General features: G+C 42.4%; 2 protein-coding genes across 3 annotated transcripts; one reads left to right on the top strand and one right to left on the bottom strand.

The window, feature by feature from the left end:
* The first annotated feature begins 13,952 nt into the window (after nt 1–13,952).
* On the top strand, nt 13,953–21,511 carry Taf9b (TATA-box binding protein associated factor 9b). Of its 2 annotated transcripts, XM_036174869.1 has the most exons (7): nt 13,953–14,173; nt 14,755–14,836; nt 15,330–15,466; nt 15,546–15,680; nt 16,558–16,633; nt 18,510–18,623; nt 19,666–21,511. In XM_036174869.1, the coding sequence occupies exons 1-7, from the start codon at nt 14,123–14,125 to the stop codon at nt 19,827–19,829; spliced, it is 759 nt and encodes a 252-aa protein (XP_036030762.1). In that variant the 5' UTR covers nt 13,953–14,122; the 3' UTR covers nt 19,830–21,511. The 2 variants fall into 2 exon arrangements, with proteins under 2 accessions (XP_036030762.1, XP_036030761.1); XM_036174868.1 differs by lacking the exon at nt 18,510–18,623 and having other exon boundaries at nt 14,051–14,173.
* A 3,311-nt stretch (nt 21,512–24,822) lies between these two features.
* Nucleotides 24,823–44,729, bottom strand: Pgk1 (phosphoglycerate kinase 1). Its single transcript, XM_036175309.1, has 11 exons — nt 44,517–44,729; nt 37,779–37,829; nt 35,044–35,199; nt 34,766–34,910; nt 32,101–32,204; nt 31,293–31,412; nt 29,062–29,176; nt 28,699–28,878; nt 25,911–26,088; nt 25,561–25,659; nt 24,823–25,265 (listed from the first exon to the last, which is right to left on the bottom strand). The coding sequence occupies exons 1-11, from the start codon at nt 44,579–44,581 to the stop codon at nt 25,225–25,227; spliced, it is 1,254 nt and encodes a 417-aa protein (XP_036031202.1). The 5' UTR covers nt 44,582–44,729; the 3' UTR covers nt 24,823–25,224.
* Nucleotides 44,730–72,089: the final 27,360 nt, after the last annotated feature.

The following is a 72,089-nucleotide window of genomic DNA, read 5'->3' as shown; positions in this document are numbered from 1 at the left end:
TCCACACTTAAAAGCACTGGCTGCTCTTCCGAGAGGACCTGGGATTGATTTTTCCAGAACTCACGTGGGAGTTCATGACCTTCTGCAACTCCAGTCCCAGGGGATTCAGTGCTCTCTTCTAACCCTCACTGCACTGTACACATGTGGTGCACAGACATGGATGCAGGCAAAACACCCATACACATAAAGTTGTATGTGAGAGAGAGGGGAGAGAGAGAGGGGGGAGGGGGGGGAGAGAGAGGGGGGGAGGGAGGGAGGGAGGGAGGGAGGGAGGGAGGGAACTGGCTGAAGGTGAAAGGGCTCTACAATTGAGATTCATGATAAATCTCATATTCAGGGGAAGAGGGTTTTTCAGGAATAAAGCTGTAATGGGTAAAGTAGTGGCTACTCCGAGAGTGGCATTTCGTATTTTGGGGTCTTAATGGCCTCTGGTTTGGATTTTCCAGTGTTTTTAAGTTTAGTTTTATCTTATGTGTATGGGTGATTTGCTCACATGCATGTACACCAGGGGCGTGCATGGTGCCCATGGAGACAGAAAAAGGTTTTGGATCCCCTGGAACTGAAATGACAGATGGCTGTGAGCCACCAAAGTGCTCTCAACTGCTGAGCCTCTCTCTGGCCTGTGACCTTGAACTTTGATTTTTATCCTGAGTTTAGATGAAGGTATAAAGGGATCTTGTGATGTCTTGTTTTAGCAGACTCTGAAATTAGTGTTCCTTGATGTTATGACCAACAAGAAAATGATATGACCTCTTGCTATGCACCAGGCAAACACCTGACTTCACTCAGCACTTACCAGAACAGAGAAACCTCTTGATGTCAAAGCATGCTTGTCTAGGACAGTTACTTCTTTTAGCTAAAATCAGACCACAGAACCTTCAACCCAATATAATCAGATTTTCACCATATCCAAGATTTTTCTGGTCCAACTCAGAAGAGTGTCAAGTAAGCATAGTTTAGCATAGACTCGGGTTCATCTTCCATTCTCTTTTTACAGGGTGTCCTAATTAGGATTTCTAATTCTGTGATGAAACATGATGGCCAAAACCAACTCAGGGCGGAAACGGTTTATTGGCTTATACTTCCACGTCATAGTCCATCATTTAAGGAAATCAGGACAGAAATTCAAGCAAGACTAGATGCAGAAACTGATGCAGAGGCCATGGAGAGGTACTGCTTACTGATTTGTTTCCCATGGCTTGCTCAGCCTGCCTTCTTATAGAACCCAGGACCACCATCCCAGGGATGGCACCACCCACAATAGGTAGAGCACTCCCCCATCAATCCAGAAGTAAGAAAATGTCCTACAGCTGGACCATATGGAGGCATTTTCTCAGTTGTGGTTCCCTCCTTTCAGGTGACTCTAGCTTGTGACATAAAACTAGCCAGTAGATGGGGTTACTTGCTGGGCTATCTTACATGACAGTGGGTTTGCAGCATTACTGAATATGGCCCAGCACCTAACTGTAATACAGGCTGTTATCAGAAACAAAAGGATTATTGATTCTCATTACAGATCTCAATGCCAGGAAATATTATGAAACTTGGGCCACTAAATTATGTCCCAAAATTCAACTGTGTCTCCCTTAGAGAGTCAATTTATTCTTTCTGCATAGTATTAGGCTCCTCTGATTGTCCTATAGTGTTTGTGTAAGTACAATGTTTTTACCTATTGTTCTTGTTGTTATAATTCATGGATTTAGACTAGCTTGTTAAGCTTCTAGAACAAAACAGTGCCGTGTAGGACTTCTGCTAGTTTCATAGAGAAACATGGAGCCACTTTTTAGTTGTATTATTCTCAGTGAAGAAACTGTAATTCACAAAGCTTATGTAAAGAGGGAATCAGCCTTTGTTCCTCGAAGGTCTCCCAAATGACTTGGCTCATTTAAAAGACCTTCAGGGTAATGTTCTCAAGAAAACATGGTCTACTGGATGGGTGATAGTTGTTAGTACCTCAAAAACTCTAACAACTATCTCTGAAAGCACAAAGGAAGTTAGTGTGTATTAGGCAAGGATAAGCCTGATGTCACTATAATAAGTAATGCCCTAATGAATTGGGAGTGGAAATACTATTTAGTGCAACAAAAATCATCTGGTTTTGTGTCCCTGTACTGAATGCTTGCAATGTTATATTTAGAGCATGACATCCAACATCCTGTGGCTTATGATTAAGCAAGCAGGGGTACGTGCCCACATCCACACACATGGCACATAACATCAAACACACTAATAATAATTTGGGGTTATCACAACATCCATTTAAAATGCAAGTTTAGCTTTGTTGTGCCAGAGACAATCAGTTTCGAGCTCTGTACAACACCCAAATGGCTTCAATAATGGGCAGGATCAAAACTTATAGACATTCACCTAGTAGACTGGGCTCCCAACTTGCCTGTTTGCCAATGAAGTTAAAATGACACACTCCTTCTTCTGTAAAACATGTTGCTAGTTGCTTGCCTCTCTTCTCTCTCCCTGCCTATTCTCCATGACCAATGCAAAACCATCCTTTAGAGACCCATTCCTGTAGACTTCCAGCTGTTACTCTTTATTCAGCCCTCTGGTGGCTTCTAAGAATGGTAACTACCAGCCATACTGATATAGAAACTCCAAGAGTTTTGAGTCGAGTAATCCTCCAAATAAGGTTTTGCGAAGGACCATCGCATAGTATAGCACATGGCAACTAATATTCAAGGTGTCAATCCACCAGATGAACAATTCTCTGATGGGGAACCTCACTAGGCAAGGCCATGGGGCTACAGACTCCAGAATATCATTTGCTTCTGTCTGTAATTTCACATGTGCTATTGCAATTTTCCCCCATTGCTTGTAATTGTAGTGTGTTTCTCTCATGAATGCAGCCCAATCTATTGGGATTTTTATCAATGTAGATGACTCCCCCTTAGGCTGTATTGTCCATTTAATATGAATAATGTTAGCTCATACAGAGTTATGATGAATAATTGAATACAAAGTAATGCTGTTTTCTATCATAGCTCAGGTTGACATAGGAAAACAGTTGTATTTTCAGCCACTAAGACAGCTGTATACTATTAGCTGATTTAAAGCTTCAAAATAACTTTAGATTAGACCAAGTGACTTGCTAATGGGTTTTAAGGTAAACATTCCCAGGAAAAGCAGTCCAGTTCACAAGAACAAAGTCGTCAGCTGTCTAATTTGTTGAACCAAGGTTATAAGTGTAAAGCAGCCTAATTATTGTGCCAGCTTCTCTCGATAAGTCTGGCTGTTATCTAGGACAGTAATTAACTCTGCACAAATTCATAACCTCAGTTTTATGATACAGACATATAGCCTGAAGACTCTAAATTCAACCAACTAACTGTTCTTTATTGTTGGGTCCTGAAGTCACATGAATGACAGGGAACGATTTACCAAGTTCTAAGTACAAAACAGCTTTCCTTCAGAAACATGGGAGCAGGGGATTTTTCCTACTGCCCAGGGCTGCAGAGTATAATCTGGCTTCTTAGCCCCAAGAAAGAGTTGCAAGTTTTTTGGTTTTGGTTTTTTTTTTTTTTTTTTTTTTGGTTTTGTTTGTTTGTTTGTTTTTTGTGGTCTAAGGTTACATGCAAGACAGAAAAATACATTTTAACTGTTTCTGCCAAGTGAGCTTAGCTGTGCTCCTTGCCCCCACCCTCACCCTGCAGCTTGCTCTCCATAAACATTCTGAGTCTGAGGGAGCCCAACATTTCTACAAATGTTAGTCATAAAATGTTAGTTTAAAATGTTACTACACTTAGAAAAATAGGATATAATGCATGATTTCTTTATTTTTCTTAGACTCCTCAACAGTTTAGCTTTATAATTCTTTTAACCCTTTATAAGATTATCTCTTTAGTTAGATAATGTAATGACTGATTCTTCACAGCTGCAGCTGCACTTTTCAAACAATTAAGAGGTTGAGATCTATTTCAAGTGTGTTGTGGAGATAACTCTGTTTCTTATCAAATGAAATGTGACCTTCAAATGCAACTTCTATATTGCCTGAAGGATTTCTATTGGGTATAACTGTAAAGAACAAAGAGGATTGGAATTCAGCTTGAGAAAATAAAGAGAGAAACTATCAGAATGTGTGTGTTCCTTTCCTAAACCTCTCAGAAATAGTCCTAAGACCCTCGACACTGAAGCATTCTCTTTGAGCCCTGCTGCAGCCTGAGGCTGGTTCCCCGGGTCTGCAATAAGCTTTCTTTGTAGAATTAGGGAAAGGTTCCAAAATTGACAGCAATATGCACATAATTCTCTGACTAGACTAAAATCCATTGAATCCATAAAGAGGTGACTTTTATGGTGTGTAAAGTCAGTCTGTCTATCTGCATCTTTCCCCCCTTCCCGCTCCCCCCCTCCCATGCCTCTTTATTTTCTAGACAGGGTTTCTCTGTATAACAGTCCTGGCTGCCCTGGAACTCACTCTGTAGACCAGCTGGCCTCAAATTCAGAGATCTGCCTGCCTCTGCTTCCTGAGTGCTGGAAGGTAAGGGTCTCTCTTGCAGCTTCTGCTGCTGTTTTATGTTCCAGGCTACCTGGCTCACAAAGAGTTCTCTTGTCTCGCTTCCCATCTCATCATACCAGTACTGGGATTACAGACATTCCCTACCACATCCAACATTTTTTAAATGTGGTTTCTGGGATGGAACTCGGGTCATCTTACTTGCTTACTGTTTTTACCTGCTAAGTCATCTCCCTAACCCCAGATGACTCATCTCCCCACCTCGTGCACTGTCATAATTTTAGCACTAAAAAATCTTGTTCCTAAATCTTTTTGACATAAGAAAATCTTAGACAATGGGTGAAGACCCCTGAGTTGTAAACAGTGGCCAAATAAATAAGTAGAAGTTAAAAACAACACTGTCCCTACTGTCAATACAACACAGATGATCTGCTTTTTATAGTGACTGTAACTACTTTTTCACATACATACAAGGGTCACATGAAGCTGTCATGGCCCAATGGAAGTCTCCCAGAACTGTTGCTGGGTGTCTGGTGTGGCCAGGGTTGAAGCAAATTTTACAGAAGCAAATCCAAGGTTGGAGTAGCAGCCATGACAAATACAGCGGTCCCAGTGACTGCAAGGAAGTCTTCTCAGGTTAGCAGTAGTTAGGCCAGGATCTTCCCTGGGTATCTGAACTAAATCAGCATTTTTCAGGCAATTGTGAGGTGCTTAAATCAGCCACGGTCAACAACTACCTAAGAAGCAAGTGTTTGACTGATAGTTTGTGCAGCCTCTGAGAAAATGTCCAAGCTGTAAATGTGCCTGCCACCATGCTAATGGATGTATAGTTCTGGCAGTCTTAAAAAACCTAGACAAAAGTTACAGTTCCCATCTGGCTTCCATTTTGGCCTCAACTTGGGTGAGTCACCCACTTCCACTCCCTGGATGCTGCCATTAAGGCAGGGCACCAGAGATGAAGAGTCAAATAACTAGTCAAATTGAATAGCCCAACTGCTAGTCCCTGAGGTCTTTAGTCCCTTAGAGGGAAAGGAACAGGCCCACAGAGATGGTTCAGCAGTTAAGCACACTTGCTATAAATGTGTCCAACACCCACATTAAATGGTTCACAACCACCTGTAAGTCCTATTCTAGGGTAGCTGATGTCTTCTGACCTCCAAGAGCTCCTACACTAAGGTGGTGCATACACTCATACAGGCACGCATAAATAATATATCAATCATTAAAAAGGATAAAAGAAAAAAATCACTAAGGAGTGCTGACAACAAATGCAAACTTGAAAATTCATTGAAGAACTCTTCAATGAATTTTATCTAATAGTGCTTACCTCCTAGCCAAATACTCTTGATGGAGCTTGGGTCCTTCTGATCTCTTTCAGGACACGCACACGAGAATAGGAAGGACAAGAACCAAAATAAGGCATGCTTCATAATGTACAGAAAAGAACGTAAGATTGGGCATGGTAGAAAGGGAAGTAGAAAGCTGGGCGGTGGTGGCGCACGCCTTTAATCCCAGCACTTGGGAGGCAGAGAGAGCCAGGTGGATCTCTATGAGTTCAAGGTCAGCCTGGTCTACAGAGCTAGTCCAGGAAAGGCGCAAAACTACCCAGAGAAACCCTGTCTCGAAAAACCAAAAAGGAAAGAAAAGAAAAGAAAGGGAAGTAGAAAGACAAATGGAGACCATAGTTTGCTCCAGTATTGAGTTGAAAACCGCAGCTATCGCAGACACTGTGATCAATGTCTGTAATTGCAGCACCTGGGCCGCCCAGACATGAAAATCACAAGTTTAAGGCCCACCTGCACTACACCGTGAGTTCAAGGCCAGCCTGAGCTGCACAATAAGACTTTGGCTCAAACCAACAACCGTAAAAAGGAAGAAAAAATAAAGAAAAGAACAGTTGTTGCATTAGAGATTCAAAAATATATAATTTGTTCCAAAGTTCCTTTGGTTGCTTTTTGTAGTTAGGTTGCTGCCCCTGATTCAGATGAAGCTGAAGCATTCTGTGAGCAAATGAAAAGGATGTTTCTGACAGTAGGTGGACTGGCCTCTCACAGTACAAAACCCAATCAGACTCTCTACAAATGTTCCTTCTCACTTTCAGGGATGTGTACTTGAAGACAATGTAGCTTCAAACCTACTAACTGGATTCATAAAGATATCAATTAAAGTGTAGAAAATATAAAACAAAATATTGCTATTTTGTCCAAATACAAAGTGCATTTTTGCTTAGCTGTGTTCATATTCAAGTAACATGCAGATATAAATTGTAATATATTCCACTGTCAGTCCATAAACTATAAACAAAGAAAATTAAGAGACATTAACCAACTAGATGTCTTATACACAATTCTGATGAAGAAAGATGTGATTTTTTTTTTGCCTAGAATACTGAAGATCTTGGGATGGTATTGAACACACACACACATGCACACACACATATACACACACACATATACACACACACACATGCACACACACACATATACACACACACACATGCACACACACATACACACACACACACACACACACACACACACACACGTTTTTCCTGTATACATATGTATGATAAACTTTAATTTTTGTTTGTCTTTGTTACATCCAAATTTCCAGAATTACTAATCTTGTGCCTTGGGGCCATTTATAAGTAAAATAACAGTCATTTGCCCACAATGCACTGCAGCAGTTCATATGACAACTGAAATAGTTCCTGACTCATTAGTGAATCCATGTGTAGTTGGGATGTGCTAGACAAAGGGAGGAGTCACTATGGGAGGGCACAGGAATGTAATACAATACCTAGAGCAGCTTGCTATTCATATTTCATGAATTATTAATTTCTAGAATTTTTCATTTAACAAGTTTGGACCATGGTTGACAACAGGCAACTGACATTGTGGAAAGGAAAAACAGGTTTGGAGAGATTTCTATGAAGAAATGAGAGCAGCGCTTCACTTTGGCGCTTTTTCTGGTGACTGTGCGCTCGTGCCTGCTCTGAAGCAAGCACATTTTCAGACGCAGCTCACTCCTTTTTTCTATCTTGTATGAGAGTTGTTTCACAACCTACACATAATGTCTGTGCTGATTAGTCCTTTGACAACTTGACACAAGTCAGGATCATCAATTGAGAAAATGCCTCTGTAAGACTGGCCTTTAGGCGAGTCTTTGGAGTGTTTCCTTGATTAATGATTGATGTGTGAGGGCCCGGGCCACTGTGGGTGGTCCACTGCTGGGCAGGTGGTCCTTGGCTGTATAAGAAAGCAGGCTGAGCAAGTAATGGGAAATAAGCCAGCAAGCAGCGCTCCTCCATGCTCTAGTTTAGTTTCTGTCATGACTTCCCTGGATGATGGACTACAACTGTGAGATGAAACGAATCCTTTCCTCCCCAAGTTAATTTTGGTCATGGGTGTTTCATCATCTCTTCCAAAATTATCAAGCTTTTTTTGAGAAACAGCATATACAAAGCTGTTTTAATATTGTCTATTCTCACCCCTAGTGCATTTCCAAATTAAATGAATTTCTTTCTTTTTCCACATTAATAAACTTTCAATTTATATCAGACTAACATCTTAGCATCTTTTCTATGGCCAATAACAGCGATAAATCACTTTGTAGGTGTATGTCTTAAGTTATCCCTTCCATTTCAGTAAACTAAAACCTTTCAGGTACCTTTGTACATTTTAGGGAAACTGGAAAGTACACAAAAAAACTTCCAATATGGTTCCAAGCTGCTCTAGGTATTAAATTCCTGTGCCCTTCCATAGTGACTCCTCCCTTTGTCTAGCACATCCCAACTACACATGGATTCACTAATGAGTCAGGAACTATTTCAGTTGTCATATGAACTGCTGCAGTGCATTGTGGGCAAATGACTGTTATTTTACCTATAAATGGCCCCAAGGCACAAGATTAGTAATTCTGGAAATTTGGATGTAACAAAGACAAACAAAAATTAAAGTTTATCATACATATGTGTACAGGAAAAACCTGTGTGTGTGTGTGTGTGTGTGTGTGTGTGTGTGTGTGTGTGTGTTCAATACCATCCCTAGTTCCAAGGATATTATGGGAGTCTTAGAATATTTCCACTGAAGATAAGGGGAGACCAATGCAGTATATTTCTAACTTACCTGGAATCCATTCAGTCTCACAAATTCAAATTAGTTCTGTGCTATAAGACATTTTTTCTTAAGAAAAACAGATTTGGTGCTGGAGAGATAACTCAGCATTCATGATCATGTATAGTTCTTGCAGAGGATCTGGATTCAGTTCCCAGCATACATACTTGGCAACTTAAAACTATCTGTAATTCCAGCTCCAGAGGATCCTACACCCTCCTCTGGCTTCACATGCACACACACACACACACACACACACACACACACACACACACAAATTATAGTTAAAATAAAACTCTTTGGTTTTTTTGTTGTTGTTTTGTTTTTGTTTTTGAGACAGGGTTTCTCTGTGTAGCCTTAGCTGTCCTTAGCTGTCCTTGGCAATCCTGGAACTCACTCTGTAGACCATGCTGGCCTTGAACTCACAGAGATCCACCTGCCTCTGCCTTCCTAACACTGGGATTGAAGGCATGCGCCACCATTGCCCAGCTAATAAAACTTTTTTTAAAGAAAGACTTTATGATACCATCCAATGCACTTTGAAGTGTCCAAAACTGATGGATTTTTTTCATGGGCAGTCTATATGCATAAATGCAAAGGGCCTGGTTAGCTGGTAAACAGTCTACCAAGACAAACTTCTAGCATTGAAAGAGGAGACATTTTTAGACAACTAGGAACTAACTAATTCCAAAAAAACCTGTTGCTTCTAGCACGTCAAATTTAAGTATTACAAATGCAAAGATGTATTTTGAATGGATATTTATCTTAAATTTTTATTATGTTTCTTTACGAGTGTATATCTGTATGTGTGTGTGTGTGTGTGTGTGTGTGTGTGTGTGTGTGTATGTGTGTGTGTATGTTCTCACATGTGGAGGTCAGAGGACAACTTCCAGGATTCAGTTCACCTCTTCCACCTTGTGTGTTCAGAGAATTGAACTCAGGTCAACAGGCTTAGCAGCAAGCACCCTTGGCCACTAAATCATCTTGCCAGCCTGATAGTTAACTTAATGTTATTATACTGGAATAACATGAGAAAATCACTCTAGGGCTGAAGAGGTGGCTCAAAGGTTAAAAGCACTGGCTGCTCTTCCAGAGGTCCTGAGTTCATTTTCCGGCAACCACATGATGGCTTACAGCCCTCTTCTGGCCTGAAGGCATACATTCAGGCAGAACACTGTATACATAATAACTAAATAAATCTTTAAAAAAAAAGAAAGAAAAGAAAATCACTCTAACAGGATCTTGATAAGATCTGGGCTATATATAAAAGTGAATATTATATTTAACTGTGTTCAGTTTTGTTACAGCATATTTATTTACGCTGTAAAGAGGTATCTTTGCCAAAAAGCCTTCTGATTGGTTTAATAAAGAGCTAAATGGTCAATAGGTAGGCAGGAAAAGGTTAGACAGGCCTTCCAGAGATAGAGAGGACTCTGAGAAGAAAGAAGGCAGAGTCACCAGCCAGACAAGGAGAGGAAACTGGAGTTGTAAGATGGAAGAGAGGTAACACCACGTGGCAGAACCTAGATTTAAAAATAAGGGTTAGGCCGGGCAGTGGTGGTGCACGCCTGTAATCCCAGCACTCGGGAGGAAGAAGCAGGTGCATCTCTGTGAGTTTGAGGCCAGCCTGGTCTACAGAGCTAGTCCAGGACAGGCTCCAAAGCTACAGAGAAACCCTGTCTCGAAAAACCAAAAATAAATAAATAAATACATACATACATACAAACATACACACATACATAATACATAAAAACGCAAATAAATAAATAAATAAATAAATAAATAAATAAATAAATAAATAAGGGTTAGGCTGGGCAGTGGTGGTGAACACCTTTAATCCCAGCATTCAGGAGGCAGAGGCCAGCCTGGTCTCCAAAGCAAGTTCCAGGAAAGGCACAAAGCTACACAGAGAAACCCTGTCTCAAAAAAAAAAAAAAACAAGGGGGGGGAGGTAATTAAGTTATAAGAGCTAGTTGAGACAAGCCTAAGCTAAAGGCCAAGCTTTCATAATTAATAATAAATCTCTGGGTCATTATTTGTGGACTGGCAGTCCAAAGATAGTCTAACAAGAAAGCTTGCTACACAGCTTTTATCAATACACAATAGAAAAGAAGAATCTCCCAAAAGCTGTATTGGAACAGAAACATAAAGGAAGATCTTTGGCTCAGCAGCTAAGAATGCTTACTGCTCTTGCAGAGGACCCAGGTTTGGTTACCAGCACCCACACGGTGGCTCACACCCTTCTATAACCCCAGTTCCAGGAGATCTGACATCTCTTCTTACCTCCTTGGACTCAGGCATACACACATATACAGGAAAATAAATATTTTTAAAATCTTATTAAACCACAAGAACAAAAGAAACAGTTAATTTTCTTTTAAATATAGGTAAGTAATATGTTGTAGAATATTATTTTAAGGTGTATTTTGTTTATGTTGTATTTGTTTAACTCTGTGAAGCTGTTACTGTACCTGTCTAAAACATCTGATAGTCTAATAAAGAGCCAATAGCAAAGCAGGAGAAAGAAATAGGTGGGGCTGGCAGGCAGTGGAGACAAATAGAAGGAGATCTAGGAATAAGAGAAAGAGGAGGACATCAGGAGCAGCCACCCAGCTACACAACCAGCAATGGAATAAGAAAGAAAGGTATGCATAAGTAGAGAGGTAAAAGCTCAAAGGTATAAGACAGACAAGATAATTTAAAGTTAAGAAAAGTTGGCAAGAAACAAGCCAAGCTAAGGCTGAGTATTTATAATTAAAAGTAAGTCCCCATGAGTGATTTATTTGGAAGCTGGGTGGCAGGCCCCTCAAAAGAGCAAAAATAAACAACAGTGATAGCTGTTATTTTGTTTATATTTCACTTTTTAAACTTACATACATCTATTAAGATACAATAGCATGACTCAGAAATTTTAACTATCCAAGAATTTAATTGCTGACAGAAGACAAAAGTAAAAAATAGTGTATATTTTTGGACATATTAATCTAATTACCACTAGTTGTTCCTATTATTTAGTCTTATTGCTTTGTTTAGATAATACCTGTCATATAACAGAAGACTAAATTAAAGAATTAAAATTAACATTGATTTTCAACTAATAACACTGTGTGTAATTACTTTTTTTTTTTTTTTTTTTTGGTTTTTTGAGACAGGGTTTCTCTGTAGCTTTGGAGACTGTCCTGGAACTCGCTTTGTAGACCAGGCTGACCTCGAACTCACAGAGGTCCACCTGCCTCTGCCTCCCAAGTGCTGGGATTACAGGCGTGCACCACCACCACCCGGCATGTAATTACTTCTTACATATTATCTTATTAATTTCCCGCACATTACAGTTGTGTTTCTAAAGGCTAATCACCCTAATAATATAATAAAGTACATGAGTAAAAGACGATACAAGGTACTACTTGTATATTGCATAGACAAGTTTTTAAGTCAAAACAGTGTCTTTTCTTTTTTTAAATGTTATATGCTATGGGGCTGGAGAGATGGCTTACAGGTTAAGAGCACTGACTGCTCTTCCAAAGGTCCTGAGTTCAATACCCAGCAACCACATGGTGACACACAACCATCTGTAATGAGATCTACTGCCCTCTTCTGGCCTGCAGGCATATATGCAGGCAGAACACTGTATACATAAAAATAAATCTTTTAAAAAATGTTATATGCTATGCACAAACTACTCATTTATTAGTTTTTACTTTTTGAAACGATAATCACTGTTAGTTTTGCACACTGGTCAGCTGTTCTAAGAGCAGGGGAAAGATGCTACGAAATGAAGGTTCCCACTGGAAATCACACGGTCATTGCCACGGGAAATAATGTGTTGCTAAGTGGGTTCATTCCCACTGGAAATAACGTGTTACTAAGGTGGGGAGTCATTCCCACCGGAAATAACGTATTGCTGGGGGTCATTGTTAGCATGCACAGGGCTAGCACGTCAAAGTTCAAAATGGCTATCTGTAGGTCAGTTGATGCTGATGAGATCGTTGAGGTGCCTGATGAGGTAAACTGTTCTACCCAAACTGAAAGGTTTTCTAAGCCCCTAAAGTTTAATGTGTTGGGGGGAGCTATTGGAGAAAATTAAGTAAAACAGTATTTGTTATAACTAGGAGATCTGTTCAGTTGTAAGGAAGTGAAGGAGCCTCATTTGGGGGGCCTAATTCAAGCGTAATAAGCAGTTAATATAAAGATGTTACCATCACAGCTCTGGAACTAAATACCAAGACACAATGAGATGTGATGTGATTTTGTGAGGTAACCGCGATAAGACTTGTTCCTAATTAATAGGCTAAGGGAAAGAGAGGTACTGCCAGACCATGTCTGATCTAGTTGACATGGCAACCATTCAACACGTTTAAGAACAGGATTCTCTGACATCTTTTAAGCGACAGCCTGTTAACAGATGTCTTTTTAATTTTGTGGGGTGGGGGGATCGGGAGAGTTGGTGCCATGGCATGAATGTCATGGCGCTCAAGCCCAGGGGCATTTTGTAAAGGAGGAAGGGTCATCAAACCTCCCTGTGGGAAGAGCTATGCCCTCTCTTTGCTGGTCTCTATGCCTAAGGTATTCTGAAAAAAAAAAAATGCAACTGGGCAATCTGGGAGGCAAGAAAGGGCCCAGTTTGGACCTTTGTGAAGTGAACTGTTCAGACCGTGAGAGGAACAGAGGGAAGACAGTGCTTATGTAGGCTTGTCTATTTCAGTGGTTCTCAACCTTCCTAAGGCTGCGACCCTTTATAATATAATTCCTCATGTTGTGGTAATCGCTAAACTTATTAAATATTATTAAATTTTAATTTCTATATTATATACTACATGTAATTATTTATATTTATATGTTTACATGTTAAATAGAATTTATAAACATATAAAATATTAAAATTAATAAATAAAATTATTAAATCTCCATAAAATTATTTTATTGCTACTTCATAAGTGTAATTTTGTTACTGGTATAATTGTAATGTAAATATCTGATGTGCGGGCCCCCAAAGGGTCTTGACCCACAGGTTGAAAACCACTCGTCTATTGGCTAGCGTTCTCAGACTTAGAAAAGGGAAAAAAATTCAAAATGCTCGTTTAAATTTGAATTTCAACTAAGAAGCAAATAATTTTGTAGTATCCATATGGCCCGTTTAAATGTGGCAATACCCTTACAAACATGAATTCATTGTTAATGTGATATTCAAATGTAAGGGGCCAGGGCCGTGTTCTCCCTGAGACAGGTGGAGGAAGGGCCTCTGCGGGAATTCCAGGAAATTCAGAGGACCGGTGGTCATCCTGGGGAGTGAGGATGGTCCGAGCAGAGCTGGAGATGTGCGGTGCACAGTCGGCCCGCGTTACTAGGGTAACTTCTCTGCATCTCTGACTGTGGCTGCAGCGCTCCGAGTAGCCGCACCCACACAGGTGGGGGTAGCGGCTGGGAACCCGCCCAGGCCGCCGAGCAGAACTCTAGGCCAGCCTTCCATCCCCCACAGGGGTGGAGCCTGGGCGAGGAGGAATCAGCCGGCAGCTCTCTCGCCTTGATTGTAGAGTCGCAGGAGAAAATGGAGCCTAGCAAGATGGCGCCTCTCAAGAACGCTCCCAGAGATGCCTTGGTAAGTGCGCGGGGAACAAGGCCAGGCGCACTCGGGGGCGCCGGGTGTGACAGGCCCGACTGAGCGCCTGGCGGGGAGGTAGCGGGACTCGCGTGCCATTTGCAGCTGGGCGACCTAGCCGGGAAAGGACGATGGGGTTCCCCAATCCCCTGGGGCGCCGTCCGCCCTCCGGGGAGCCCTTCCAGAGGGGCGCGGGCTGCCTGGGGGCTTTTGTCTCGCTAGCTCCGGGCCGCCCCCGCCCCCAAGTCTGCAGCCTCTTCCCTTCACCTAGTCTGCGAGCCCAGACTGCGACCTGGGTTGATGCTAGCTTTCCTCACTGTCACATCCGAAAATGACAGCCAGCTGGACCCACCCCTACCTCTGCCTAGGAAGCCAGTCCAGGCCTTTCTTGTGTCTTTGCTCCCACCCTTGCTAAAAGAGCACAGGTCTGCTTTTGTGTGATCACTGACATTCACGGGAGGAGGAGGAGGCACATGCAGGAGCAGCTTGGGACTTTGTAGCAAAATTATGCCTTGAGTTCAGCCTTGATTTCCATTATCTACATTGTGCATCTGACTTTTTGTTTTTATTTGAATCCACAGGTGATGGCACAGATCCTGAAGGATATGGGAATCACAGACTATGAGCCAAGGGTTATAAATCAAATGTTGGAATTTGCTTTCCGTAAGTTAAAAAAAAAAAAGCCACAATCTTGACCTTGTGAATTAGAAAAGATCGTTTATTGTAACACTTTAAACCAAATTATGTTATCAGTCTAGAAATGAGTAAAGTACTAAGGAGCTCAAGTCAAGGGACAGTAGTATTTAAGTGTTATATATAGCATGTCTGTTTAAATAAAGTATCATGTGAATAGGACAATTAGTTATTAAAACCAAAAGTCACAAACGTTCCAGAAATTAGTGGAACCTTTTAAAACAAGAAGCCATAAATACTAAGATGCCTTCAGGTCAGGTTTGGCACACACTGTAATCTAGCCCTTGAGAAGAGGAGGCAAGTGGATCAGGAGTTCAGGGTCTCCCTTGGCTACCTAGTGATGTCAGTGTGGGCTAGTTAAGATTCTGCCATATATGTTGTTAATATATTTATTATTAATAATAAATTATTAACATATATTAATGTCTTCATTTATGTAATAAAACATACTTTGCTCTTAAAGGATATGTGACTACAATTCTGGATGACGCAAAAATTTATTCAAGTCATGCTAAGAAACCCACTGTTGACGCAGATGATGTGAGACTGGCAATCCAGTGTCGGGCTGACCAGTCTTTTACCTCTCCTCCCCCAAGAGATGTGAGCAAACATTTATTTGCAGTTCTTTTCACTTATACTTTAAAAAGTAGATTTCTAATGAGGACGTTTTCTCTTTTAGTTTTTACTAGATATTGCACGGCAGAAAAATCAAACCCCTTTGCCACTGATTAAGCCATATGCAGGAGCTAGGCTGCCGCCTGACAGATACTGCCTAACAGCTCCAAACTACAGACTGAAGGCCTTAATTAAAAAGGTAAGAATTTCTGGCTCATGCCTGTAATCCCAGCAGTAGTGATGCAGAGGCAGAAAGATTGAGGAGTTCAACGCCATCCTTATCTCTTCAGGGCCATCCTGAGCTACACGAATTGCTTATCTCAAAAGAAGGCAAGAAGTTTGAGTTCATTTGTTTTTTAAAAGGTGGAAGTAATAGGTACACTTATAAAAAGCGAAATTCCTGTAGCTAGCACAGTAAAGGTTAAAATAATTCTTAGAGTTTTTTTTTAATTTTCAGAGCTAGAAGAAACTTTATTTCATCTCACCCAGTGAGAATCTTTCTCATTATACAACTGAACCTGAACTCATGGACAGTGGTGTAGCAGAGCTAGGACTGATTCCCATATCTCGTAGCTCACAATCTTTCTACTTTGCCATAGCTTTCTTTGTGTGAGGTCCAATAATGAATGAATGATATGCCATCAGTAATTAGACCTTTTTCAGACATAGGACCTAAGGCTCTCTCAGTACTGAAAAAGGAACTTTCCATATTGGGCTGCCTTTGTTTTCTGAAATTCCGCTATAAGACAGTTTTAATTTAGGCACAGTTAAGACACTGACTAGTTAAAATCCAATATTATAATACAAAGAAGTTAGTATTTGTCACCATTCCTAAGACTCTACCTTAAATATTCTATAGAATTAGATAGGGTCATTATGTATGTATGCAAAAACTCCAAATATTGGATTTAAAATACAGAAGAGTTCAATCCTCAGTAGCATGACAAAAAGAAAACCACCACAATAAAAACATATTTTTGCATTGATCAATCACATCAACAGTTACAATTTCACTCTTCATCAAGTTGAGGTGTCAAATCTTAACATTAACACTACCTTGTGTTTAAATTCCCTAGGGACCTAACCAAGGAAGACTAGTTCCTAGATTAAGTGTCGGTGCTGTTAGTAGCAGACCTACTACTCCTACTGTAGGTAAGTAAGAGGGAAATGGCCTCTCTGGATGGTAAAAACAGTGTCTCCGCCTTTGCTTTGGAACCATAACCCAAATCAAAATGGGAGTCAGAAAACTCCAGTATGTTGCCATAGATAATTTTACTCATCAATGAAAAAGAACCACAGACTGACCGATCCCAAATGACACTGGCCCAACTCTTGTTGGTATAAACTGTGATTCCAGAAACATTTTACTGTTTCTCCACCTTCTATGCTTTAAGTCACCAAACACAACCTTGCCAGCTACCTACTTAATCAGAACTTACGGTCGGCGGTAGCACACGCCTTTAATCCCAGCACTTGGGAGGCAGAGGCAGGCCAATCTCTGTGAGTTCGAGGCCAGCCTGGTCTACAGAGTGAGCTCCAGAACAGGCACCAAAACTACACAGAGAAACCCTGTCTTGGAAAAAAAAATCAGAACTTAAATGTCTCAATAAACTGGGTACAGATTCAGAGAAGTTTAAAATCTACAGAAAGCTCAAGGATCTTAAAAATAGGTTTTAATACTTACCTTTTAAAAACAGTACAAGGACCAGCCTGGGTGACATAAAGGGAATCATGCTAATTATCCTATATTGATCAGTGAGAGCCCTCAAGCTGTGTCCTATAATGTATTTGATAGTTCTCCATCATACTGTGTCATTTCTGACATACAGTGTTCCAAGCCTATCTTATATTTCCTTGTCCAGGTTTTAGAATCAACCATTTCTCCAAAGAACCTTAGTGAATGGTATTTAGGAACCAATATTTGTAATGATTAAAAAAAAGTCTTCTGATTTTTTTCATGTTCTGCAGAAAAAATTCTCTTCTTTCTCACATGTATTAATTCCATGGCTCTTGCTACTTTTAACTTGAGTCTTCTCTCTGTCGTTATACATCTAGTAATGAATGATTAATTCTTTTCTTTTTTGGTTTTTCGAGACAGGGTTTCTCTGTGTAGCTTTGCACCTTTCCTGGAACTCACTTGGTAGACCAGGCTGGCCTCGAACTCACAGAGATCCGCCTGCCTCTGCCTCCCGAGTGCTGGGAATACCGGCATGCCCCACCACGGGGCCTTAATCTGTACCCAGGATAGCCTTAAACTTCTGAGTATTCAGATTACAGTTGAGGAACACTGCCCAGCTATCATTTGCCCTTCGAGGTGTGAACCATCTCTCTGTATTGTCAGGATACATATTTACATGTCAGCATTTTAAAACTTGTTAGGTGTGTAGCTCCAGTAACCCACATATAACCTCTGGTGAGCAGACACTTGCATATAAAATCTGTGTAACTACTTACCTGCGTATTCACATTAAGTGAATATTCAATTTTTGCTTTTTTATTTTTTGAAAGTTATCTCACTATGTTACCCAGGCTTGTTGAACTCCTAAACTCAAGTGTTCTGTCTGTCTCTGCTTCCTGACCAGCTGGACTACAGGTGTGTGCCACTGCACATAGAAGAGCAGGGTGTAGTGCTCAGTTACATGTAACAGGCGAGTGAGCCAACTTCAGTTACCAGTTGCTTTTTCTATACATTCTTTAGAGTGTATAGAAATAAATTCTCTAGAATATAAATCTTAACCTAAAATTTCTATTAAAAATGTAATCTTTAAAATTAAGGAAACTTACACTTTTCTTTTTCAGCACAGTAAACATACTCACTAAAGAAAAGTGAGGAAAACAGAACTCCCTAGAGTGAGAGGATTATGGAGGAAGAATCCCCATTGTAAATCTTTTTTTTACTCTGCCCTCATCTCTTGCCTCCCATCAGCCCTCTATACTTTGAAGATGTATTCCTGTAAGCTATGGAGTATAGAATATAAATATGTAATAAATCATCTAACTGCTATGATCTGTTCAATTGTAACTACAGCACCCCCACAAACAGTATCTGTCCCACCAAATAAAGTTCCAACTCCAGTGACAGTGACAAGCCAAAGATTTGCAATGCAGATTCCACCTTCTCAGTCCGCACCTGCCAAACCAGGTAACGTGATATGGAAGCGGGTCAGAATTCAGGAATAATTTCCAATTATACAAGAGTTGTATTACTGTAGGAAGACGTTTGCTTTAGCATCACAACAGAAAGGTGGCAGGTAGAGCTGCAGGTTCTTCAAACAAGGTCTCTAGCATTAGGTGAAGCTTTACATATACATAACATTTCAGGAGGAGGGTGGCATAGTGAGTGTGCTCATCCAATTCTAAAATACTATAAACTAAGAGAAATTGGAGTTCACAGATCTAAGAGATGTCTTCAGGGAAAAGCACTTCGAGTAAAAACTCAAGAAAAATGATACCATTTAGTGAAGAGTGTGCATGATCCCATTGTAAATTTGAATGAAAATGTGCCTGTATTCACATCATAGGTGGCAGCTGTAACTGGAGCAATGCAATATTTTATAGACTGCTGACATAGCAGTTTGCTTATGTGTATATTTAGATGCATCTTTTGAAACATTATCTCCATACAAGAAACAACTTAAATAAAAGTTGGGCCAGCAAGATGGCTCTATGGCCATCCAGTCACCAAGCCTGATGACCTAGGTTCAATCCCCAGGACCCACATGGTATAAAGAGAGAACTTTCCCCAAAAGTTACCCTCCGACCTCAACGTGTGTTCTGTGGTATACACACACCTGCACACATACACACTAGTAACTAAATGCAATTATTTTGAGAAATGCCCTATAAAAGAAGCATGTCTCCTGGCCTTACACATGAATCCAGTGCACTGAATGCTAATTACAAAATCAGGTAAAAATTGTGTTAACTTTGCACTATATAGGTTTAGGGAGATTTATCTATATACATAGATCCAAACAGCCTTACGCCTGATAAAATCACTATTAGCAAATTTAAGACAAGAATGTTTAAAGATTGAAGTCCACTCTTAGTAATTACCTGTATCTCTTCTACGGTTTAGTTGTGTGCTTGCTGTTGAAGCTTGTATAAAAATTATATTCTGCTTTGTTGTCGACTTTTGGATCGTGGGTAATTGATTATCTGTGGGGCTTTTCTTCTGTTTATAGCTCCTGCGACGACGACGGTCCAAAATGTTCTGATTAATCCTTCAATGATTGGGTCCAAAAACATTCTCATTACCACCAATATGGTTTCCTCACAGAACACTGCCAGTGACTCAAACCCACTGAAGAGGAAGCATGATGATGACGATGATGATGACACTATGTAAGGAATAAAGTCTGTTCTCCATCCATTAAAAGTTTAGTGCGTTTGGGCCCACGTGGTGGACCAAACAGCCTAGATCTTCGTAAGGTTTATCTTAGAAATATAGTGGCAATATTTTTCACACTAGTTACACCCGGTAGGTTTTGTTAACTGTACAAATGTCTTCTCAGTAGGCTTCGGGTATACAAGTACTTGTTTCTAGACAGCTTCATTAATGTTGAGTATCACAAATGGCAATGCTATTTTTAGAAGCAGTTTTGCACCATGAGTCACTGACAGCACTTAGATTTCAGTTCCTGGACTCATTTACATTTCAACATGACTTTCTTTTGGTAGGTGAATGATTCACATTATCACCTTTCTGACCGACCAAATCTCTGAAACTAGTAAACTTTTTATTTGAAACAGTGGGTTTAGAAGGGTGCTAAATCCATTTTGAATGTATTTGGGTTTTGGTCTTTTCTAACGCCCCACCTCAGCTCCCTATCTAGATCCCATTTGGTTTCTGCCCCCCACCTCTCATCGCCTTAAGTCACTTGCCATTGCCCTTAAATGTAAAAGACTGTAACTGGAATTTGTCAAACACCCTATATGCCTGGCATTCTGTAGTTCACTTGAACCTGAGTGTCTGCATTTGCAATTTTTCACTCCATTATCAGAGAAGCTGGGTCTCAGCCCTTGCCTTTCATGCCTCTTAAGCTTTTCTCAATGACAGGCATTTACATTCCAAGTTAACTTTACCATCTTTCATGTTTATAATTTACCAGACATAACTTAAAACCTGCCTTGGTAATTTACACTGGACCTAGACAAAACCACTGCAGAGCAAGTGTTTTGGTTTGTGTTTTCTTCCCACCTGCATAGATGCCTTGGTCACTACTGCTTGAAGCAGTCTATTGGTCTCATTCAGATCATCTTTCCAGCTTGCTGCTGAGGGTGTCAACGGAAGATGGGATCTAGGCAGAAAGTAGTCTAATGATCCTCCTTCCCCACCAGGCAAAACAGACTAGTGTCATCTGACTCCATCTACACATGCCCTACAGAAATTCTCCAAGTGTGTCTCTAAACACTTTCTACCTTGTTTTCCTACACACCTCCAAGACTCATTGGAAAGATTGCAGTAGCTCTTTTGAGTATTAAAAACAGTTTGGTTTGGTTGGATTGAAGTTCCACATAGCCAACACTGGAAAAATGTAAGCAGAGCTTTCCAGTACCTTCACATTATTTAGATCTTATAGCCAGGGGCCATCAAAACTTTATTAAGTATCAGCATAGAATGGTGTTTGACACAAAAGTAGTACAGTAACAAGACAGAAATGTCTCATCGCAGTTGGAATGTTCAGGAATGTTAGGGAAAGTTGATCTGACCAATGTCCTAAGAGAAATGTGCATTATACAGCATGGATGTCACTACTTGAATGTACTCAGGGAAGCAGACCAGGCGGCCTAGGTTCTAGTACTAGTTCATTTGCCAACCATGTGACCTTACTTTACCTCTGAGCCTTGTCCTCACTAGTAATAGGGAAATAAACACCTACCCTGCCTACCTCACAGGGATGTTGTGAGGGTTTGTTTAGCTGGTGTGTCTGTGTGTCTGTGTGAGAAAGTTCAAGATTGTAAAAGCTATATAAGTAACTATTATTGTATTTGTTCCAAGGTTACTAATAAAAATCTAACTATCAGTGACTTTCATTTGTGACTGAATGGATTCAAGGACAGTGAATACGGCAACAGTATAGCAATTCAGATCTCCTGATGTTGTACCAGGGGACAGCTTGCTTTTGCTAGGAATTGGCATTTGACTCATGGCAAAGAAATTAATAAAAACCAAATATGGGTTTAAAATTTTACAAATTTAAGATGCTGTCTTTGGTGGAATTTGTAATACTGGTCTTGGGAAGGGTCATTGGGGAGTGAAGCCAGGGGATAGGTAGGAAGGTCACTTCTCACTGCATACCCTTTTAGGGGTTTTGTTTGTATAGTGTTCTGTCTGCATGCATGACTGCAGGCCAGAAGAGAGCGCCAGATCTCATTACAGATTGTTGAGAGCCACCATGTGGTTGCAGGAATTGAACTCAGGACACCTGGAACAAACAGCCAGTGCTCTTAACTTCTGAGCCATCTATCTCTCCAGTCCCTGTATACCCTTTTTGATTGTATGTATGTAAATCCATGCCAGGGAGAAACTGGGTATTGAAAAAGCAGGAAACAATGAGCTAATGATTATATTTAAGCTGGGAGTGGTGATGCATAATTCCAGCAATCAGGAGGCTCTGGCTGGATCAGAATCATAAGTTTGAGGCTAGCCTGAACTATAGAATTCTTTTTGCACAGCCCCCCCCCAAAAAAAAAACACAAAATTTGAATTCCTCATTTACAGCATGGGGGTTCTGTGGACATATATTAGGGACTGAAAGTGATTTTACTATTTAAAATCTGTGCCTTTCCATCATTTTATGGAGTTACACTATTCTAATTTACATGTACAGGAATAGTTTGTTCCTAGGTATCTCCTTTGACTAGGTTTTAAATTCCTTCAGGACAAAAGTCCTATCTTCTGTTCCCTCCACTGTGTCCCAAGTACATAGTGGTACTGAAATATTTGGTTGCTTGCCAAGGTACCTTTTCTTTTAAACTGGAGTTTCCCTACTCATTCCCTGTATTTAAAAAATATAAAAAGGAAGCTGGAGAGGTGGCTTAGCAGTTAAGAGCACTGGGCTGCTTTTCCAGAGGACCCTGATTGGATTCCCAGCACCTACATGGCAGCTCACAACTATCTGTAACTCCAACAATCTATTCTGGTCTCCACAGGCACTGCACACATGTACACAGATGTACATGTATGCAAAAGACCCACACACATAAAGTCCAAAAATTGAAGGAACTTTGTAACTAGAAAATCCTGGAAATAGAGTCTCATAAAGTACTTAAGATACAATGGAAAATTGAAAGATGATGCTGTCAATTATAGTCTAAGTACTAAATGCATGGATATTTATTTATACTTCTTTCAACTTCTCTGCACCTGAAATAAAAGTATTGATGAAAAGGTAGTGTGTCACAAGGGGGGATCATCAGTTCACTAAAGTTCTAGGCCAACAGTAATGTTCACTTGCTACATCTCTGAGACTCACCTACAAAGACTGTTCTAAAATTCCTGTTGCTCAAACCAGCACTGCCTACTACTGTATTGAGGAATACAGAAACAAATATGGAGAAGCATATAAACTAGAATGCCAAAGAATTAAGGCCCTAACTAGATAGCTTTCACAATCTCTGCTTAAGCAACTGCCAAGTTAGACTTGACAGTGGCAATGAAAAAAGGCCTTCAACTCTGATAAAATGATAGTCAGGCTCTAACTATATACATCATCATGTCTACATAACCAAGGGTAATAATTAGACAAATACCAGTATCTGTACTAAACAGACTAAGTTTTTGGTATTTAGGAGATGATCTAATGTTAGGTACTTTAAGCATGAGAGGTTGTACACAGGTTGAGGAATACTACATTTTATAGATTGAGCATCAGCAGAGTTTGCCGATACCTAGACCCAATTCCCCATAGATACAAAAGCATGGCCAAATTAGCAATCAAGTTTAAGATTTGAACAGATATTTCAGACCAAGTCTCAGACCTTCCTCCTTGGCAGTCCTTCTCAGGAAGAAATTAAGTCCAGATTTCATAAAAAGGAAACTAACTAGGCATGGTGATGCCTTCCTTTGCACTCCAGGGGCAAAGGCAGAAGGATCACTGCAAGTTCAAGGCCAGCCGGAGCTAGATCAATTCCAGGCCAGCCAGGGCTACACAATTAACTCTCAAAAAAAAAAAAAAAAAAAAAAGAGTAAACTGAGAAAGAGGGGAAACAAGGGTTTCCAAGGTGACATGAACCCTCCCCAGAAGGACACAGGAAAGCCCTGAGCAACAAGTATACACCAAACCTAGGGCAGCCAGTAAAACTGGAGCCGAGAGGCACCAATTTCTAAACTCAAAAAAAATCTGACATGTTTGAATACAGTTAATGTTCATACTTTTAGTGGATGTTGGAATGAATCAGTCCTGTAAAAATGAGAAAATTATATTATTTTTCTGGTTTGAGATAGGATCTCACTTTGTAGCCTTGGTTAATGTGGAACTTATGATGTGCTAGGATCAAAATATGCGCATCATGACCAGCAAGAAAAATTTGGTAATTATAAAGTAAATTAAAATGACAAATATATAGCATACTATATACATGTATTTATAGCACTTATAATCATCATGTAAACCTTAGGGCTTGAGACAGGATCTCATCTAGACAAGACTGGCCTCTAACTCACTATGTAGCCAAGGATTAGCTTAAACTAGTTGCTACCCACGTGATGGAATTACAAGCAAACACCATGCCCAGATTCTTCATAATGTAAATTTCTGATCTAATTTATAGCAATGGCAAACAATACTGTGAATGAGGAAGTGTAGGTGGAAAAGAGGCTGTTGATTCCATTCTTCAAACTATGAAATTAACAGACATGTTTGAAAGTCTCAGTACTTAAAACCATGACATGGGAATCAAGAAGAAAAAACAATGGTCACACTAGGAAATGGGAATCAAGAATGGGAAAAATGAGTTGGGGCTCCTTTTGGTTAGTTTTGTTCAAGGCTTGGCTTTTGAAATTATGGTATCCAACATTAATTTTAAAAAAAAAAAGCAAAAGCAACGGGTGGTGGTGTCGCACGCCTTTAATCCCAGCACTCGGGAGGCAGAGGCAGGCGGATCTCTGTGAGTTCGAGGCCAGCCTGGGCTACCAAATGAGTTCCAGGAAAGGCGCAAAGCTACACAGAGAAACCCTGTCTTGGGGGGGACAAAAGCAACAGCAAAAACAGGCTTTCATAAGGAACAGGCATTTATCTAACCCCACCTCCCCACTACTGCAGCCCCAATCCTTCCATTCAAAAATCCATAGATTCTACTCTCATCCTTCCTAACAAAGTATGACAGGAAACCTCCAGTTTCGGTGGACATCTTTATTAATAGATCATCAACTTCTCCAAACCTACAGCTGGAATTTCATCTCGTTTCCATGCCAGTCATGAACGGTGACAAAGCTAACCAGAGACTACTCAAAGAGAACTAAGCTTTTATAGCTCACTTTCTTTTACAGGCAGAATATAAATAGATGCACTCTAGAATGCACAACGGTTTTAGTCACTAAGGAACTTAAGTGGGATCTTGAAGAATGTAGACAAATCCCGATGCAGAAAGACGAGCTGAGATGCTGTGCAACTGTTTAAGGGTTCCTGGTGCTGCATCTCGGCCACTAGCTGAATCTTGCACTAACATCAAATGGAGATGTGGAAAACACGCTAAGTTGACTTAGGGGCTGTGCACAGGAACCAAAAGGCAGGCAAATACTAAACATTGCTGAGAGCATCCACCCCAGGAAGGACTTTACCTGTTTTTGAGAGAGCACACACACAGACAGCATTACTATAATACCCACTAAGTTACATCTGCCCTTGTGTCTTCCTGATAAAATGCCAGCTCTGTTAGGTTATAGGGCAGGAGTTCAAAAACTCCAGCATTCCGGGTCCCAGGTCAATTAAAACGTGTTTTCTACCTACCCCTCCCGCCAAGTGGATGGAGGTGCTTTGTTTGTGCTATCTAGCTAATGTGACTCTTGACTGACAGCGGCCAAAGCTCTCCACTGTTCCCCACCCTGCCTTCAAAGAAACACAAAATAACCTCACCTTCCAGGAGCTCCAGACTGGCACCACCCCCAGTGCTCACATGGCTGACTTTATCCTCTGTATTCCATTTGGCACAGCAAGTGGCAGTGTCTCCACCACCTGTTGAATGAAGACCAGAGAAAAATGTTTTGGCACCAAAACTGTAAAACAGTGTGGTTCCCAACCCAAAATGTAGCTAATAAAAACTCTCCCACTCCATCTCACAAGGATCCCCTATGATTGATACCTCCATGAACTATCTGCTAGAGATTTACCCATAACAAGTCCCAGAAAAGCCCCCTCTGCCTTCCCCTGAATACAGCTCAGCCACGTTGCATTAGTGTGAGTTTAGTTAGTACAGGACCCCTTACCTATGATAGTGATGCATCCCCTAGAAGTGGCTTTTACCACCTCATCCATGAGGGACTTGGTTCCCCTGGCAAAAGCTTCCCATTCAAATACCCCAACAGGTCCATTCCAAACAATCTGCTTAGCTCGAGCCACAGCCTCAGCATATTTCTTGCTGCTCTCAGGACCACAGTCCAAGCCCTGGAGGGTAGAATCAAGGATGAACTGTTAGGAAAACTCACTAGTGCCACAGGTGGTGGTGGCGCACGCCCTTAATCCAGCACTCACAGGCAGAGGCAGGTGGATCTCTGAGTTCAAAGCCAACCTGGGCTAGAGTGAGTTCCAGGACAGCCAGAGCTACACAGAAAATCTGTTGTAGATTTTTTTTCCAGACAGGGTTTCTCTGTGTAGTTTTGGTGCCTATCCTGGAGCTCGATCTGTAGATCAGGCTGGCCTCAAACTCAGAGATCCTCCTGACTCTGCCTCCCAAGTGCTGGGATTAAAGGTGTGCACCACCACCACCCAGTATAAAATATTTTAAGATGTGTTACATTTGTTTATTCTGTAGAACATTTGTTTTAATGATGCAAAGAGGTGTTGCATTCTTTTGTGTTGCATTTGTTTAACTGGGAAGCTGTGTTAGTGTGCCTGTCTAAAACACCTGATTGATCTAATAAAGAGCTGAATGGCCAATAGCAAGGCAGGAGAGAGGATAGGTGGGGCTGGCAGGCAGAGAGAATAAATAGGAGAAAGAGAAAAAACATGATTAAGGAGCAAAAAAAAAGAAAGGACGACCCACCCAGCCACACAGCCAGACACACTTTAAAATGGAAAGAAAAGATTTATGGAAAGCTGGCTAGAAATAAGCCAAGCTAAGGCTGGGAATTTTTAAGTGAGAATAAGTGTCTATGTGATTTATTTGGGAGCTGGATGGCAGGCCCCCAAAGAGCCAAGAGTAAAAACAAATAGTCATATTTTAAGTTTTATTCATTTGTGTGTGTGTGTGTGTGTGTGTGTGTGTGTGTGTGTGTGTGTGTGTGTTGGAGGACAGTTTTGGAAAAGTAGGTTTTCCCTTTCCATAAAGTGGTTCCTGGGGATTGAACTCAGGTTGTCAGACTTGGCAGCAAGTGCTTTTACCTACTCAGCCATTGAGCTGGTCCTAGTCTACACAGTGAGTTCCAGGATAGGCCCCAAAACTACACAGAGAAACCTTGTCTTGAAAAACTATTTTTAAAAAAACTTATGCCGGGCAGTGGTGGCGCACGCCTTTAATCCCAGCACGAGAGGCAGAGCCAGGAGGATCTCTGTGAGTTCAAGGCCAGCATGGTCTACAGAGCTAGTCCAGGACAGCCACCAAAACTACACAGAGAAACCCTGTCTCAAAACACTAAAAAACAAACAAAAAAAACCTTACTAGCACCAAATATCACCTCTACCAAGACCATAATGTAACTCTGAATGAACATCAGAAGTTTCTAGTAGAATCAAAATGCATCCTCCAGCCTGTGTGTATATGCCCTTTGACAAAAACATTCTACTTTATGGATCAAATAAAGGAAAACCTCATGTTGCTTAATAGCAGCTAAGATGTAGTTCATTGGTTCTCACCCAGAGCTATTCTATTCTGCCTATCAGACCAGTATGTGCCAATGTCTGCAGATGTTTTCAGCTGTTGCAGCTTCGGGTGAACACACTGACACCTTGAAGCTAGTGATACTTTACATATGCCACAAACAACAGCCTTGCCACAGCTAGAATCTGAGATGTCAATAGAGACTGAGACACACTGAACTAGATCAGTTGTGTTCAAACCTTGTATGGAGCATAATCTCCAGGAAGCCTCGGTCAAAAACAGTGGGTTGATCTCCTAGGGTTTATGATTCAGTAAGTCTAAAATAGGGCTCAAGAATTTACCTCTTTTTTGTTTGTTTTGTTTTTTGAGACAGGACCTCTCTATTCACCCTCAACTGGCCAGGAATTTGCTATGTAGACCAGGCCAGCCTCAAACTCATACACGGATTAAAGGTGAGTGAGTGCCACCATGCCCAGTCCGTATGATTTATTTATGTTCATGCATGTGTATATGCCACATGTATATGGGGGCCCAGAGACCAGAAAGGGCATTGGACCTCTGGCACTGGAATTATAGGTGGCTGTGAACCACCCAATGTGGGTACTAGGAACCTAACTCTCCCCATGACCGCTAAGCCATCTCTTCAGATCCCAAATTTGCCTTTTTAAAACAACTTCCAAAAATGATGCTTCTGGCAAACAAGGAAACAGAAAAATGTCTTAATAGATGAAAAATAGAAAGCAAACAAGCATATAAACATATAAAGATGTGACTTTATACAGTTAATAAACTAACATGTGAAGGCCAGGTGTAATGGCACATCGGTTTAGGGTCTAGAAATAGAGCTCAGGCCCCTTGGGTTTGTGAGCCACCCTGTTGACCTGAAAGTTTACTTATAATGGCTTGTAGTTAGTTAGCCATGTGGTCCAGAACAGTTCAAACGATGAAAGAGCACAGTGCCATCTCCAGCACATAGTGCTAAACAAACACTGAAGAATTTCGCAGCAATTACTCCATGCAATTGCCCTCCAAGTGCCCATTACAATGTTTCCCATCCTCTTCCAGTCCCATGGAAATTATTAATATAAAACGTTTGTTGGAGAGGAAAGGGCACAGCTCAGTAGCAGAGCACTTCTTAACATCTGTGAAACACTCAGCTGGATCTCCAATGCCACAAAAAAATGTTAGATGAATCAATTTTCTGACCACTTATATAACCCAACACCCAACTGACTCACCATCCAGCCGGCAGGTATACCAGAGGCCACAGTAGCTTGGCCAGTCTTGGCATTCTCATCAAATTTATCAGCAGTGACAAAGTCAACGGGCAAGGTAATCTTCACACCATTTTTCTCAGCTTTGGACATGAGATCTTTGACAATCTTGGCTCCTTCTTCATCATACAGAGAAGTTCCAATCTGCACAAGAGAGGCGAGATGAAGATCAGCCTCTATACTGAGAACATGACTGACTCAACACCGTAGGGAGCATAGATAGCATCCTCTCAAGTAATGCAGATGAAATGAAAATGTTTTTAGGACTCACATAAACTGCTATCACTACAGAAGCCATTTCACAGCCACTTGCCATGGGTTTCCTACCTCCATGTTGTTGAGCACCTTCAGGAAGGTAAAAGCCATCCCACCACCAATGATCATCTCATTGACTTTGTCCAGCATATTGTTGATCAGCTGGATCTTGTCTGCAACTTTCGCTCTAGAAGGGAAAGCAAGAGTCATCACCACAAAGCACATGATTGGTGAGTGTGGTGCTAAAACTCAGAGACACAGCTGGAGAGAAGGAAATGCCCCAAAGTGGCAAAAGCGCTAACTTGGCCATGTTTCTCCATCACTCCAGGCTTTGAAGAAATCCTCTGAAAGCAGCTCCAGAACAAGGGCTTAAAAAGAATATTCTCAGGTTAAAGGTATAGCTAAGCATGAGAGCATGTCTTCCATGTGTAAAACCCTGGGTTTGATCTTCAGCACCAAAAAACAGAAAAAAATGAAACCTCCTTATCAGCCACACCCCCATCCAAAATTCACAAAGCCCAGATTGCCAGATTAGTAACTGTTGATTAGTAACTGGAAATGGTCTCCAGAGACTCATATTTGCATGCACAGTCCCCAGCTGAACTTCTGGAAAGCATGAGGCAGTTTGGCCTTGTTATTAGGAGTGAATTTAAGGTATCCAAAACCCATGCCAGGCCCAGCGTCTATCTGTCTCTCTGCCTGCAGCCTGTACATCTAGAAACACCATAGCCTATCTTTAGGATGCATGCTATCCTTGGGCTTCAAGTGTTCAGAGATCTTACAACATATGCCCTGTGGTTAATGGAAGACAGCTATATTTCAGTCTTACTCTAAAACCTGAACACAACCTGTGGTTGACATTCACTTCCATATTCTAGATCTTTAGAAAACTTAAGAAGCAAACCCAGACAGCTCAAATGCTAATTTGAAGAGAAGCCAGAGACAAGAGTCTGATGCTTTTAAATCAGTAAACAAAAGGTTTGATGTCTCCAGGAACTAACATTTTTTACAAGACAACACAAAAACCTACACCCATCTGGGTTATTTTTAGGACTCTGAAACAGGACTCATGAAGCCTAGAGAGCAACTATGCTAGGTGAAATTGACACCCAGTTCCAGAGTCAATTTTCATCAGGAAATGCTGAGTGTGCTTAGTCATGTGGAAGGGGAAAAAACATCCCATAGATGGGTCATAGTCCTCTAACCAGAAAGAGGCTGATGCCTAAACAGCTTTGGCAAGTTAAAGGCAGTTTTCTCATCCAAGCAGTCCAAGTTCCTTGTTCCTACTTTATGTGCAATGTATCCACCCAACCTTCACTTCTGAAAGTTCTTGGCTAAACTATCATAAGAAGAAACTGCCTTTCCCCATAAGAAGAAACATAATAGGTACATGATATGGAGAGTTACATCTAAATGATCCTTTAAGCACACAGAGGGAAGTTTCCAGTTATTCTCTACCAGCTTTGGAACTGCTTTAAGAAGCTCCTTGCCAGGCATTGGTGGCACATGCCTTTAATCCCAGCACTCGGGAGGCAGAGGCAGGCCAATCTCTGTGAGATCCAGCCTGGTCTCCAAAGTGAGTTGCAGGAAAGGCGCAAAGCTACACAGAAAAACCCTGCCTCAAAAAACAAACACCTTGCCCAGAGTATGGCCCAACTATGTAGTCCTCAGGAAATTGATGTATGAGGGTCAGGGCAAGATTATCCTGGACTACAAAGCAATTTCAAGGCTAGCCTGGGGTATGTGAGACCTTATCTTAAAGGGGAAAAGAAGAACCTCAGAGATTGAGCACCTTCAAGGGATCATTCTCCTCCGTTTTTCCCTGTGGAACCATTTTCTGGCCTTCTCTACATGCTTCTGTCCCTCCAACCTGACCTACATAGACCGCATTAAGAGGCTCACATGCCTTCTGCTTTCCCAGGGATGTTGGCCAATAAGTGGTGCATGCAGGGGGTGTCCAGGCATAAACTGAAGAAAAGGCACAAATATCTTCCCCTGGCTCCTTCTACCAGTTGACTAGCCCTACATCCCCTGACTAAAGACCAGAGGACGCAAATCAGACTGCCTTTTTCCACGGACTATCTCTCTGGAATCCTCTTTATCTTCAGATGCTGATGGCTATTAATAAACCCAGATGATGGCAGGGCCTTCCCTAAACCCCACCCTCACCTGTCTACAGTCTCTTTATTAAATTCTCCTCAGTTACCCATTGTGATTATGCTATCTGACCATAAACCACCCATGTTATGGACGACTACCAGGCTAACACTATTTAAAACACGGTCCCAAGGTGTTCTTCATACCCTCCTAAGATAGCCAGGAAGGGTCGTTCAGGACTCTCCAAAGCTTTGGCAAAGTAGTTCAGTTCCTTCTTCATCAAAAATCCACCAGCCTTCTGTGGCAGATTCACACCCACCATGGAGCTAGAAGGAAAAAAAAAAACAACCAAATTTATTCAAAATCTAGTCAAATTCTACCATTTTTTCCCAGACCCAGAAGCCAGCTCCTTATCACTAAAATGTTTTCATCAGTTGGCAAACCACAGTTTCATCCTTAAACTGCAATTCAGCCATTTACATCTTAGATACATTTCTGACTAAGTTTATGACCAAGGGTAAAACAAGCAATGGACTGAGATGGAATTTAAAACACTCAGTTAGGTCAGGGTCTGAGTTATGTCCTCTGCATATACTAATGTATGTGGTTAAAGTTGTGTAGCTGGGTGTTCTTGTGGGACTCAAGATGTATGCCACCATACCCAGAAGTACTTTGTTTCATTTTAACACCAATACAAATAAATGAATGGCAGGCCAGTACCATTCTGTAATCTAAAATTCTAATTGCTTTAATAAAAGACTAAAATCTTCCCATTTTTGCCTGCTCTTGGGCCCCTTTTCCTCCTACTAGGTTGCCGTCCAGCCTTGAAGAGGGGGTATGCCTAGTCTTATTGTAACTTGTTCTGCTGTGTCCAGTTGCTATCCCTGGGAGACTTGCTGTTTTGACATGGGAAACAGGAGTGGATCTTGGGGAGAGGGGAAGTGGGAGAGGGGCCTGAGGAGGAGCTGCCCAAGATCACTGTACTCTGCCTATTACTGATAAGGCTTTCGGTACCTGTGGGCTCGGTGTGCAGTCCCAAAAGCATCATTGACATAGACATCCCCAAGTTTGGACAGTGAGGCTCGGAAAGCATCAATTTTGGCTGGCTCGGCTTTAATCTGCAGAGGAAAATTTAAAGAGGAGGAAAATCTAACATAGGAAATATTGATTGCTCCACAAACAACTTTTAAGCATTTCAGGCCAGGCGGTGGTGGCGCACGCCTTTAATCCCAGCACTCAGGAGGCAGAGCCAGGCGGATCTCTGAGAGTTCGAGGCCAGCCTGGGCTACCAAGTGAGTTCCAGGAAAAAGGCGCAAAGCTACAGAGAAACCCTGTCTCGAAAAACCAAAAAAAAAAAAAAAGAAAGAAAAAGAAAAAAAAGCATTTCAGTCCACCAAGCATCCTCTTGAACATCTTGAGGATTTTAAGTTAGTAGGACAAGTTTTACTATTAGCAACAGGGTTTATTCTTTCTCCTAAATATTCCAGGTCCTTTGGTCATTTCTTGTCTCCATTACCTCCCCCTGAAAATCATACATGCATGTACACACACACAAATGCGAAGTGCATGTGATAAAATTCAAAACAAAAAGAATATAGGATAAATTCAAAGCTTTTCATGAAAAGATGCCATAGAAATTATCAGGATATACCTCATTTTTGATTTGCCAATGGGGATAAGGAAGGCAATGTTAATTCTAAAAATACCAATTTGAACACACTGAACATTCAATTATGGGGCTGGAAAGATGGCCCAGTGGTTAAGAGCACTTGCTGCTCTTCCAGAACCCATACTGGAGCTCACACTCACCTGCAAAAATCAACTTTTAAAACTGAATTTTGGGGGTTGGGGATTTAGCTCAGTGGTAGAGTGCTTGCCTAGCAAGTGCAAGGTCCTAGGATAGGCCCTCAGCTCCAGTGCTAAAAAAAAAAAAAAAAAACCTGAATTTTGAGCCGGGCAGTGGTAGCCACGCCTTTTATCCCAGCACTAGGGAGGCAGAGGCAGGCCAATCTTTGTGAGTTCAAGGCCAGCCTGGGCTACAAAGTGAGTTCCAGGAAAGGCGCAAAGCTACACAGAGAAAACCTGTCTCGGAAAAACAAAACAAACAAACAAAAAAAACACTGAATTTTGTCTTCATTTTGTTTGTGTCCAGTTTGAACTTGTGACTGGATTCCTGCAATTTCAGGCATTCTAAGCCATTAGGGCGAACAGCAAGTGACTTAACTAAAAATGAAGTCAGAGCCTATCAGTCAGTTCACTGATTCCTGAATAAAACCTTCTATGTCACCTTTCCAGTTGCCTCTTGCCATTTCTAAGCACTAGAGTTTGGGCATCTTGAGTTTCAGTTTTAAAGGGCACCCGAATTTTAGGTTAGCATAGAGTGGTACTGTAACAGGACCACGCCAAAGGAGGGGAGAGCCAGCTCGGGGCCTGCGCTGCTAAGAAAAGAAACTGCTTGAAAGCAGGCACTCCAGATGACCTTAAGAAATGTCAGAAGTCAAAAGGGGACTGACATATACCCTCCGAGCATCTTGTTCTTTCACCTTTAAAGACCCAAAGAGTGCAAGGTAGTAGGAACTGCCCTTGGCTAACTAACTACCAAAGGGCAAATCCAAAGGCATACTCAGAGGCGGTGCTAACATTTAGTAATTGAATCCTGTTGTCAAGCCTAGTGACCAGTCTTGTGGATTATCTACAGCTTTTATGTGACAATGGCATGTGAATAGCTCCAACAGACTGTACACAATTGCAGTTGACTACATGAGCCACATAGCCTCCACCATTTGCTACGTGGCTCTTTGTAGAAAAAAAAGCTTGCAGATCTAATGGACTGAACTATAAAGCCCAGCAATAGTACTCAGTAACTTCAGCAAAATGGCTGCCTTTCTGAAACCCAGGCTTCTTTCTCTGAGATTTGTTTCCTTAGGAAATGAGGATGACACCTGTACCTACTTATCTTACAGAGATTCAAATGCCCTGAGTCAGGTGGGAGGCCGAGCATTGGAAGGTAGAGCAATCAGGAGCTCAAGGGCGTCCTAGGCTACCTCAAGCTCAAGACCAGCCTGAGCTACACAGTACATGAGCTACATGAGACCTTGTCTCCAACCACTCCTACCTTACCCAAGAAAGGAAAGTCTTAAGTCCAATGCCTTAAGGAATCTTACCATGACCATTACGCTCACCAAATACTCTAGTTACCCATGAGCATTCATGTATTTTTTTTTCATTTTTTTTTCCTTTTTTTTTTTTGAGCCAGGGTTTCTCAAAAAAGTTGGCCTGGAAATCGCTTTGTAGACTAAGCTGGCCTCGAATTCAAAGATCTACCTGCCTAATTGATGTATTTTTCAAAGGTATTTCAGAAAGTGAACAGGAAGAGAGCTTCTGCAGCGCTGGTCACATTCCATTCCTTCACTGGGTAGTGAGTATATAGTGGGTGTACTCTGTGCTAATTCATAATTCATCATGTACATCTAAACAACTGCTTTTGTTCTAAGGTGCTGAGGACTGTACCCAGGACATTGTACACTACCATGAGCTACATCCATGGCCCACATTTGTACAGTTTTACATGTGTGTTATACTTCCATTTTAAAAGGGGTTTGGGCAAATCAAGGTGAACCTCCACTATTCTTTAATCATGGCCTCATACAAATTCAGGCCTCAAAATCACAGGTCCTACCTTGTTCCCAGAAGCATCTTTTCCCTTCCCTTCTTCCTCTACATGAAAGCGGAGGTTCTCCAGCAGGATGACAGTACCAGCTGCCGGGTTGGCACAGGCATTCTCTACTTCTGGGCCCACACAATCCTTCAAGAACAGAACATCCCTGGGGGAGGGAGGAGCACGAAATGAAGATTAGAGCAGCCTGAAAGCTGAGAACCAGCCACAGCATGCCCGACTGCTGAGAATCAGACTACCTCACCACCCCGAGCTCAGCAGCACCAGAGCCCTGAACTTACTTGCCCAGCAGAGATTTGAGTTCGGCAGCAACTGGCTCTAAGGAGTACTTGTCAGGCATGGGAACACCATCAGGCCGGCCCAAGTGGCTCATAAGGACAACTGACTTGGCTCCATTGTCCAAGCAGAATTTGATGCTTGGGACGGCAGCCTTGATCCTATAACCAAAGAAGACAGAAGATAGAACAGTGTTCTTCCTAGGAATTAGGGGGAACTATTGTTAACTAGTGACTTCGTAAAATGTAAAACGTCATTTCTTTCCACGTTTCCTCAAGTTGCAGAATTCATTTGTTTCCCTAAGATAAGACATGCTATAAACCTGCCACCTGGAACTATAGTCTCATTATGGACCTGTTCCACACGCAGAAAAGAACTTAGCAAGCCTGAAGCTGCAGTCTACAGCAGGACCTGCCTGGGAGGTTAGCCCTTAGCTTGTAGGGGTTGGCAAGGTGTCTCACTTGAAGTTCTTCCCTGGCATGGGATAATCAGCTGCAGGACATGGTTGGGCACACCTGTGACCAACACATGGGAGGGAGAAGAGGATCAGAAGTTCAAGATCATCCTCAGTAGCACAGCAAATGAGGCGATGTCTACACCAACCCTGGCTTTTCAAGTATCCCTCAGTTCTGACAACAGCTGGTCGCTGTTTCTATACTCTCTATAAGCCAGGTAATGATAGCTAACACCTGTTCCCTTGCTAGGTCGAGGATACCTTTGTGACCAGGGCCACTTAGTACACACCCAAAGGAAATGAAATTAGCATACAAGAAAAGACATCTGTACACTCAAGTTTACAGTAGCATTGTTCACAATGGCTAAAATGAAGACTTCCCCCATTCATCTGCTAGGGGAACAATAAGGTATCATTCAGTCACAAAATAAACTCTTCATACACATAAAATAAATCTTTAAAAAAAATTAGCCGGGCAGTGGTGGCACATGCCTTTAATCCCAGCACTCGGGAGGCAGAGCTAGGTAGATCTTTGTAAGTTCAAGGCCAGCCTGGTCTACAAAGCAAGATCCAGGAAAGGCAAAGCTACACAGAGAAACCCTGTCTCGAAAAACCAAAAAATAAAAATAAAAATGAATCTTTCTTTACAAAGCTACACAGAGAAACATTGTCTCAAAAAAAAAAATTAATTTGGGGCTGGGGAGATGGCTCAGCAGTTAGAGCACTGGCTGCTCCTCCAGAGGTACTGAGTTCAATTCCCAGCAACCACATCATGGCTCACAACAATCGGTAATAAGATCTGGTGCCCTCTTCTGGCATGCAGGTGTACATGCAGACAGAGCACTCATTTTAAATTTTAAAAAAAATTAATTTAAAATAAAGAGCCAGGCATTGTGGCATATGCCTGGAACCCAATACCTGGAAGGCTGAGGCAGAAGGACCCCAAGCTCATGCCCATCAGAAGCTGAGACCCTGTCTCAGAAAAATGTTTTGAAATAAAATCTTTCTTATATAATTTTCTCAGAAGCAACAACAAACAGTACTATAACTTAAAAATTCTGATTTTGAAAACAAAATCTGCTTTTTCAGGGCACTGGAGAGAGGCACTGTTCTGGAAACAAAATCTGCTTCTTTCTGCAGGGCACTAGAGGGAGATCACTCAGGGATTAAGGCTTGCTATTCTAGAGAACCTGTGTTCAGTTCCCAGCAGCCATCAACTGGCTTCCAACCACTTGTCCCTTTGCCTCCACTGTATCCAATACCCTCTTCTGGCCTCCTCAGGCAAGTTCACACAGTGCAACCAGCCCTTGTGCACACATGCACATACACATAATCCCTCAACCTCTCTCTCTCATATAATAATAAATCTTTACAAGGAAATTCTGCTTCTGAAGCTAGTACCCAAGACACCAGGGAGCTAAACTAAACGTGTTTCTTCTGAAGTCTATTCTATTTTTTAGAGGCAAAGGCAGACCAAACTATCCACACACACACACACCCCAAAAAAATGCCTTATCTGGGCTCCTTGTAACAAACTCTAGTAAATCTACATGTAAGCTTAAAAATCACTGAAACTAAAACTCATTCTCTTGCATACTTCATTTTGTAAGAAAAGTCAACTAATCTTTGAAATTTTTCTCAAAACAAGGAGTACTTTCTCAGGATGTTTTTGCTGGTCATGGAGGATTTTTTTTAAACGGGGGGTGGGGGGTGGGGGAGTGGTCTGGGGTTCTGTTTGGTTGTTGTAAAATATTTATATTAATTCTTCAAGAATTTCATACAATGTATGTTGATCATGTCCACTCACTGTTTTAGTTGTTGAGGCAAGTTTTTGGACAGCCTAGAATGACAGGAAACGGCTTCGTAGCTCACATGACTTTCAATTTAAATCCAGCCTTGCAAGCACTAAGATTATAGGCATGCACCCTCATGGGTTTTTTGTTGGTTTTTTTTTTTTTTTTTTTTTTGAGACAAGGTCTCTCTATAGCCCTGGCTGTCCCAGAACTCACATTGTAGACCAGGCTGCTTTAACCTCAGATCTGCCTGCCTGTCTCCCAAGTGCTAGGATTAAAGTCATGCACCACCACACCTGGAGTAGAGTGATTCTTTTCCAATATTTTTCATGAATTTAGAAGAACTAAATTCCCACACTGACAAGAAAGCAGGTTAGTAAAGACCCAAAATCATGTGGCTTCGGTTGATGTACTTACACAGTATGGAGAAAGAAATCTGCACCCCATATACTCCTACATCTTAAAGCCAGGCCGGGTTTGGTAGTGATCTTACCTTTGGTTATTTGTGATCTGGTTGTTCTTCATAGGAACATTGAAGTCCACCCTAGGAAAGAAAAAGGCCTCAGTTGCATAGCCATCATCAACTTCTTAGTCCCTCAAAAGTCTGAACCGTTAAAAGTTCAAATCTCCCCTTTAAAAATAATAAGAGGTATTAAAAGACAGAGGGCTGGCAAGATAGATCAGGTGGTACAGGCATTTGTTGCCAAGCCTGACAACCTGAGTTTTATCCCCAAGACCCATGGGTGGGGGTGGAAAAAGGAAAAGCACTCTTGCAAGTTGGCTTCTGAAGTCCACACCTGTGCCTTGGCATGTGCATGTACATATGTACACACACACACACACACACACACACACACACACACACACACACACACACAGAGAGAGAGAATAAATGTCATTTTAAAAACATTAAATGAAGACAGTACTTGGTCACTGGCAAGAGTGACCGCAGTCACTGGGAACAGGCCAGATGCTGATTCTGCGGCATGGCTTCACATTCCTCACACATACGTGCTCATTTCATAGTAATTTGAGTATATGATTTGTATCTTTTTAGCTATGTAGCTAATAATTTTTAAAGGAATTTCCAACTACAAGAACTTGTTCAGGAGACCCAGGAAGCTAAAGGCAATTACACCTAAATATATTTCTCTATTTTAGCCTGGTATTTTCTATTTAGCCTCATGATATCTGTAGCAGTCTGGGGGGTGACAAAAATTATTTTGAGGGGGCTGGAGAAACAGCTTAGAGGTTAATAGCACTGACTGCTCTTCCAGAGGTCCTGAGTTCAATTCCCAGCAACCACATGGTGACTCACAACCATCTGTAATGAGATCTGGTGCCCTCTTCAGGCCATACATGCTGTATACACAATAAATAAATAATAAATAATCCCAGCACTCAGGAGGCAGAGGCAGGTGGATCTCTGAGTTCAAGACCAGCTTGGTCTACAGAGCTAGTCCAGGACAGGCTCCAAAGCTACAGAGAAACCGTCTCGAAAAACCAAAAAAAAAAATTTTGATACTGATTCTGGCTCCTTGTGAAAACAACATCCCCAAGAAAAGAAACTGAGCACTGACTGTTCTTCCAGGTCTTGAGTTCAATTCCCAGCACCCACATAGTGGCTCACAGTCATCTATAATGAGATCTGGTGCCCTCTTCTGGCATGCAAGATTACCCGGAGGCAGAATGTTGTATGCATAATAAAATAAATCTTTAAAAAAATAGGAAAAAAACTAGGCTCGAGTATCCAGTTTACACAATGCCCTTCAACATAGTCACTGTCAAAGAACCTGAGGGAAAAAAGGAGTGAAATGTGCCTCAGCCCATTGATCAAAATGAAAGCTAATACTATAAAGCTTTCCCTTTTGACCTAACAGATTACTGCTGGAGATTGAACCCAGGGCCCTGGCCAGGACAATACATAGATCCCCGGCCCCATTTTACCATTAGGAACCAATTCTTTTGAACTACTGCCTGTATGGTGGCTGATTTTTGGTGCCTGTCCTGGATCTTGCTCTGTAGACCAGACTGGCCTCGAACTCAGAGTCTGCCTGGCTCTGCTGGGATTAAAAGTATGCACCACCACCACCCAGCTAATGTCTAAGTTTCATCTGCCATGATTTGAGACAGACTCACTATGTAGTCTAGCTTCCTTTCATGTCCTGAATAAATGCTGGGATTAAGTATTAGATTAATGTACCAATATATCCATCCCCAAACCATTTTTAATTAATTTTTCTTTCTTTTTTTAAGGGGAAGGGGAGTGTTCGAGACAGGGTTTCTGTGTAACAGCCCTGGCTGTCCTGAAACTCAACCTGTAGACCAGGCTGGCCTCAAACTCAGCAATTCACCTGCCTCTGCCTCCCACAAATGTTAGCTATTATATGTTAACAATTCCCCAAACTTAATTGTTATTTGAAAGATCAACCATATTAAAGACATCACCAAAAAAAAAAAAAAAAAAAAAAAAACCCCACCTAGTACCAGTCACTAAGGGACTACAGTTAGGGGGATCGCTACTGTCCTTGATTGTGAAACTCCATCTTTTCCCTTTGTCTTTTCCACTGGTCTTTCCTGTCTGAGCAGTGACCACAAGTCCTGCGGATCACTGATTTCCTCTAGTCCATGATCACTAATCTACCTCACCAAGAACCTTGAGGGACACAGTTCTTGATTTGGATTTAAGAAAGCCTTTAAAATTAAAAGGCACTACTCTAGTTGGTTTCTGGTGCCTAAGGCATCCTCTTGAAATATCCTGAGCAGGCCCTTGCCAGCCTTCAAGTTCAGGCCAAGCAGATCAAGTATCCCACTACCATGATCCTCCTGCAGCCTCCCAGGAAGGCTAATGGACAAAATAGTGCTGCTCCCTGCCCCCCCCCAAAACCCAATAAGAAGAAATGCCTTTGGGCTGCAATACCCAAACATCTGTGGCTTCCATCCAAGCCCTGATGGCATCAGCTTACTGATGAAAAACTGGATTAGTTCTCTCACTGTCAGAAGCTTCTCTTCTGAGGACTCCAAAGCAGGGAAGAACCCTGCCTACACATTCCACTTGTTCTGATGTATAATGTGCACCCTTTTCCACTTCCCAGTGATAATCGAGTTTTGCCTTAAGGACAAATTCAAGTATCACCACATATATCAGAATGGCTAAAATTAAAAAATGCTGACTACCAAACTCAGAGTGATAGTCTATGCCCCAAGAAGACAGGTTCAGCCACCCTTCCCTAGTAAGCCAATTAGTACAGTCACATTAATAGCAAAACAATCAGAAAGACATTGGTTTAATGTCACCATCACAAAGCAATCCAGTAACCCACCAAATCCATCATAAGGAATCTGTAGTTCAAACACAGGGTCAAAGATACACACATCTGAGCAGCTCCCCATAGCTAAGCAATCTGAAGGTCAAGGTGTGGCACTGCTCACCACTGACCTACCTATCTTTGTCTTTGTAAGGTTGTAACTCTGCTGAAAAATAGCCCAAGCTTTTCTTCTCCCAGCATGGGATTCCTGGGGAAATTGCAATTTCTTATAGCCCACTGTTTTAATCATGTGGTAGCTAAAAACCCTCCTTAGTATAGTCATTTCTGCCAGTCAGTTTTACCACCACCAAATACTGGTGAGGATGCAGAAAAACTGATCACTGATGGACTCCTAACAGGAATGTGAAATGGTGCAGCACCTTTGGAAAGCTATCTGGGGATCCCTCAAAAGGTTAAAGATGGGATCACTCAGTGGCAGAATGGTTACAAACCCAATCCTAGGGGTTTTACCCAAAAGTATAGCATGTGACCATCCCAAGACTGGCAAAAAAATTCATAGCAGCTTCCTTTGTAAAAACCCCAAATTGGCAACATCCCAGATAGCCTCTAATGGATGGATGAATGATTCCAACTACTGTACACACATATCGTGAAAAAGCACCCAGCAATTCAAAGGAATATTCTGTTGGTACATGTACCAACTTGGATAACTATTAAATGAATGTTGAGTAAGTGTACATCTCCGAAAGTTACATTGTATGAATACGTATATAGCATGTTTTTGAAATGACAAAGTTTTAAAAGTAGAGCACAGGTCAGTAATCATCAGGAATTAAAAGGTATAACCAAACAACCAAGTAACATGAGACGTCTTGATGGTAATCCAACAGTGCTCTATCTAGACTAAGGTAGTGGTTATACAAATCTATGTGTGATAAAATGCTACAACTTTGACCTTACACCAAGGTCAAATCCCTATTTCTGCCATTGCACTACAATTATGCAGCCACTGGGAAAAACTGAGTTTCTGTACAATCTTTGCAGTCTTCTAGAAATGTGTAATTATTACAAAAAAGTTTAAAAAAAAAACATTAGTTTCGAGTAACAAGTCTTGCCGGGCAGCACCTTTAATCCCAGCACTCGAGAGGCAGAGGCAGGAGGATTTCTGAATTAAGAGGTCAGAATGGTCCAGAACAGCCAGGGCTACAGAGAGAAACTGTCTGGAAAAAAAACAAAAACAAACAAACAAAAAATGCAAGTCTTTACTGAAATCTCAGGATTCCAGGCTCAGTTCTCCTAAGAACTCAGAGGAACCTTGCTCATTGTTGCTTTATGGTCTGATTGCTAAATTACACTGGTGTGGTTCCATTTTCTTTCTTTCCACCAGGACTGTTACTTCGCAAGTCACAACAAAACCCACCTGCTGGAAAAAAAAATAAATTGGATTAAAAAAAATCAGGAAGTACAAGAAAAAGAGAAGTACTTTACCAGCAAAGGATGACTGGTAACCTATGAGGGAACAGAAAGGAAATAGCATGACAAAACTCAGCAGGAAATTTACTCAAATGGCCTGGTAAAACCAACTAGAGTTGGAGGGAATGGAAAAAAGCTGAGCCGTGGAACCTGTTGGGGTTTCCGGCTATTTTAAAGTTGCTCTAAAAGGACTGGGGGTGCTTAAGCATAAAATACCTAGTGTTTGATTCCAGCACATGGAGAATAGTTAACCCAACCATCAGCTTCCCTTGCCAACTCAAACCGAGGGACTAGACAAGCCAGAAGACAAGGGTACCCTTCTGCAGCGCCTGCTCCAGAGGCCCCGTTTCTGAAGCACCGCCAACTACCACAAGAAGCACTGAAACAAAAAGGTATTGAGCTCAGCCAGCCAGAGCTGCCTGGACTCCTCTAAAATGTAAGCCTGCAGTGCAGCTCCCTATTCAAGACGCATCAATAATCAGGAAACAAAGCAACCTTGTCAGTGTGGCCTTAAAAATAAGTACAATGGGGTTGAGGATTTAGCTCAAGGCCCTGGGTTCAGTCTTCAGCTCAAAAAAAAAAAAAAAAAGTACAATGTATCCATACAAAAGGCAGCGATTGTAACCCCCACAAAGTCTATTTCAACCTGTCCCTGGGTCAATGTCCAAGTGTTTAGACAATTGGATTGGTAGCTAAAGAGACCCAAATTCTAGTCCCGACTCTGCCACAAACTTGATAGTTCAATAACTTTCCACATGACCATCACTTGCCATCATACTGCCAGTTCAATAACCTTGAACAGTAAAACTGGACCAGCCCATCTTTTCAAGGCTCAAAGTAAAGCTGTGTTAAATGAAACTTGATTTGGTGCAAAGGGAGAAAATGTGTTTCCTCCATTCTCACCCCCAAGCAGAATTCCTTAAGACAGTTTCCCTGTGGAAGAGAGCATAATGCCCCAAACTGCAGTTACAGGAAGGTGACCAACACAATGTCCCACAGACTTTCAGCTGCTGCACACATCTACCTCAAGCCAGCGGAGGTAGAAGGAAATATGTGAAACCTTTTCAGCTAGTTGCAGGCCACTATCTACCTTCTCAGTTTCACAGGGTCAATCTCATTTCCCTGGAGCTCCATCAAGAGCTAGAACCTGCCCTTTAATCCTAGGCTGGCTGGGATCTCTACTCCATCCGGATTACAAAGGTCTATCCCATGTGAGGTAACACGAGTGCTTTGCATGAACACTGGATTCTGGCTATCTGCACAGCAAGAAAAGGAAGGCCACCTGCCAAGTAACATTGGCTACAATGAAACATGTGGCTGGACAGTTCTCTAACTCCTCGCTGCAGAGGTAGGAGAGCCTCTGCTCCCCTACACTTGTTATCTGAAAAATGCCCTCATTCGAACTGGCCCAAATTGTGAAAGGGACCGGGATTACGTCATTCACACACTGCCAATCAATCAACCGCTTCCAAAAAAGGTCAAGCCGGCACAGCAGTCACTGCGATTACCTATGGCCCTTCAAAATTACCATCTGTGGGCCCTATAGTTACACGAACAGCCAAGTGCATCAGTTACGTATCTAACCATCATCTTCCACTCTGGCACACATTATAAGTTATGAGAGGTAGAAAGGTAAAAGTCCCATACACGCTAGGAATTCCGTCAGGTAAGGGAGAAGCCAACTTGATAAATGACCAACGATCCACGTGTGCCGAGTAAGGAGTAAGAGAATGCCACGTGCGTGGGAGCCTTGCTCACTTCTAACATCCTGCTTTACTAGCCACCTCTGAGGGTGAGGTTAGAGGCCTCCAACTCCGGGCCGCCACACCCTGTATGTGTCACAACCCTGATGCAAACCCCAAGGCTAGCAGTCCAATGGCAAGGTACGGCTGCTGAGGCCTGTTACATAAGCTATACAGAGCTTCATCCAGTGGGCCTCAGCCTCCCACCCATAATTTTTTAGGGAAAGAGACCTCCACTCCTGAGGCATTTAAAACCACATCCTCTGGGAAAGCAATCTTTTGGTACGGGGACCAATGAAACGTGGGCGGTTTCGAATTCGTCAGGGATGGTCCAAAGAACGTGGGGGAAGGGAAATTAGCTAAATGACCTTTCAAGGTCCCTCAACTGGGGCCTAGAGATTTGGAGGATAAGCATTAGGTCCCATCTCCTTACAGGAGATGAAACTGCATTTCAGAAATGGGGAAAAGATTCAGTCCTGAGAATCTGAACCTTTTCTCAGTGAGATCCACTCCCCAAAGGACACTATTGGTCCCTTTTTATGCTGGAAGAAAAGCAGTTAGGAAGCATCAAACTCGGACAGTCTCTGCCCCAACGAGGTGAGGACACCCCTGGCTCTGCAAACCCAGGACCCCCGAGACCTAGCTGAAAACTAAGCACAACTAAGGGTGCACGGAAAAGCGTGCTTGCCAGGGCCAGAGAGGCTGTGCTAGAGCCCCGAGGGCACGACAGCAGCAGTACAGAATTACCTCATCACGACCCGCTTCCCCTTCACGTCCAGCTTGTCCAAAGTCAGCTTGTTAGAAAGCGACATTTTGGCAACACGGTGAGATCAAGAGGCCCGGACCCGAGGAAGAGGAGTGCACTGCGGCCGACGTGCGCTTTTGAAGCGTGCAGAACGCCGGGTTGCGGGGGACCAGAGGGCGCTCGCCCCGCCCCTAGCCCCGCCCCTGAGCCCGCCCTTGGATCCGCCCCTTCCCGCCGCAGCTCCCAGAGAACGAAGCAGCAAAGCTGCTATTGGTCGCAGCCCAGAAGGCCGGTCCGCTTCCATTGCTCCGAGGCGCTGTCCATCTCCAAGGGACTGGTGGGACGTGCGACTTCCATTTGTCACGTCCAGCACGACGCGATCGGCGGGGGAACCTTCCTGACTAGGGGAGGAGTAGAAGATTTCACCTACGGGCCCCTAAAGAAGAAGTGGGTTGGCGCCTCAGGGTGGGCGTGGAATGTGTCCATGGCCAGAGGCCACTTGTGCAGCCAAACTGCCCAGGCGCGACTGCTCAGCAGCGCATGCTCGGGACTGCCTTGGGAAAAGCACCGCCCCACCCGGTGGAATTCCCAGGGGCCTTTTCAAAAGCTTTGCTCCTTTTGGAATCTTTTGTTTTCTTGCCTCCAGAATGGAATTCTACATAAGGACTTACTTAGTAATCGAAACTTCTCAGAAGTAAAAAAAGGACCAGGCCCTCCGCCCCCTTTTATAATAAAAAATACAATGTAATTGCCGTGGTTACCTTATTCATTGTAATGGTGAATACATTCAGCATGTGTCACGTTAACTAATAATGCTCATAAAACGCATAAGTACGTTCTGTTATTAAAGATGAAGTAACTGATGGACAAAGGTTTAGTGTCTTAACTAAGATTGCAGAGCTTAAGTGATTGTTTCCATCGTGGGCCACTGGGATTTAGACTTCTTTGTGAGTGTAGCTTAGTGGTAAAGTGCATTCGAGAGGCCCTAGATCTGATCTCCAGCACTGGAGAGAACTTTAAATCTCTACGGACACTAATTTGGGCTAAGGATGCTTCTCAGTAGTAAAGCACTTGTTTACTGTCTGAGTCAGGATAGCTACTTAGGAAGTTGAAGGGCACATGAGAAATGTAAGCCCTTCTCCCTCATTCTCCTGGTTCTTGTTTCCACCTCTTCCACTAATTGACACCCAGGAGTAACTGACCAGACCATCTCTGGAAATTTCTATAATATACAAAATAACTCAGACAATAGCATGTGTTTTCTCTCATATGCAGATTTTATACAAACAGATATATGGAGAAGGTAGATACAGGTCCACAAAGGGGGAAAATAGGTTTTAAGAGAACAGGAGAAGAAAAAAAATAGCGTAACAGAAGACACATGACATGGAAGAGACAAAGAGCTACAGACAACTGAGGAATGCTTAGAGCCCCCAATTGGTTATTCAATACTAAGTGGTCTGAAATCGTACACAATCATATACATACAAGTAACTTTATATAGACCGGGATGGTTGTAATTACATATTTAGGTACACAACACACACAAAGAAAAAGAAGCCATGAATTTGAGAGAGGAGCTGCACTTTTACCCACTAATCCATCCCTGGCCTGAAATAACAGTGAAAAACAGACAGCCTAAGATGAGAAGCCCGTGACAACAGAAAAAACAGGAAAGTAAAGAAATCTCTCACCATTATACATGTGAGACAAGGCTAATATGGAGCAGATCCCTTGGGTGTTATAGAAATGTTAAAGACACAGTTTTCATCCTAGCAGAACTGAAAACCCGTTCGTTACAGTCAGTTACCTCCCCAGTAGCTACTGCCCATTTCACTGCTTGCAGAAATCCGATTTAATAGAGCATTGGGCTAGTGACCAGTGCTCAGCAAAGATAGGCTTATGTCCTAGCACCAGGGATAAATCACTGTTGACCTAAGCCTGAGTCTGGTAATCCCATCCCCCACATGCCCCTTTGTCACACATTAGTCTGGGAATGGGCAGTGACCCAACTTAGGTCAATGAGCTAAAAGGGAAGTCTTCTGTTCTGAAAAACAACAGAACAGTGAACAAAAGCAAGACCTGTAAATGTATTGACTACTGACTCATTGCTAATTAATAGAATGTTGGAAAGTAACTGTGGATGACTTCTACACTAGGCCATAAAATGCACGATGGAATTTGTTCTCTTTTTCTATCCTCTATGTCTCTTTCCCTCACTTCCCCTTTGCCCCTTTCCCTCTTCTTCCTCGACTTCTCTGATCTCTCATTCTGGAGACAGCAGCTTCCATGTATTGGGGACATTCAAATGGTTTTATGGGGTAGCCCAGATGGTGAGTATTTATTTGGCGCTAGGAACACGTCCCGAACATGACAAGACCACAGAAGAGTTTTATTAAAGAGGATAGAGGTGACAGGCCTGTGTGAAACACACGTGGGTGAGGAAAGAGAGACAAGAGAGACTGAGAGACTCATGCAAGATGGCAGTGGCTTTTTAAAGGTTGGGCCGCGCATGCGTACAGGGACTCCTGTGGGTACTCCACGCATGCGCGTAGATTACATGGCTGCGCACGCGCTTTACGCAACCACGTAAGGCCACAGAGTCCCGGTCCCGCGAGATGTCTGACCCGGAGCTGGCTATTCTGAACCGGAAATGGTTAGGCAGTCCGCCGGGCAAGCCCAACCGTGTGGACATGTAATTATCTATCAGTGAGTCACTCAATACCTTTAAACAGCAAGCGAAGAACTGAGTCCTGCTGCCTGCAGCTCTAAAGGAGCCAGCTTGGAAGTGGACTCTCCTATCCCCAAGCTTTCAGATGTGTGCCACCTAACTAAAACAAATTTAGCTGTTGTCAAATTCCTGACTCACAGAAAGTGTGAGGTAATATTTATTGTTTTGAAGTACTAAACTTTGAGATACTTTCTTACTCAGAAATAGACAAGTTTCAGCTATGAATTTGTTCCATAAGACAAAATAATCACCGAATGTTGATAATGGTGAACTCAAATTACAGAACACCTGAGTCCTTGAAGACATCAGTGACTGACTGAATTTACCAAACCACAGCACTATTGTACTACCTACCTCTCTGTCATGTGAAATAAACAAGCCTCTACTGTGAATAATAATTTATTGAATATAATGTTGCTTGCAGCTAAGAACATCTCACCACACTATTGGGGGAATTAAATGGCATTCATATGATCAAGTTTAGATTTTTGTAAATTCTTTTTTTAATGACAAAATCCCACTATGGCACAAGCCATCCTCAAAGCCATGACCCTCTGTGTTAGCCTCCTGAGTGCTGGGATTACAGAGATGTACCACCACATCTGACTAAACATCCATTTTTAAGAGATTTCCACATCTGCTAATATTGGAGGTAGATAGTTGAGGCTGATTCTTTCACTGAAAAATAATAGAAAAGTTGGACTTTGGGGAGGGACCAGTGCTTGGAGCTATGCCAAGGGTAGGGCCTCACACACACACATGCTAGGAAAACATCCCAGCTTTTTTTTTTTTTAAGACAAGGTCTTATTGAAGTTGTTCAAGCTGAACCTGGACTTGAACTCACTCTGAAGCCCAAATCAGAGTTAAGTGTGTAATTCCCCTGCCCCACTGTCCCAAGTACTGAGACTGCAGGACTATGTCACCGGGTCCAGCTTAGCCAAAAACTTTAAAACATTGCTTTTTAAATGTTAGAAAACTACCAAGAGTGGTAAAGTAATATACAACCAAGATTTAGGAAGCACCAGGCAGTGGTGGCTCACACCTTTAATCCCAGCACTTGGGAGACAGAGGGAGGCAGATCTCTGTGAGTTCAAGGCCAGCCTGGTCTATAGAGTGAGTTCTAGGATGGGCTCCACAGCTACACAGAGAAACCCTGTCTAGGAAAAACAAAAAGACTTAGGAAGGAAAAAGTAAGTCTGGGGCCTGTAAGATGGTTCAGCCAGCAAAAGCCTGACATCCTGAGTTTGAACCCTGGGATCCACGAGGCAGGAGAAAATGGACCCCCTTAAGTTGTTCTCTGACCTCACAAGCATGTTGTGGTATGCATATAAGGACACACAGACAAATAATGTTTTAAAGAAGTATGTCTGTGGTTTGGGTTATTTTCCTACATGCCACATGCCAATTCCAGAAGAGGCAGTTGAGACTGAAAAGATGAACAAGGCTTCAGCTAGATTCCTAAGACTTCAGAAGCCACCAAGGAGAAGGAGCTGTGGTGCTTTAGGTAAGAATGGACTCCACAGGCTCATATAGCTGAATAATTAGTTCCAGGAAATGGAACTGTTTGAAAGGATTAGAAGGATTAGGATGCATGGTTTTGTTGGAGGAAATGTGTCACTGGGGTGGGCTCTGATCTGAGATTTCAAAAGTCCATGCAGGCCCAGCCTCTCCCCCCGCCCCGCCCCACTCCGTGTGTGTGAGTGTGTGTGTGTGTGTGTGTGTGTGTGTGTGTGTGTGTGTGTGTGTGTGTGTTGTACATACATGTACCAAAGTGGATGTCAGAGGACAACCTTCAGGAATCAGTTCTCTTCTTCAACCTTGTGAGGCCCAAGGATCCAACTCAAGTCCTTGAGAGATTGTTCTCTAACCTGACTTAGCCGGTTCTTTCTTAAGCTCAATTCTTTGGTGACCAATGGTGGAAATCTGAAGTTGGAGCTAGTCAAACAGTAAGCTCTGAGGACCCTGGCTGGAGTTTGGGTCAAAGAGCTAACTTGTCAATTGCAGTCATCTGACCATCTGACTGAAGGTGAAGATCCTATTCCAAGATGGTGCTCTCATGGATCTTGGAAAAAGATCTAGTTTCTTACCAACATGGTCCTTGCCATAAAGCCTAGTGAGTGTCCTCATGATATAAGAGTTGAATACTCCTCAAATCACTGATCCAAATGGTAGAACAAGAAAAAACTGCAATAGCTTTTGTTACTTTTTCTCAAATGCCATGCACCATCATCTCACCCAGATTCTATTCACTGGGAATGAATCACTAAATCCAATCCCCACTGAGGTGGAGAGTTACTGGGCTTCACTTTTTTGTTTTTTGTTTTTTTTTTGGGGGGTGGGGGGAGGGTTCACCTCTTGAAGGTAAAAATTAGAAATCTTTGAGCATATATTGAAAACCACCAGACTCTTTTCTTAACCCTCTTTTTCCAACATAATATTTTTATTGATTATTTGTGAGTTTCATATAATACACCCCATCACATTTACTTCCCAGTCTTCCCAAGCCTACTAACCCCACCCTTATGAACTCCCCCACAAAAAAAGAAGAAAAGAAATAAAAAGAAAAAACACCAAGTCCAATATGTGTTGCCCATATACCCACTGGAGCATGGTCAAACTCCCCGTGGCCAGCCCCTTAAAGATGACTGAGCCCTTCCCCACCCCCACCCTCACCCCCACCAGGAGCCATCGGCTGTGAAGAGCTACACTTCAGGATCTTATTGATGACTGCAGACTCACAGTGGAGAATGAGAGATGCAGAAGGCTTCTGTGAAAAGTGCCTCCCCACACACATACACACACACACACACACACACACACACACACACACACACACACACACACAAAAGTAACAATCTAGACAGGAAGCCATTGAAGAGAACTCTCAGACCTTTTGTTGCTGAGAGCTGGGTCGGATGAGATCCTGCAGGCACACATTTCTTGGCCCGAGAAGAGGCAAGCAAAAGGAATATTAAAGACGCTGAAGTTCAGTCCTCATCATTCCCCTCCTCTTCTGCTCCTACCTCACCTCTGCTGACAGTTCTTGGAATTGGAAAATGTCCATCTGGAAACAACTCTGAAGATTTCACAGGTCCAAACGCCTACCTTCTCTGCAGTAAAATACCTGTGATGGTTTTAAGCATCTAGCTTTAATTTAATATTCAATGACTATTACATTAACTGGAACATAGCATCTAACTTCAATTTGAATATTCAGTGAATACTACATTAAAAGATAGTTACATTGTTGTAAGTATTGAGAAATTGTTATATTAAACTATGACCTGAGATACAACTGGCAAAATCCAAAATTCGGGAAACCCAACAGAAAAAAAAAATCACCTGGTCTGCCAGGCAGTGGTGGCTCATACTTTTAATCCCAGTACTTGAGAGGCAGAGGCAAGTGGATCTCTGTGAGTTCGAGGCTAGCCTGGTCTCCAGAGCGAGTTGCAGGACAGCCAAGTCTACATAGAGAAACCCTTTCTGGAAAAACTAAAAAAACTTAAAAAAAAACAAAACAAAAACAAAACCCACCTGGCTTTTAAAATTGCAAGGACAAGAAAAGGGTTGGAAAACAACATGTTTCAATACATAAGAGACACTTTAAAGTATGGTGCCTGTTTCCTGTTACCGTTCTAATTCAAACAAGCCAATCACAAACTTTAATATCCACATACACATTTATGGAATAACCTGGAAAATTTTAATATTGACTGGATATTTGATTTAAAATCTTAGGTATGATAACTATATAGTTGTGAAATAGTTTTCAAAAATCACTTTTTTCTTTTTGAGCTTAGGATCGAACCCAGGGCCTTACGCTTGCTAGGCAAGCGCTCTACCACTGAGCTAAATCCCCAACCCCATGAAATAGTTTTAATGTAACTCTTTGAGAATTTCATACAGTGTGTTTTGATCATAGTCACCCCTCACTCCTCACAAATCCATCCCCACGTCTCCTCAATTTTGATTTTTGGAAGAGTCTTTAATTAGACATACACTGAAGTGATTTGTTTTCTTTTGTTGGTGGTGTGAGGGTCAAAGCCAGAGTCTTTAACCACTAACCTACATCTCCAGGCTTCTGGGTTTCACTGTAGAACCCAGGCTAGCCTCCTTCCTGCCTCCACTTCCTTACTTCTAGAATCATACACCATCAGACTCACTTTATTGACATTTTGTTGTTGTTGCTAATGGTTTTTTGATCATCACTATGCAGAGTAAGCAGGCCTTGAACTCTCTTCAGCTTTCTATGCCCTGAGTTTACAGGTTTGAGATACCACACTTAGCTGTTATTGACATTTTTTTTTTTTTTTTTTTTTTTTGGAAAAGGTTTTCTTCACTATGTATCCTGGCTGGACACTATGTAGAGCAAGCTGGCCTCAAACTCACAGACGTCCACCTGCCTATCTCTCCTGAGTGCTGGGATTAACGGTGTGCAATGTGTGCTCAGTGCACTCCTATTAGAAAACACATGGGGGGGGGGCAGGCAGTGGTGGTGACACACAGCTTTAATCCCAGCACTCGGGAGGCAGAGCCAGGCGGATCCCTGAGTTCCAGGCCAGCCTGCTCTACAGAGTGAGTTCCAGGACAGGCTCCAAAGCTACACAGAGAAGCCCTGTCTCAAAAAACCAAAACAAAAAACAAAAAGAAAAAGAAACACATGGGGCTGGAGAGATGGCTCAGAGGTTAAGAGCACTTCCAGAGGTCCTGAGTTCAATTCCCAGCAACCCTACATGGTGGCTCACAACCATCTGTAATGAGATCTGGTGCCCTCTTCTGGCCTTCAGGCAAACATGAAGACAGAACACTATAATAAATAAATAGCCAGGCGGTGGTGGCACACGCCTTTGCCTTTAATCCCAGCACTCGGGAAGCAGAGCCAGGCGGATCTCTGTGAGGCCAGCCTGGGCTACAGAGTGAATTCCAGGAAAGGCACAAAGCTACACAGAGAAACCCTGTCTAGAAAAACAGACAACCACGTCAGCCAAGTGAATCCAGCCCATGCCATGAGGTTCCTTTGCTCTTTATTACCCATATTAAAATACAGTGTCTCAAAATAATCTGTGGTGCTGAACATCAAGAGAGTGGTTGCCTTTGCAGAGGAGAAGTGGATATTAACTGACCAATCACTTAAGAGCTTCCTGGATGCCAGTAATTTCCTATTATTCTGGGTGGCGTACTGTAAACAGCTGTCTGGTTTGCCTAGGACCAAGGCATACAATATTTGTAGGGCTAAAATTAGGACAATCCCAGTATAATCACAACAGTTTGTCACCCTAACAGTTAAATGTTCATATAGTGAAAGTTTACTGAGCTGTATATTTATGATTCATACATCAGTGCATTGAACTGAGCCAAGAAGCAGTCTGGTTAGCACAAATATAGAACTGATTCATATTTGCAGAATCTAGACTTCCATTAAGAGGGCATTAAGGTTACATTATCATTTTCCTCAGCCATATCATAGTGTTAAACTTTAAGATAATTAAAACTCTCAGATATATTTTTCATGAAGTATGATTTAGACATGATTCCTCTTTCCTTCCTTTATACAAGTAATTTTTTAGCTTTATTTTATGTGCATTGGTGTTTTTCCTGCTGGGTGTCAGATCCTCTGGAACTGGAATTACAGACAGTCGTGAGCTCCCATGTGGCTGCTGGGAACTGAACCCGGGTCCTCTGTAAACAAGCAGCCAGTGCTCTTAACTGCTGAGCCATCTTTCCAGGGGCATACAAGTAATTTTCAACCTTAGAGACTTGAGCTCCATTAAAGTTCCTTCTGCTTCTGTTTTTGTTATCTTTTATTGAACTACGTCCTTGACTTTGAGAGGTGTAATGGCTTAGTCCTGGACACTCCCACCCACATCCATGGTCTTTTGCCTGCTAATAAAGGCCACGGAAGTGCTCTCACGCTCCAGACTGTATCCACTTCCACTAATCTCGGCATTGTGGTCAATACCACTACCTTTGTTTCTCAATAGCCTGCTGTATTTGAATCTTGTGTCCTCCAAAGGCCCCTGTGGTAAGTAAGGCTCTACCTAGTGCTGTGGCCCTGGAAGGTGGTGGAATCTTTTTGAGGTGCTCCTAGTATTCCCTTCCATCAGACATAGGACTCTAGCTCTGTTGTCTTTTTCTGTTTTGCTTCTAGACATGAGGTGAACAAGCATGCTCTCATATGTTGCCATCGGCCAAAGCAACAAAGCTAATCAAGTGTGAATGGAAAGTTCTGAAGGTCTTTCTCTTTATGAGTCTGTTTATCTCAGTTATTTGTTGTAGTTATGGGAAGAAGCTCATTAACACATAATACTGCCTCAGCTGTCAGTATAGCCCCAAACATTTAGGGTTTAGTGCATTTTGTATTATAGACTCAACTGATTTTTATTCACAGAGCTGGGAAAACGTGAAATTGTGAGGGAAATTTTGGGGTGTTTTATTTATGTATTTGTTTGTTTTTCGAGACATGTTTCTTTGTGTAGCCCTCGCTGTCCTGGAACCAGCTCTGTAGAAGAGGCTGGCCTCAAACTCACATAGATCTGCCTGCCTCTGCCTTTGCCTCCTGAGTGTTGGGTTTAAAGGCGTGCACCACCACCACCTGGCTGTGAAGGAAATTTTTTTAGTTTACTAAGTAAAATACCGATGCTACATATTGCTCAGAATCGGGGGAGTAATTCTTAATTGTTGAAAATACTAATTGCTGATAGCTCAAAGTTAATTCCTTTTCCAAAAACTTCTCTTTGTTGTGAAGAGCATGGCCTTGCCTATGGCATCCACCAAACAATTGCTCAATGGAGTTACAAAGGCCTAGCCTGTGGGCTTCATTTCTGGGCTGTTTCTAAAGGTCCACGTGTAGTTCAGAAATGTCTGTAGGACTGACTGAACCCTTCCAAAGGCCAATCTGTGGTTCAGAAATGTCTGTAGGACTGGTTGAACCCTCCACGGCCATTTTTCCCTCTCTGTATTTATTTCTTTATTCCTTTACGAATTTTGTTCCTACAAGAAGCCCCAACAATCTCCTGCCATATAAATCTCAGCTACTCTTTCCAAAGAATACTAGGAAGAACTCTAAGATGGCCCCTATGATCTCCTCATTCTACTATCCACAGGTTTGTATAATTCTCACCCCTTAAATGTGAGCCGAGTCTGGCAGTTACTTGTATCCAACAGAATATATCAAAAGCAATGGAGTATCATTTCAGTAATTAGATTGCCGTGTAGCACTAGGACTCCATCTTGTTAGTATGCACTAGGGAACCTCCCTTGCTGCCTCTGAAGTGAACAGCCATTTTGTCTAAGGTTCTATGGAGAGGGGCACATAGCAAGTGTTAATCCCACCAGTCGAGACTAAGACCACTGCCACAATTTAAAGCCAAATTTGAAGCAAACTTCAATGAAATGCTGGCCAGGAAGATGGACTCCGACCAGGTCCACTCCTGGCTTCCCAGGAAATGGCCATAAATCACATCTTGCAGAGGCTTAAAAAGGCAACCTCACAAGGCACATGTCCAATCAGGGGCAAACATATATCCTGACATACTTTCTGCCTGCATGTGAGGGATGGGGGGGGGGGTGGGGTGGCAGCACCCCCCCCCCACAATCAGGGGCATATCCTGACCTATTTCCTGTCTACATACCTCCAGCCTTCATGTGATCAAGCACTCGTAGGCCAAGCAAACTTGCTTAGGGGAGTGAAAACATGTGGTTTGTTATCTTCCATAAACAAGAGTTTCCAGCATTTCTGAAAGTATCTTGTCCTTGGGCAAGGGGCTTACAGGTTAGGCACATTTTTGTTTCATGGATCTCTTAGGTGCAGTAATTTTTCTATAATTTATTTATTTTTACTTTATTTACATTGGTGTTTTGTCTGCATGTATATCTGTATGAGGGCATTGGATCCCCAGGAACAGAAGGTACATACAATTGTGAACTGCCATGTGGGTGCTGGGAATTGAACTTGGGTTTTCTAGAAGAGCAGCCAGTACTCTTAACAGCTGAGCCATCTCTCCAGTCCCTTAGGCACAGTAATTAAAACTTAAAATGTGACTTTGGCTCTCATAGAAGGAAGTATGCGGAGAGCCTAGGATGTCAGATCAGCCCCCTGGTGAGTAGCCAGTAAGAAAATATGGACCTAAGTCCTCCAACTGGAAGATCAACTTTGCTGACCACGTTAAGGGAGAATACATCTCTTCTCAGTTGAACTTCTGATGAGACTACTCCTGCATGATAACTAAACTATCCCCTTAGTGACATGGCCAGGTTATCTAGTCAAGATGTACCCCCAGACTCCGTATACAGAAACTAGGAGATTGTAAAGGTGTATTACTTTCAGCTGTTAAATTTGTCTCACAGAACTAATACCAGCATGTGACACTACATGCTAGCATATATACTCTTGGAAAGAATGAGGAGAGAACGTGGAGCTAAACAAGTCTTCACCCTGCAGCAATATAATACAGGCCCTAGGAAAGAAAACATCTTTAGCCAGTCTCTGCTGGCAAGAACAGCCTGGAGCTCAGGGTCTGGAGGAGCGCCTGCCCTCCCAGGAAAAGACTTCTCTCAATTCTGAGAACTTACTACACCCCTAAATCTACAAGTCTCATCTTTTCTATAAATTATCACACTGCTAAATGAAAGGCAGAGCAACCAGGAGGTGTCCTATCCTTAGGTTTTTACCTCCAGGTTTTTGTTTGTTTGTTTGTTTTGTTTTTTGAGACAGGGTTTCCCTGTGTAGCCCTGGCTGTCCTGGAATTTCTCTGTAGTCCAGGCTGGCCTCAAACTCACAGAGATCTGCCTTCCCCTGCCTCCCAAGTGCTGGGATTAAAGGTGTGTGCCATCATACCCGGCTATAACCCTTGTTTTTTGTGTGTGTGTGTTTGTGTAGCATGCTGAGGACTCAACCCCAGGCACAGCAGTACATGCTCTCTACCAGCAGGCTAGCCCCTCACAGAATAATTTCTCTTTCTTTCTTTCTTTCTTTCTTTCTTTCTTTCTTTCTTTCTTTCTTTCGTTCATTCGTTCTTTCTTTCTCTCTCTCTCTCTCTCTCTCTCTCTCTTTCTTTCTTTCTTTCTTTCTTTCTAAGATTTATTTATTTGTATATTCAGTGTTCTGCCTGCATGTATGCCTGCAGGCCAGAAGAGGGCACAGATCTCATTACAGATGGTTGTGAGCCACCATGTGGTTGCTGGGAATTGAACTCAGGACCTCTGGAAGAGCAGTCAGTGCTCTTACCCTCTGAGCCCTCTCTCCAGCCCACAGAATAATTTCTTGATTCAAACATTACAGCCTATATAGAAAAATCAATTGAAAATGTCTATATTTTCACATTTTAGGCTTAAAATATAGTTGTAATAAAACAGATTATAGGATATATCATGAAAAATTAAAAATAGTAAGATCATATTAGGAAACTACATTTTTAGAAAAATACTAATATGATATTGAAGAAATTATCAAGAAATTACTGTTTATGTTTTTTAAACATAATTTTTTTATTATTGATTATTTGGGAATTTCACATCATGCACCCCAATTCCACTCATTTCTTAGTCCCTCCATATCCACCCTCCACGTTTGTAGTGTCCCCCAAAGGAAAACTTAAAAAGAAATAATAAAAATTAAAAATCCAAATAAGTGTAGCCGGAAGGTTTCTCGGATCCTGCCGAGCCTTGCAGTCCTGCAGCTGCTTATAAAATAATCACTCAGAAGCTTATATTAATTATAACTGCTGGGCCATTAGCTCAGGCTTATTACTGACTAGATCTTACATTTAAATTAACCCTCAATTCTTATCTATGTTTAGTCATGTGGCTTGGTACCTTTTCTGAGTAAGACATTCTCATCTTGCTTCCTCTGCATCTGGCTGACGACTGTGGACTCTGTCCTTCCTCTTTCACAGAATTCTTTTAGTCTGCTGGTGCTGCCTATACTTCCTGCCTGGTTACTGGCCAATCAGCGTTTATTAAGCCAGTGTACAACATCTTTATCCCACAGCAAATAAGAGTATTAGTTAACAAACAAACAAACACTTATCTCCTCCTTTCCTGCCATTCCATTGCCTCCTCATTCACCTTAATGGCATTGGGAGCCTTGGTGTGTCACTCAGTACACCCTTTTGTCCAAACAGCTTTACTTGCAAAATGTTCATTGTAAGTTGGTCAGGTTCAAGGCCTCTGGCTTCTGCTACACCATCAGTACTGGACCCTCACTGAAACTTCTCTTGGGTATCCTGCTATTATGCCGAGTTATGGAGATCCTGCAGCTACGCATCTGCAGGGCCAGTCCTTTTAGATGCCCCAGCAAGTCATAGATGAGGTAGATGTTAGTGAATGCCAACTCAAAGCCCTGGATGGGTGCCTGGGTGGCAGCTGAGTTGGTCATTCCTGGCTGCTGGGACTAACCCCTCAGGTGAAGGGAGGTGCCAGCTCTCCCAGGCTGTTGGTGAGGGGTGGGGCCAGTTTTCCCATGTGCTGCGGGTAGCTCTCCTATGGAGGTCAGGGCCAATTCTCCAGTGCCAGGGCCAATGAGGGGCAGGTCCAGCTCAGCATAGCCTTGTACTTCAACTTATGATTCAATATGTGTTTCGAATGGGCCCCTGTGGTAATATGAACAATGGACATCAACACAGACCCTGGCTGCAGTAGGGCTATGGACCCAGACTTGGTCCCTGGCCATAGCTCAGAAGGACATCACCATGGCCCCCAATGGCTGTGCAGGCCACCCTAATCTGTATGGCTCTGGTGGCAGCATGACCCTAGGGCACCAACATGGCCTCAGCTGTCAGACCAGACCCTCGGCATCTGCACAGCCTTCTGTGGTAACAGGAGTATTTATGCTATTTTTAATGTCCAGATAAGCAATATAAATAAGGAATTTTCCTCTAATATATATTGTTTATTTTAGAAAGAGCTCTTTCTATTGGTTTTGCCATGTGGCTCAGGCTGACCATAACTCTCGATCACTCTGAATGATTTTATTATGAAAGTTAGTTTTTTGAGGTTTGTTGGTTGGTTTGTTGTGGGGTTTTTGTAGTTGTTGTTTGTTTTTGTTTGCTTTTGGTTAGGTTTTTGAGACAGGGATTCTCTGTGTAGCCCTGGCTGTCCTGGAACTCCCTCTGTAGACCAGGTTGGCCTTGAACTCACAGAGATCCACCTGATTCTGCCTCCTGAGTGCTGGGATTAAAGGCATGCTTCATCACTCTCGAGCTAGAAATTAGTTTTGTTTTTCATTTTTTTCTTTTAATGGTCATCGGTGTTTTCCCTGCATGTGTGGATGTGTGAGGGTGACAGAAGCCCTGCAACTGGAGTTACAGACAGCTGTGAGCTGCCCTTTGGGTGCTGGGAATTGAACCCGGGTCCTCTGGAAAAGCAGCCAGTGCTCTCAACAGCTGAGCCATCTCTCCATTCCAGCAAGTTAGTTTTTAACAGAACTCTTGCACAGCCTACCAATATAATAAAGTGAATTTTTCAGCCAGCAGGTAACTCTGTGGCATAGGGAGTTACTTTAGTGCCCTAAACTCTTGGAAGTTCTCTGGTTTGGGTGGTAAATCACAGGGCATTAGCAGCATTCCTTTGTGGCTTTATCCCTATCCTCTAGTATAGCAGTGTCTGTAACTCAGGTTCCCTTTCGAAAGCCACCTGAGCCTTCCCTAGGGACAAAAAGGGCCACTTATGTGTCTTAATTCCCGCTCCCTCCTTCTCTATCAGATTCAAGTGAGGGAGCAAGGAAAGGAGCCAGACAGTTCCGAGGTATAAGAGGCTCTGGTGTCTGTTCCCTGGGAGGCATCTTTTTGCCAATTAATTTATTAACAAGCCCCAAGAGTTGTCTTGGAAATAGATTGCTGTCTCCACGGACATGTGAGCAATGGGAAAAGAAGCGACAGAAAATACACACATTCAGCTGCACAGACATGGAGAGAACAAGGAAGACAAGTACCCGAGAGCTCCAGCAAACAGTAGATACCGCTGAGCACAGGGAACTCTGCACGTGGGAAGGCAAGGGAGGGGTCAAAGGTGCATGAACCTCGAATGCCCTGACATCAGCCGTCCACTGCAGGTTCCTGAAGAGGAGGGTGTTTGCTGTTATCTAGATTACACCTCCATCATAACAGCTACCATTTTCTCTTCACTAAGGTCTAGAATACCCAACTTTCCTCAAGCCGTAGCCATCCAGCAAGAGACTAGATTTGCTTATTTCTCTTGAGCTTCAAGTGCCCATGTGACCAAATTCAAAACCTCCTGGATTGCTCCACAATGGAACCCTGCTAGGAAATTTGTGCTTTCTTCTGGCAAAAAGCTACCGAAGCCATCTTGGACTCCTTAACCAGTCCTGGGCCACTTACCACTACACTATTAACATGACAGGGAACTGAATTACTATTGCCTTTAAAGTACTCGTGTAAAATTTTGAGTGTTTGTTGCACTATCTGTCTTATCCATAATAAGACTATGCTGAACTATCCTTGAAAAAGACACCACATATACCCCCCGCCACATACACACATACACACTTGCATGCATGGAGGTGGGGAGGACCAGAACATGAGAAGACAGAGCAACGGGAGGTAATAGAAAGTCCTTGGGGCTGGGCAATGGTAGCATATGTCTTTCATCCCAGCACTGGGGGAGGGGAGAGCAGTGGCAGGTGGTCTACAAACAGTCCAAGACTGTTACACAGAGAAAACCTGTCTCTAACTGCCCACCCCTCAAAGAGAGAGAGAAAGTCCATTGGGCCATTAGTAGATTAGTGGGATAAATATGGGTGGGTTTCTTTTACAAATTAGTGCTGCTGGGTCAACTGTGTAATTATGTACTCAAATAACTTTTTTGTTATCTTGATTTCTTCATGATGCTGAGGATGGAAGCCAGGGCCCCATACATTCTAAGCAAGTGCTAGATCACTGAGCTAGATTTCTAGCCTAGAAAGATAAAGTTCAGTTATTTTTTTCACATATACAGCAGGTAAAATTCTAAATGGACAAGGATTTAATGCTTTTACCTTTTAAGCATAGCTGTGAACTTATTGTAAAATATATCTGCGCTTTCTAGATTAAGGCATAAGTGTTTCCTCATCGTGTATAACAACAACAAAAGGCAAGAAGTGTCCCCGAGCATTACAGATCTCCTTGCATTGCTTAGGATCTGTCAAACTGACACAAGCCAGGGTCATCTGGGAAGAGGGACCCACAACTGAGAAAATGCCTCTATCACACTGGCCTGCAGGCAAGTTTATGTGACAGTTTTTCTTTCTTTCTTTTTTTTTTTTGTTTTTGTTTTTTGGTTTTTGGTTTTTCTAGACAGGGTTTCTCTGTGTAGCTTTGCACCTTTCCTGGAACTCACTTTGGAGACCAGGCTGGCCTCAAACTCACAGAGATCCACCTTGCTCTGCCTCCCGAGTGCTGGGATTAAAGGCGGTGCGCCACCACCACCAGGCTGACAGTTTCTTGATTAATGATCGATGTGACCACTGTGGACAGTGACATTCCTGGGCAGAGGGTCCTGGACTGTAGAAGAAAGCAGGCTGAGAAAGCCAAGGAAGTAAGCCAGCAAGTAGTGTTTCTCCATGGACTCTCACTGCAGCAGGCTTCCTTGGGCATCTTGTGGATTGATCCATACCTTTTAAAATCACTAAATGATATTCCATTGCCTAGACATATCACAGTTTATATATTGACCTATTGAAAGACATGGCAGCTTCCAAGTTTGAGCAACCTTGAGTAAAGCTTCAAGGAACATTTGTGTTCAGATGTTTGGCTGGCTGGCTTGTTTTTGAAATGGTCTCACTATGCTGCCCAGGTGGGCCATGAATTCAAGATTCTCCTGCCTCCACCTCTCCAACTGCGGAGAACTAACATGGACAATCACACTGATATTTGTGAACAGAATTTTTAAAAAGAATATGTCTTATTTATTCTTTGGTGATTTCATACATATACAAAGTATATTGATCATATCCACCCCCAGTGCATATTTTTATATGAATGGCTTTCTTTTTGAAAATTAGAGTTTCTTTAAAATACATTTTAGGACCAGCTCAATGGCTGAGTAGGTAAAAGCACTTGCTGCCAAGTCTGACAACCTGAGTTCAATTCCCAGGAACCACTTTATGGAAAGGGAAAAACCTACTTTTCCAAAACTGTTCTTCAGTGCACATACATACACACACACAAATGAATAAAACTTAAATTTAAACAGATTTTAACATTTTTTGTTTGTTTTTCAAGACAGTGTTGTTGATTGTTTGTTTTTACTCTTGGCTCTTTGGAGGCCTGCCACCCAGCTCCCAAATAAATCACATAGACACTTATTCTCACTTAGAAATTCCCAGCCTTAGCTTGGCTTATTTCTAGCCAGCTTTTCTTAATTTAAATTATCCTGTCTACCTTTTGCCTCTGGGCTTTTATTGTTCTCTATTTCTGTATATCTTTTCTTTCCTTCTTAATGTGTGTCTGGCTGTGTGGCTGGCTGGCTGGCCCTTTCATTTTGAGCTCCTTAATCATTTTTCTCTCTTTTGCTCTTCTATTTATTCTCTCTGCCTGCCAGCCCCACCTATCCTCTCTCCTGCCCTGCTATTGGCCATTCAGCTCTTTATTAGATCAATCAGGTGTTTTAGACAGGCACAGTAACACAGCTTCATGGAATTAAACAAACGCAACATAAAAGAATGCAACACCTCTTTGCATCATTAAAACAAATGTTCTACAGAATAAATAAATGTAACACATCTTAAAATAATATTCTACAACAACAGAGATTCTCTGTGTAGCCCTGGCTGTCCTGGAACTCACTCTGTAGACCAGGCTGACCTCAAACTCGCAGAGATCTGCCTGCCTCTGCCTCCTGAGTGTCGGAATTAAAGGTATGTGCCACCACTGCCTCGATGACATTTTTGGTTTTTATTGATAAATTTTGTTCTTTGACAGTTTCATACTTGTGCATAGTGCAATCTGATTATTCTTTTCCCCACTCACTCTAATTTCTTCCTACCCTATCAGCAACTCCACACACCTACCAACCCCTCTCCTGGATTTATTATTTTGGTTTAGTTTTGTGACCCCTTTTAGTTTAGCTGTCCATCTTTGTGAGCATTGGGGCTTCGTGGGGTCACAACAGAAGACAACGACTCCCCTTCTCTCTGAGTCTATCCGCAAACATTTAGCCCCTCCTCCATCCCTGTCTGAACGTTGGTGGTCCATTCTTTTGCCTTTTAGTATTTTTCATAGTGAACTAATACATGATTTTTATCACACATTCAAATATTACAGAAGTAAATAAAGTAAAACGTGAAATCTAATCCCTAATGTACTGCCCAACCTTTTTAAAAAAATCATAAAAATCAGTCATAGTGGCACACCCTTGATCCCAGCACTCCGGGAGGCAGAGGCAGGTGGATCTCTGTGAGTTCGAGGCCAGCCTGGTCTACAAAGCGAGTTCCAGGACAGCCAGAGCTACACAGAGAAACCCTGTCTCAGAAAAGAATTATAAAATAATACACATTCATTGTACAGAAGTTGAGAAACACAATGAGTAAAATGTAAACAAAACAATGACTTCCTGTTTCAACCTGCAAAGACAGCCATCATCATTAATATTTTGGGTGTATTTTCTGTCCTTAGGGATGGTTGTTTGTTGATGTGTAGCCTAGGCTGGCCTCTAACTTGAACTCTTGATCTTCCCACCTCCACCTCCCAATTACAGGTACCACAACACCCAGTTCTTTAAGGTTTTTCTTGTGTGTGTGTGTGTGTGTGTGTGTGTGTGTGTGTGTGTGTGCTGTGTGTGTGGTGTATGTTCATGTAGTGCATTCATGTGAGTGTGCAGGTACATGCAGAGGCCACAGCAAGAATTTGAGTGTCTTCCCCTATTGCTGTCTGCCTCACTGCCTTTAGATATGATCTCTCTCTCTCTCTCTCTCTCTCTCTCTCTCTCTCTCTCACTCGCTCGGTTTTTCGAGACAGGGTTTCTCTGTGTAACTTTGCGCCTTTTTCCTGGAACTCACTTGGTAGCCCAGGCTGGCCTTGAACTCACAGAGATACACCTGGCTCTGCCTCCCGAGTGCTGGGATTAAAGGCGTGCGCCACCACTGCCCAGCTAGATATGATCTCTTATTGAAAAGGAAGTTCAACTCTTGGCCTAGACTGGCAGATTAGCAAACTCTTCAATGCACCTATATATGGCCCAGGGCTGGGATTATAGGCCTGCTTTTTCCCTGGTTGTTGGGATTTGAACTCTAGTCCTCATGTTTACAGAGTAAGCACTCATATCCACAAGCTGTCTTCCCAGCTCCCTCCTTCAGGATTTCCCCCAAATTAATTACTCTCTCTCTCTCTGTCACACACACACACACACACACACACCCTCTCACACACACAAATTACACACATCATTAGAGGAAAAAATTTAAAATATAGATATAAAAAGATTAAACCATCCAAAGTTTTACCACTCAATAATCATCACTGTTAATATTCTGGAGTGTACCTTTATAAAATTGTAATTTCATGTCTAGACATGTAAATGTACATATATGAACATGGGAGTTTCCTTGACATCGTTTTATAAGCTGATCTTTTTTCAACATACAATACAATTTACGATGTGCTTCTTTCCACTTTGATAAGTATATACATTTGTATTCTCATTGATGAGGCCTATATAGCACCCCACTCTGTGGATATATTATAAATTATTTTATCAGTGTATTCCCACAACATTATTATAATCTCCAGGTTTTCACCATGCAAAAAAATACTTCAAGCAACAGCTTTAGGGCTGAAGTGTTGGCTCCGAATTTAAGAGAGCCCGCTGGGCAATCAGATCCCAGCACACTCATCGGGGCTCACAAATGTGTTTAACTCCAGCTCCAAGGGTTCTGCCGCCCTTTTCTGGCCTCATTAAGCGCCAGCACATACATTCACACAGACACACACATTCAGAGGGGGCTCTCATGGGGCAGCTCCACCCCCACCTCCCCTCATTGCCAGCTACCTTCCCTTGAAAAGTTGGGGCCCCACGCCCTCCTTCCCTGTCCTACCCTCATATCCAAACTCAAAGCTCAGCACTCTGTGTGCCATCCACTCAGCAGACACTCTCCAACAGGTCAGTCCTATATATTAATTATTAACAATAGAGTGAATGAAGCTGGGGAGATGACTCAGTGTGGAAAACGCTTGTTCTGCAACTTGAGGACCTGAGGTTAATCTCCAGCACCCACGTGAACAGTACTTTTAACCTCAGCGATGGGGAGGCAGAAATAGATGACCCCTGGGGCTTGCTAGCCAGCCAATCAATGAGTTCCAGAGTGAGTGAGAGACCCTGTCTCAAAACATGTGGGAGAGAGTGATCAAGGAAAGCATTAACACAGGCCTTTGGAACGTCTGGTCTCTAGAACTGTGAAGAATAGTTTTAGGTTGCTTTAGCACCACATTTTTAGTGATTCGTTATGTGTGGTCACAATAAATTGACACACAGTGTGTTATTTGCTCTGTTAGCAGTGGAGTGCTTAGCTGCTCATTAGCAAAGAACAATGGGGCTAACAGTACCTGCTCCAGCATTGGCTGATCGGTTATTCCACAGATGACCACCAGGTGGAGGTGTTGCACAGGCAATGGAGAGGAACCTCCTTGTAATTCATGTTCTCCCTCTCTTTTCTTGAGGAAAAATCTTACGCGTACCAGGCTGCTCTCTAATTCACAATGTAGCGGAACCTCTAATTCACTGTGTAGTTGAACTCCTGATACTCTTGCCTCCACTTCCAAGTGCCGGGATTACAGTTCTGCATTACCACACCCGGATCCTAGAGCCTCAATCTCCCTTTAAATAGCTTATTTGCTTTCATCCTTCCTACAAATAAAGCCAGAATCTTCTTCCCCAAAGCAGCGTGTGTGGCCCTTGTACGTCTCCAGGCTGCAGATAATTTAGATTATGGAAATTAGATAGGCCATTTCTTTCTTCCTCCCTCCCTTCCCTCCGTATTCTTCCTCCTTTCTCTTTTGATTATAATATCTCATGTGTCTCAGGCTAGTCTGGAACTCAGTGTGTAGTACAGTAAGTATTCAACTCCCATCCTCCGGACTCCACCTCCTGAGTGCTGAGATTGAAGACAGGTACACCACCACACCCAGTTTATGTGGTGCCGAGGTTCAAACCTGGGATTGCATCTCTGTTAAGACAGAACTCTTCTATTTGAGCTACATTCCCAGTCCCCAGATTTGGTGTCTTAAGGACTGAAAAGGATTTTTTTTTTTAAGACAAGGTCATGCTGTGTTCCCCAGGCTTGCTGAGAACTCAGTCTTCATGCCTTAGCCTCTCAAGTATCTAGGACTTTGGGTACAAGCCACTGTGCCCTGCTGAAGATCTATTAGTATTTACAAAGCTTTCGATGCTGGAAAATTGCAACCTTTGATCTGGATCTGTTGGTACATGCCTATAATCCCAGCTACTTGGGAGGCATAGACTGGAGGACTTCTTTGAGTTTAAAGCCTTCTGGGATGCAGAAGGAGTTCAAGGTCAGCACGGGTAACTTGGTGAGCTCCTGTCTCAAAATACAAAGTCAAAAGGGAGCTGTGGATAGAACTCAGTGGTAGATTGAGGCCCTAGGCTTAATTCCCAGTATAGTAATAAATAAATAAACAAATGCTGTGAACTTTGGAGAAAACGCTCCAGGTTTGACTTTAGGGGTGGTCTTAGCAAAAGTTGAGATGGACAAAGCTGGAGGCCACTGTGTTTATAGTGACTTTCTCTTTAATAAGATCAGACACAATGCTTTTTCTGCTCCAGCTCCTTTTGTGAGGAGTAAGATGGGATTCTTAGTTAACGTTTGTGGGTCAGGAGTGCTGCTGAGCCCTTGTACACATTGTGACACTTAATCCTTACAACACTTTGGAAGATGCTGTTTCGATGATGTCCATTTCATAGATGGGATACATAAAGTTTAGGGAAGTTGAGCGTCAGAGTGAGTTACTAAGGGGGAATCTAAGCCCCGAGTCCTGGTCATCTGGGTATCAATTTCCAAGCTAATGTTAGGGATTTGGCTTCTGGCCATCTTTCCTTTCTTTGATGTAATCACATACTGCATCATTAATTTGATCCTTGAACCATGTGTTGCACAACATTTTAATTATCATTTTATGTAGAGATGCTGTATTAATTACTGCTCTAGTTGCCATGATAATACCTGGAAAAGGCAGTTTATCTTGGCTCACAGTTCGAGGAGAGTCTGCTGTGATGGGAAAGGCATGGCCGCTAGAGTTTGAGGCTGCATCAGCAGCCAGGGAGCTTCTGCTCAGCTCGCCTACCCTTTTTTATGCACTCCACCTACCATCCCTTTCCCGCCACTCTCAACCCACCTACAAAGGCCCTCACAGACATGCCCACAAGTCTGTCTCCTAGGTGATTCTAGAGCTTCAAGTTGACAGCCAATACTAACCATCATCTATATGTTATATTTTCCTAATTAGATAACAAATTTCATCAAAGAAAGGTTAGCCGACCTTTGACGTCCAACCGGAATCTGGCGCTATGCTTAAAGTCATTGCTTTCCACTAAATGCTTGTTAACATGTGATTTGAGGAAGTTCCCTAGGTAGACCTTGAGATTTTCATTTCAACTTTTCATTGCTGTGACAAAGTCCCTGAAGAAAAGCATCTTAAAGAAGGAAAGGGTAACTTTGGACTATGGTCTCAGAGGTTTCAGTCCCTGTTCGCTTGACTCCACTGGCTTTGGGCCTGGGAAGAGGCAGAGTAGCCTGGTGGGGAGGACCATGAAGCAAAGTGTCAAACCTCAAAGACAAGGTTTCAATAAAGCCTCAGGCTTGCCCCTACTGATGTAAGCTCCCACTGGGCCCTGAGTCCAACAACTTCTCCCACTACCCAGCAAGTGCCCCAGTCTGGCAAACAGGTCTTTATTTAGGATATGGGAGTTGGGGGATGGGGGACTGAAAATCCAAACCATAACAGGCTCTTATTCACATCACTGTATTTCATGATTTAATATGGAAAGAGCCTCTGGTAAACTTCACCTCTGATCTACTTGCCATTGGCCCCCAATAGGCTTCAATGTACCCTCTAGGTGCAGTGCATACTGAAGTAAGATGGCTGTCTTGAGCCATTCTTGAGTCAGTTTAACGTTCCTGATTTTCAGACAGATCTGCATAACAGCCAGTGTCCAGACACATCTGTAAACCTGCTTGCATATTTTCTGAGCTAATGGCCCGTTTTTCTTGAACTAATTGGAGGACAGTCAAGTTGAATTGCTCAGTTGAGGATACATACATACCGTATGACTGGACATGTGGTGATAGCCCTCGCTTTGATCTCTCACACTCCATAAAGCAGTGTGAGAGCACGAGCCTTTAATCCCAGCCCTGGGGAGCTGGAAGCTGGAGGAGCAGTACTTCAAGGAGTTCAGCTACATAGTAAGTTTAAGGTCAGCCTCGAACACATGAGATCCTGTCTCAAAAATTAAGCACATACACAAACAACAATCTTCATAATAGAGCTTGCAGATCCTCTATTTTATTATTTATTTTGACAAATTAGAATGAACATTATTTTGGACAAATAAATTTGCCCAGGGAGCCCTTCTGGGATTTGATGTATTTTCATGCACAGACATGCATCCTCACTAAATTTTTATTTCTAAAGCACTAAAGTACTAATTTCGGAAGCACTAAAGGTGCTCACTTCCAAGCCTGACAATCTGCGTTTGATCCCTAGGACACACAGAGTAGAAGGAGAGAACCAGTCTTCATGAGCCATGCTATGCACACACACTATAGATATCATTAGCTATAATCATTATTGACCTAACTTCATATTTATTGGTAGAATGATTCAAATGCAAGGAGGTGAGGATGATCATAGGTATGAAAGTGTTTGTAAAATATTAATAAAATTTACAATGGCAAAATTACATTATTGTTACTGTTATTTTTTAGTTAATTATTGTTGTGTGTGCACATATAATGTGTAGGGGGAGGTAGCTTCAGTGCTATGATTGGAGGACAAGTTCATAGAGTCGATTCTCTCCTTCCATCTTGACATGGATTCCTGAGATCAAACTCCACGTTGTCAAGCTTGTTTGGCAAGTGCCTTTATCTACTAAGCCATGGCACCAGGACTGTTACTATTGTTTTTTAGGAGATATTACACAAAGAAATCCAAAGAACATGTAATGATAAGTGTTAATCACCATGTCACCTAAGGGAAGTTAATTTTTGAAGATAGAAGTACATTGCCAGAGTAACTGCTTAACCCAGAGCATCTCAAACTTGCCTGTGCCCAAGAATCACCAGGGAGTTTTGCTGACAGGCAGATTCCGGCTCAATAGGCCTGAGACTTGGTATTTCTAGAAAGCTTTCAGGGTGTACATTCATGCTTTGGGTTTGTGTAACAGTGTGAGCAGAAAGCAATCATGTTGACTCTGTCATTAGTTTGATTTGGTTTGGTGTGGTTGAAACAGGGTTTATAGAGCATATGTTTGCTTTAAACTCATGATTCTCCTGATCAGGCCTGGCTCTGCCTTTTAAACCACTACCAATCCTATTATTAATAGAATATGTGTGGTCACAAGAAAATGCTATGTAACAGGGCCCCAGACCTTAGTAGACCCTGAGACTTTAACACAACTGACTCCATGATGGAAGTACTATTCAGGCCATAAAACTCAGTATGTAGACAGCACCACCTGCCAAAATGAAAATAAAGCCTACTCCATCAGTCCATAGTTCTGAAAAGTCTCTGAATGCACTAACCTTGCTTTTTGGCTTCTGTAGTTCTACTTTTGGCTAACTGTTCTTGTTAACTGAAGAATGTCAACCTAGAACATGTTTTTTTTTATTTACTTTTATTTTATACACATCGGTGTTGGGTCCCCTGGCACTGGAATTACAGACAGTTGTGAGCTGCCATGTGGGTGCTGGGAATTGAACCTGGGTCCTCTGGGAGAGCAGTCAGTGCTCTTAACCCCTGAGCTATTTCTCCAGCCCTAGAATATGTTTTTTGTGCTTAAAAACTCACCCAGAGAAAGGCTTGGGGCTGTGCTGGGATCCCAAATACCAAGTGTAGGCATTGGCCGGCTAAAAAAGATTTTCTATGAGCTAAAACCCATGCCTGAGTGGTCTTCTCTGGTGGGCACCCCACAATACATAACCAGTGATGAAGTGGAGATGCCACCCCCTTTTCACAAATACAAAACTGGCACTGAAATTGTGGTTTGGAAAAGCTGGAGAGCCACACGAGTAGGCCTCAGATTCATTTCCCAATGGAGAAGTCTCTAACTCTCTTTCTGTATTCATAGGGAAGAACATTTCAGTTCTTCAAATTTAATTAAAGCTTAATATATTCTATCTTTAGTAGCAGGGGGTGTTTGTTTTTATAATTTAGTTTTTTCTACTGTGATATAACCCTTTCTACTTCAGACTTGTTAAAAGAGAAATTATACAAAGACTTTCAAATCTCTTCTCAAAACTAGAGCCCAGTGCTTTCATTACAAAGTAAAAAGTGGTTGGAACTCTAGTAATTTAGTCTAGGAAATGAATTTTCTTGTGTCCTGCCTAGCTAGTTAATACCTAACACATAAGAACACATAATGCAAGTCCTTGTGAAATTAATAAGTATGCCTTGAACTACAGCACCATCCTTTCTAAGCCCCCCACAAAGATGACAACCGCACTGTTTCATCAGTGATGGCCTCCTCATCACTGTCGTCATCGTCGTCGTCATATGTGGGTGGGAGAGAGGGACAGAGACTCAGGGAGAGATGCTGTAGAGTAAGTTCTCTCCTTCTGTCTCCATGAGGGCTCCAAGGATCAAACACAGGTCACTGTATTTTTGAGGAAAGTGTTCTTGCCTGTTGATCCATCTTGATTGTCCTCATATTTTTCTTATATTTAAGACTTACTTATTTTTATTTTATATGTATGGGTTTTATCTGAATGTATGTTTATATACCATGTGAGGCCAGAAGAAGGGGTCATGTTCCCTGAACCCAGAGTTATAGATGGCTGTGAGCCACCATGTGGTGCTGGGAACCAAACCCCTGTCCTCTGAAAGAGAAGTGATCTGAACTACCCATCCATTTCTCCAGTCCCTACTTCTTTTTTTTAACACCAACCAGAGTCCACTTCTCAGATTGTTTCAGAGGTACAGGGTCGTTTGTTTGCAGCAAGCGTCCACCCCTTCACTGAAGTGGTTCTTAGATGCTTTAGGCAAATCCCCACTGATTTCCTCTCTGGAGACTGATCTGGTGGGGACAAATCTGATATTCTTCTGGCTGATAGCCACAAGTAAGACCACTTCCATGAACACCTGACTGATGCCCTCACACAAGGTCCCAACCCTGAAGTTTCTTGTGCTTGGTTGAAGGCTTTATAATCTCTATCTTGAAATCCTGAACAACCCTGAATTCATGATATAGACCAGCCTGGCATTGAACTCACAGAGACATGCCAGCCTCTGTTTCCAGAATGCTGAGATTTAAGGCACGCACCACCGTGCCCAGCTACATTTCCAGTTTACACAGGGTCCCCTAATCTCTGCAGTACAAGAGCAAACATGCTGTTCAATTGGTTTCCTAGAAAATGCTTATCTCATCCTCTCCAAAACGATGTCTGTCTGAGTAGTTAATTATTTACCTTTTCTGTCAAGAAAGACTCGACCTCTATGCACCTAAGTACACTTTCCTGTTAGCCCTCAGCCAACATCGTCTTCACAGTACTGGAACCCTCATGTCACATAGTTTCAAGGACTTTTAGGTCATTGACCATCAATGCTGCCCAATGATCTTAGTCTTTTTTATGATGTGTGAGATAAGCAAGTTTCACTTAGATAAATGTGGCATGTTAGTTATGTCAGGAAATCTTAGTCTGTGCTTTGTTTTCCCTGCTGTGAAAGAATCAGTAAGAAGAAGAAAGCAACAGTTCTCTCCCCATCCAAAAGAATCTCTGCTTATGCCTGCTGGGATTATTTGGATACCATCTCTCTTCTGCCCGGCATGCAGGGCGGGCAGAAAGGAGAGCAACCACGAGGTGGAGGGAGCTAGTGTGCCAGATCAACCAGACAGGTGAAGATTGCCCAGGACCAGGAGAGGAACACAGGTGTGCACTTCCCTTCCCTTACCCAAGAGCTACTCCACCCCCAGGGACGTGACAGAACCTCAGGAAGGAATGGGTGTGGCCTGCTTCAGCAAAATTCCACTGCCCGGAAGCAGCAGAGTCTCCTCAGGCTTCCAAGGTCCAATTTGGACAGTGGAAATATTACTGGTGATCAATATGGTTCAAAACTGGGACCCCCATTTTTTCTTTATGTATAAAACACTGTCAGATAAGGTGAGTATAGTGGTGCATGCCTGTAATCCTAGAAACTGTGAGGCCACAACAAGATTTTGAGTTCCAGGCCAGCTGGAACTATGTAACAAGAACTTGGGGGTTGGGGATTTAGCTCAGTGGTAGAGCACTTGCCTAACACGTGCAAGACCCTGGGTTCGGTCCTCAGCTCCGGCAAAAAAAAAAAAAAAAAAAAAAAAATTTAAAAATTTAAAAATTAAAAAAAAGAACTTGGTTCAAAAAAGGGGGTGAAGGACTAAAATGTTTGAGTAAGTAGAAGAAAGTAGTGGCTTTGATTAGGATGCCATTTATGTTGAGGAGTGGGCTAGGACCTATTAAAGTCGACACCTGTTGCCCCAGTTGAAAAGGAAGTCTGTCCATCAGGTCTCTTCCTAACAAGTTGCTCTTAGAATCTTGTAGCTAAGGAGGAAACCAGAAGTAAGGCAGCGACTTAGGAGCAAGCTTCTTTTCCTGGGGAAAGAGTCTGAAACAGGGAGTGCTGGCCCCCTGCCAACTGATCTGACTTAG

This window comes from Onychomys torridus, chromosome X, assembly GCF_903995425.1.
Source record: "Onychomys torridus chromosome X, mOncTor1.1, whole genome shotgun sequence".
Classification (NCBI taxonomy): Eukaryota; Metazoa; Chordata; class Mammalia; order Rodentia; family Cricetidae; genus Onychomys; species Onychomys torridus.
The sequence above is the reverse complement of the archived record's forward strand: the minus strand, read 5'-3'. Positions and strand labels throughout refer to the sequence as shown.

What these genes read in the sequence shown, in the direction of transcription:
- Taf9b (XM_036174869.1), top strand. Translation starts at nt 14,123, where the DNA reads ATGGAGCCTAGCAAGATGGCGCCTCTCAAGAACGCTCCCAGAGATGCC. An exon ending in ACGCTCCCAGAGATGCCTTG is followed by an intron (nt 14,174 to 14,754) that starts GTAAGTGCGCGG and finishes TTGAATCCACAG; the next exon opens with GTGATGGCACAGATCCTGAA. An exon ending in TGAAGGCCTTAATTAAAAAG is followed by an intron (nt 15,681 to 16,557) that starts GTAAGAATTTCT and finishes TAAATTCCCTAG; the next exon opens with GGACCTAACCAAGGAAGACT.
- Pgk1 (XM_036175309.1), bottom strand. Translation starts at nt 44,581, where the DNA reads ATGTCGCTTTCTAACAAGCTGACTTTGGACAAGCTGGACGTGAAGGGG. An exon ending in CAGATCACAAATAACCAAAG is followed by an intron (nt 35,200 to 37,778) that starts GTAAGATCACTA and finishes CTTTGGTTATAG; the next exon opens with GATCAAGGCTGCCGTCCCAA. An exon ending in AAGATGCTTCTGGGAACAAG is followed by an intron (nt 32,205 to 34,765) that starts GTAGGACCTGTG and finishes TTTCCTCTGCAG; the next exon opens with ATTAAAGCCGAGCCAGCCAA.